Source organism: Dermacentor variabilis, chromosome 7, assembly GCF_050947875.1.
Source record: "Dermacentor variabilis isolate Ectoservices chromosome 7, ASM5094787v1, whole genome shotgun sequence".
Classification (NCBI taxonomy): Eukaryota; Metazoa; Arthropoda; class Arachnida; order Ixodida; family Ixodidae; genus Dermacentor; species Dermacentor variabilis.
The window spans coordinates 146,397,651-146,458,598 of NC_134574.1; the positions used below are offsets into that span (position 1 = coordinate 146,397,651).

At 47.4% G+C, this 60,948-nt stretch overlaps 3 protein-coding genes across 7 annotated transcripts; all 3 read left to right on the forward strand.

The window, feature by feature from the left end:
* The first annotated feature begins 3,025 nt into the window (after positions 1-3,025).
* On the forward strand, positions 3,026-7,541 carry LOC142588115 (nucleoredoxin-like protein 2). 2 transcript variants are annotated; one of them, XM_075699591.1, is made up of 3 exons: positions 3,026-3,137; positions 4,699-5,003; positions 6,062-7,541. In XM_075699591.1, exons 2-3 carry the CDS (start codon positions 4,708-4,710, stop codon positions 6,204-6,206), a joined length of 441 nt encoding a protein of 146 aa, XP_075555706.1. In that variant the 5' UTR covers positions 3,026-3,137; positions 4,699-4,707; the 3' UTR covers positions 6,207-7,541. The 2 variants fall into 2 exon arrangements, with proteins under 2 accessions (XP_075555706.1, XP_075555707.1); XM_075699592.1 differs by lacking the exon at positions 3,026-3,137 and adding an exon at positions 3,444-3,588.
* Positions 7,542-29,828: 22,287 nt separating this feature from the next.
* Positions 29,829-42,367, forward strand: LOC142588116 (peptidoglycan-recognition protein 2-like). 4 transcript variants are annotated; one of them, XM_075699595.1, is made up of 5 exons: positions 29,834-30,188; positions 32,074-32,322; positions 35,584-35,789; positions 37,962-38,191; positions 40,755-42,367. In XM_075699595.1, the coding sequence occupies exons 1-4, from the start codon at positions 30,125-30,127 to the stop codon at positions 38,160-38,162; spliced, it is 720 nt and encodes a 239-aa protein (XP_075555710.1). In that variant the 5' UTR covers positions 29,834-30,124; the 3' UTR covers positions 38,163-38,191; positions 40,755-42,367. The 4 variants fall into 4 exon arrangements, with proteins under 4 accessions (XP_075555711.1, XP_075555710.1, XP_075555709.1 ...); XM_075699594.1 differs by having other exon boundaries at positions 41,368-42,367; XM_075699596.1 differs by having other exon boundaries at positions 29,829-30,188; positions 35,549-35,789; positions 37,962-42,367.
* A 127-nt stretch (positions 42,368-42,494) lies between these two features.
* On the forward strand, positions 42,495-60,436 carry LOC142588117 (peptidoglycan-recognition protein SC2-like). Its single transcript, XM_075699597.1, has 4 exons — positions 42,495-42,642; positions 45,453-45,650; positions 47,968-48,173; positions 59,288-60,436. Exons 1-4 carry the CDS (start codon positions 42,549-42,551, stop codon positions 59,420-59,422), a joined length of 633 nt encoding a protein of 210 aa, XP_075555712.1. The 5' UTR covers positions 42,495-42,548; the 3' UTR covers positions 59,423-60,436.
* Positions 60,437-60,948: the final 512 nt, after the last annotated feature.

A 60,948-nucleotide genomic window follows, 5' to 3' on the forward strand; every position in this document is an offset into this window, starting at 1 on the left:
GGGAATTCTAATATTCTAGATTTCATTGATTACAAGCAATAGTACTTGCTTCATCGTTTCGGCAAGATTCCACAACATCTGCAAAATGACTCCATGTTTGCCACGCGCGCTTTAAGTGTTGACATGCTCGAGAGCAATCGTAAAGAGGCATTCCATTACTTCCTTGGCAAGTAGTAATTGAGGTGCGTACAACTCGGGTGACGGTCAGTCACTGTGAGGTGGTCGGGGAAAGCATCTGCAGCTTGTTCCTCAAATTTCTCAGATGTACACTGAAGATCGAGCAGCATGTTTTCAATAGTATTACAGTATTCGGTTCATTCTGTTATAGCCGAGAATGTGTCGCAGCTTACTGTGACCTATACGTTCAAATGACGTGCAGCGGTCCATCCACTCGTCTCTGGCAAGTTTCTTAGCATGACATTTTGCCTCCTCAGTCTTGTGCAGAACATTGATCAGGCTTTGTTGTGTGCCGCCACAATTTAAGTATGCAGTATGCAGCTTGTCTTGCTCACCCCAAAGTTCCAGCAGGTACTTGTCAGGGCTGGATGTTGCCCCAGTAAGTTCTTGTTCGCACTTCGCTCTTTGCAGTGTGTAAAGGATGCGTGTTGCTAGCGATTCTTCAACACCTTCACATTCTGCAGACTCAAGTGCATCACAGAAATGGACCCAGGCTGAAACACTGATTTTGTGAATGTGGCGCATTTTCACCCTTACATCAAGTATTATATTAGATAATGGTCACTGCCTCTTGGGGCAGAGTCGCACTGACACTCTGGATGAAGGCCCCAGTTGCCCATGCTAGGTAAGTGTACTGCCCTTCTGGTTTTAATGAAGGGTGTGGCAGTTGGGATACTTGGTGTCATTTGTTAACTTGAGGTCTGTGGTGTCTGCTTCGTCCAGGTGGCATCCTCTTGGCCATACGTCTTTGCATCCCCAATGTGGGTGATGTGCATTGAGCCGACCGCGACTGAGTATTCTGTGCTCGGGAAGGCGAATTTGAAGATGTCAAAGCCAAGTGAAATCGCCTCGGCTGTGGTGCCTGGTTTTGGGACAGAGGTAGACCAATGCCGAAACTGCTTCCTTTCATTGCCTTAGCCTGCAGCAGCACACCACAACTTTCTGATGAGACATGTTTATTCAAGGTATTCTTTCCTTGTCCTAATTCAATAATAGCCAATTTTAGGAGCTGCAAATCAAGCTAACTTCAGATGACTGCCGATTTTTTAGCTAGTTCTAGTAGCTTATTGATTGGTTGATATTCTAGTTGGGTAAAACATGCTCCGTGCTTAAAAAATGAACTGTTTAAAGAATTCTTGGAGTAATATTAGGACAGGCAACTCTGAGTGATCACTGATTTTGTCGCAAAATGTGGCAATGAGCTAGGCAGACGCTGTCACGACAGCGCAATATTTAGGTTGTACAAGTATAGAAGAAACAAAATTGGAGTTGTGAAGTTCAAAGCCTTACTTTTACTGCCCCTCTTTATACTGCCGACATTAGAGAGCTTAAGATTAGTGGATGCAAGCAGCATGCGTAAGCAAGAACCCTGTTTGGGCATTTCTGGGACCCATGTAGTTTACATAAACAAGCAGCACACGAGTCGCTTGCATCCTCTTATTCAATACTATGATTTTCATTGTAAAGCAACTAATATCGCCGTCAGTCAATCAACCTGCATCAATATGCTAGAAATTTTTAAGCACTTAGGGTGTGTCGGTTGAGCGTTTAAAGCACTTCACCACACCCTTGCCCACTAGACTTGTGCTTCCGGTATTACTTGCTAATCAACTCTCCAGGTGTTTACATTGTTTTTCTGTGCTGTAAGATTAGTTTGACAGTCCTAACTAAATTGTTAAAGTGAAGTTCTGGGCTGTTGGATTGGCCATGTCATTCTAAAACTGTTAGGTCTGACATTGTCAAACCATTTGGCAACTTTAATAAGCTTCACCTCACAACATATATGTATTGCGGTTGGGTTATTTAGCATGTGGAAATAAAAATACCAGCAAATCGAGAGTTTGAGAGCGCCTGAAATTATAGTAAAGCGGGCGGCACAGTATTTTGAGGGTGACGGGGACAACAAAGCTGGAACTAGGGCTGCCATACAACCTGTCGCCGCAATACACTGTTTGCTTCACCGCATTACACAAATGTCTTGCAGCGAAGTTATTGCAGACGCATATAGACATTCATTCGTCCCAACTTTGCACAGAACCCTGCGTCCCATTGCTAAAACTAAGAACAAGAAAAACGGGCACAGATGCAGCTGAACATCACAGGGCACAGTACCAAGCTCCACCTCGCTGTGTTTATCGCGCCCTTAGTACCAATAATATTAAACATCTACTCTACATTTTAGTTCGTGGAATTCTGGCAGACCATGTGATGTCACTAAAGCTCCGTTATGTTCACAGCACTACGCGATAATTGTAAAGCCCACGATAAAAGTAAATCACATGAAGTCACGGATAGCGAACTAGCGCTGAACACGATTGAAAACATGCGCTGCCCCATTTCAAGGACGCGTGAACAGTTGTGAGCAAATACCACCTTAAGCATTATATTACTTACGTAACGTAAGTCGTGGCGAGGAACACGTACAATACCTCCGCCTACGACGCCCATCAAATAAAGGTGCATGTGCGATGTGATGACGCTGCCGAAAAGGGCGAACACGGCGACGCTGCTGCACAATGCCGGTTCGCAAACTGCATTGCCGAGGCGCTACGCCACTTGAATATTTCGATCGTCAGCACCAGTGAATTCTTCAGAAATACGGGTCTCACACCAGCAGAATTCACCGAGACCAAAAGCCGACATCCCACACCACTACTACTGCACGACTTTTCACCAACAAATAATGAACCCACTGCGGAGTAATCATACGACAGCGGTCGGCGTGCGCCGGAGATTCAACGCGCCACGGCATCACTTGGCGCCACTATCGCGCCTTCTCAAAAGTCCCTAAACGATTCTGTCTCTAGGTACCTAGGATCAGGTCACGTGAGGGGTTTTTGTACGGCATTTAGACGCACGCCTCGTTTAGTCGGTGCGACCAGTGCGACCGTCGTGGTGTGTAGAGGCCGACGAAACTCATACAGCCTCTGTGTTTCGGTTTGTCGGCACGTTCTTGAACCGTAAGTTACCGTCTTTTGTGAAATATTTGCTTGTGCGATAAGCGAGCTGCTTTCCGCGTGCGAGTATAGTAGCTTGTGGCTGATGTGGTAACCGCTGAGCGCTAGCACAGATCATGAGCAATTTGTTGTCGGTGCGTTTGGCAAAGCTGTGGCAAACGATCAGAGCGGAGCAGCAGCTGTAACCCGATTTCGTTATTTAAAACGCATGCTTTTATAACAGCTGCGCTGCTTAGTTGCCGTTAGAATGCCGTCTCATCACTACTCCACAGGATAAACCGCTAAGCATGCCGTTTCAGAATGAACCTCGATTTCGGTAATGAACCCAGGCTGAAGACAGCGCAATCAACAAGTATTCGATCGTGAGGAAGCAAGCGGGAGATAAACTCGGTGCCAGCACGAGACGAAACTCCAAATTATCTCTGAAAGAAGACTCCTCATCGCGCATGCGAGTGTACGTACAATAGCAGCGATCAAAATCCAATCCATGCCACCCCACCCCTTTTTAAGTTTGGCCACGTGAGCCCGGCATGGCGTTTGCAACGTTCAGCCACGAGCTTTCGCACGCCTCGAGGCACAAAGTGAACACGTTCGCGTAGGAGGAAGCTTGCCGCGGATGCATGTTGCACGCGTCGGCGAAAGCGCGCCACTCTACACCATCGGCGAGTGATTCACGATGCCGGAAGTCTGCCGCTGCCTTATGCTATCAGATATTTCGCCTTTTCGCTGCCGACAACGAGAGAGAGCTACGTTGATCCGAGCTGTTGCCAAGTTTAGGAACATTTGAAAAAATGTTGGCGGTTTGGCTGCAAGTGGTCGGCGCGTCTTAACATAGAGACGTGTATTTTTCCACGCCAGATACCTAGCTTGCGCTTCTTTGACTGAATGTGTTAGGTGAAATGATATCCCGATTTTGGATAGTAGCATATAGTTAAGTGGATAGTATATATATATTCAGGAAATGGTTAGATGAGCAAATGGCCACGTCCAAAGATGTGCATTCAGAGGAATAATTTTCCATCGTGGCGTACACGCAGTCTGGAATGACTAAATTTTAGAAGTCCGTTGCATCAAAATAAATGTGGGAATTGTATTGTTTAACATGACACCGACCATCAATGTTGCGACTTTTCTTTCAAATATTTTAATTCGTTGCGAACAGCTCAGAAAGACTGGGGTGGACAGAAAATTGTACTGCCTTTCGTCCAGTTCACAGGAACTGTTGCTCGTGGCTTTAAATTTTGTGGTCTTCCTGTGTGGCCGTAAGCGGTACCCAGAAATCTATTTCAACTACCCTTGAAATGGGCGATTTTGCTTACGATATCCTGAATGGAGGTTTACAGCTTACACATCATGTGACATTCAAAAGGGCACAATAAAGTTGACATGGCTGCCAGTCCAATTGTTATCTGTGCTTCTGTCACCTTTGTGCCGCCTTTCAAAGCATTGATACAAATCGGCTACACAAACGTGAGCCCCTTAACATTGTTACTCATGATGCAAGCCTTCATACCCGACTAATATCGCTGATTGCGAGCCTCTTGCATTGGTATCTCTCCCGCAGGTGAAAGACATGGACATCTTCAAGGGCAAGACGCTAGTACTTAAGGATGGCAGCGAGCACCAGGCAGAGAAGGCTCTCGGCGATGCCAAAGCCGTGGCCCTGTATTTCTCAGCCCATTGGTGCCCGCCGTGCCGCATGTTCACGCCAGTGCTGGCCGAAGCATACAAGGAAATGAAGGACCAGTGCGCGGCAGCTATCGAAGTTGTCTTCATCTCGTCGGACCGCTCCAATGCAGACATGCTGAAATACATGGACGAGAGCCACGGGGCGTGGTACGCCATTAAGTATGGCGACACATTCCAAGAGTGAGTACTCGGCAGGTTTCTTAGGCTGTGGCCAGCAAAATGGGCCCATATTAAGAAGCATAAGCGCCACCTGTGATCGGTAATTGCTGCAGTGATTGTCAATTATAAAGACGACCGGTATAATGATTTGGCACTGCATGCTCACCAACCAAGTTTTGTGCCATCTGCGCTTGGTTGTTGCTATGGCTGGCTAGTTTTTTCCTGCCAATTGTTTGTAATACTCTTGATTGTATTAACCCACACTGCTAAAATTCCTTTATGGACATCGTAGTATCTAAATATCAATCGTTTTGTTGAGTAGCCAGTGCCTAAACATTGGCCAATGGCAAAACAGTAACTGTGTTTGGTTGTTGCTGTGGTGATCATTTGAGTATCATGAAAATAGCTGTGATGAGTAGCCAGTGCCTGAACGCTGGTAAATGAGAAAACAGTTTCGTGTAAAAAGTTTTTTTCTCAATTCACAACGATTGCTGGTGCCCGAATGGCAGCAAATGGAGAAATGCTCCTATGCAATGGAAGGTTTACAAGTACAGCCCAGATTCCCCCATGTACTTAAGCATTACTTAGCATACTTAGGTATCAAAGCTTAAGCTGGGTACTGAGAAGTAGGCACTTGAATTTCTGGTTATTTTTGCAAGTGAAAAGACTTGCCAACTGCGGAATGTTTCAGGATATTTATCTTATGCTTCAATGTGCTCTAAAAAAAGACACTGGGAAATCCGTAACTCCTACCAGGGTCGCTGTTTGGCTTGCATTTTAGTTTCACACTTGCAGTTTGTATTATTATCTAGCCCTAATAATACAGGATGTGGTCAAATCTTGCTCTGTGTCATGACATCACTGTAACATTGACGATGCCGGGTCTGGCATGTCGAGACAACCTTCGCATAATCAAATGAAAGTATTTTTATATGTGCTTCCCAACCTGGATGCTTGCTAAGTTACCTTTATACGTGCAAGAATCATGTAGTAGTGCTTTTACAAATTATAATAATGTGTGTCAGTACTCCTTTTAAAGGTTCTTTTCTTCTATCCTCTTTAACCCGCCAAACATTAAGGGCGCTGAAAACCAAGTATGGCGTCAGCGGTATTCCCACGCTCGTCGTAATCAAGAGGGACGGCACTGTGATAGCTGCCGACGGATGCGCCGACATACAAGCCGAGGGGCCAAGAGCCTTGGTCAAGTGGGCCGGTGCAGCATAGGATCGCCAAGCTTGCCCGCCTCTTCGCACTGTAGGCGTTTGCCTTAGAAGCTAGACCTGCCAGCTCTCTTAACATTTGTGCTTCCAATCTAGCTCTCTGTTAGTTCCTGTTGCAAAAAAAAATATTGTTGTTTTTCTGGGTCGCCAGTTGATTACAGCTTAAAAGTATACACGCTGCTGAGATTTAGTTTTTTTTTATCAGCGTCTGGGTTGTATAGTACACACTGTTAAGGACTCCTTTATCTGTCTGTGCTTTATATTATACATAAGATATATCTTTAATATTACCCTCACATTCTTTTTTACACAGTGTCTATTGCGTTCCCGGTTTAACAAGTAGATGTAGTGCACTTTTGCAAATGCATCGATGTGAATATACATTGCAGCAACTTAGTGCTAGCTGAATGTCATGAATGCATTTTTTGCATGCCTCTCAAGCATTGTGCAGAGCTGCCATGGATATTCAGGGTGTTGTTGTTGCTGGTGATATAAAGGCGGGATTTTCGAAATGGACCGACGGCTGATCAGCATGTGCAATTAATGAAGCCTCTAATGCAGATGAAAAAGATCGACATAACATGCATTTGTGATTGCAGATATGTTTATGTTGAAAAGTTGCAACTGCCGTTCTTCGGATGAACCTGTTATACGTGGCACAGTTGGGAATGGCAGAACTGCATCATCTAAGGGAAATTAATTTTCCTGCTGCGCAGGCATTATCGCTTATTTTTTATAGTCATACTGTCATGGGTTCACGTCATGCATCAAGTCACCCTTTGTGTGATTTTATGTGCAACACGATGCCTCACTGGAACAAATTGCATTGTGTCCGCTGGCCCAGCCAACCGGAGCACACTGAAAGCGATAACCCCAATAGTGGTTGTTCAATGATGAGGTCAGATTTGTGTTGCGCCACTAAAAAAAGGGGTCCTTAAACATCTGCTGTCGGTCTGTTTAAGTACTTACGTGTAGAAGAATGCTGTGGTTAATTTTTTGACAGGCTTTCGTCATGCCTTACTTTTTGTTTCCTTTCGTAAAAGAATATTTTATGTGTTGCGTGCCACTACCCAAGCTAGCCCAAAGATGCTGTTTATATGATATATATATATATATATATATATATATATATATATATACCTTTGTGGTACTATACTATATTCTTTGGGGAATTGTTGATGTATGCCTAACTTTACGACCAGTACCAAACCTGATTTACCCCAAAGAAATTGCTCCCTTAATTTCATCACTTTGATGTGCAACCTTTTTATTTCATTTTTATATTGCATTTTATATAATGTACTTTCACAGGCTAAATAAACTGTCTTTTGCAAACCACTGTATGAGTTACGCGATTTTGAAGACAAGTTTGGCGTCTCTTGAAATTCGGCAATGATTTCCCGCAGTGTATTGGCATTCTGCTAATATGCACAAAGCTTGATTTTGGGTTCTAGCGCGAAGTGAAACACGGACACAGAAAGGAAGCAGACAGGACAAGCGCTAACTCACAACTAAAGTTTTTATTGAAACGAAGAACATATATAAGGGCGATTGCAAAAACCGTAGCATGAGAACATGACAAAGTAAAAAGCATCAGTTAAACATATCAGGGGGTATGGAAGTCAAAGAACAAAAATTATTTCAGATTAGTACACGTATTGCGAAGGTACTCAAATTCGCAATCTAACAGAGACAACGAAGCATGACTGACGCAAGTGTCTCCTAATCTTTTTATGTGGAAAGCCTCGATAATTTCCCGCGTGGTTTGGCATCTATGTCTAGAAAGAATTTTTGTATCTTCAAAGAAAGGATTACAACCACAATAGAAACAATGTGCCGCTAAATGTGATGCGTTAGGGTTGTTTAGTGAATGTTTGTGTTCTTTTAGTCTAATGTTAATGCACCTACCACTCTGTCCAATGTAAGCTTTCCCACACGCGAGTGGAATGTGATAAACTATACCCGTGTTGCAAGGGACTAAGGGGGACACATGTTTAACCCCGCAATCATCTTTTCTTTTTTTGCCTTCCTGTTCAAGTCTCCTATTTATCAAAGGGCACATGCTAGCCAACTTGCGTGGGGCCGAAAAAACGGTATTGACGTCATACCTATTGGCCACATTCTTTAATCCATGGGATAATCTATGTATGTAGGGTACTACAGCAAACTTCGTTTCTTTTTTCTGTTTTTCTTGTTTCTTACCAGGGCTTTTTACCCATTTTACAAGTTTTTCGCAGGTTAATGATAACAAATGCACAGGATAGCTAGCCTTTCCAAGCCTTTCTATCTGTTGTGAAAAACTTTGTTGCATATTGTGTGGACATGACTTAGTAATGGCAGACCTGAGAGTTGAATAAGCTATCCCCTGTTTAACAAGTTTAGAATGGCAAGAAGAAAATTCTAGCAGTGGCTTCTTGGCCCTAGGCGAATAATGCCAACAGACATGCTCATCCTGGAATGTTAAGCAAAGATCTAGAAACTGTAACTTGTTGCCCTGGATAATCTCTAGCGTGAAACCTAGGCCCCCACCACATTCCCTAAAAACTTTTAAAATATCTGTAGCTTTCTTAGTGTAGTTATCGCGAGAACAAAACACCAGATAGTCGTCTACGTATCTAAACGTATGCACCGCCAATTCCTTAAGATTATTTTGCAGTTTTCTATTAACGCGACTTAGATAAATGTCGCTCAAAACTGGCGCAACTTTAGAACCAATACAAACTCCCGATTTTTGTACAAACATAGAACTACCCCATTTTACAACAGTATTCCCTATGTAAAACAACAAAAGTTCTAAAAACGATTCCACGGGCATCCCACAGTCCTGAGTAAACCGGAATTCATCATTGTTGAGAGTCAGCGCTTCTTTAACACTACACATTAGTTCCGATTGCGGAAGCGAATAAAAAAGGTCTTTAACATCAACACTGATCGCCGAGCATTTACCTGGATTATTTTCTGTTAGGAAGGCCACAATTTCTTCCGAATGTCTTATCAGGAAGGGGTCATTAAGACGAACTGAAGACAAAACATTATGCAAAAAAGTTGAGACTGCGTACTGCCACGTTCCTTTTTCAGAAATAATGGCTCTAAAAGGAACTTCCGGCTTATGTGTCTTAGCACTAAAAAATATTTCGAGGTGCAGACCCTTGGAATTGATTTGCTTGAGAAATTTGGTCTGGAGCGCCTCGCGTCAGGAGTTAAACATTCCAAGGGTCTGCACCTCGAAATATTTTTTAGTGCTAAGACACATAAGCCGGAAGTTCCTTTTCGAGCCATTATTTCTGAAAAAGGAACGTGGCAGTACGCAGTCTCAACTTTTTTGCATAATGTTTTGTCTTCAGTTCGTCTTAATGACCCCTTCCTGATAAGACATTCGGAAGAAATTGTGGCCTTCCTAACAGAAAATAATCCAGGTAAATGCTCGGCGATCAGTGTTGATGTTAAAGACCTTTTTTATTCGCTTCCGCAATCGGAACTAATGTGTAGTGTTAAAGAAGCGCTGACTCTCAACAATGATGAATTCCGGTTTACTCAGGACTGTGGGATGCCCGTGGAATCGTTTTTAGAACTTTTGTTGTTTTACATAGGGAATACTGTTGTAAAATGGGGTAGTTCTATGTTTGTACAAAAATCGGGAGTTTGTATTGGTTCTAAAGTTGCGCCAGTTTTGAGCGACATTTATCTAAGTCGCGTTAATAGAAAACTGCAAAATAATCTTAAGGAATTGGCGGTGCATACGTTTAGATACGTAGACGACTATCTGGTGTTTTGTTCTCGCGATAACTACACTAAGAAAGCTACAGATATTTTAAAAGTTTTTAGGGAATGTGGTGGGGGCCTAGGTTTCACGCTAGAGATTATCCAGGGCAACAAGTTACAGTTTCTAGATCTTTGCTTAACATTCCAGGATGAGCATGTCTGTTGGCATTATTCGCCTAGGGCCAAGAAGCCACTGCTAGAATTTTCTTCTTGCCATTCTAAACTTGTTAAACAGGGGATAGCTTATTCAACTCTCAGGTCTGCCATTACTAAGTCATGTCCACACAATATGCAACAAAGTTTTTCACAACAGATAGAAAGGCTTGGAAAGGCTAGCTATCCTGTGCATTTGTTATCATTAACCTGCGAAAAACTTGTAAAATGGGTAAAAAGCCCTGGTAAGAAACAAGAAAAACAGAAAAAAGAAACGAAGTTTGCTGTAGTACCCTACATACATAGATTATCCCATGGATTAAAGAATGTAGCCAATAGGTATGACGTCAATACCGTTTTTTCGGCCCCACGCAAGTTGGCTAGCATGTGCCCTTTGATAAATAGGAGACTTGAACAGGAAGGCAAAAAAAGAAAAGATGATTGCGGGGTTAAACATGTGTCCCCCTTAGTCCCTTGCAACACGGGTATAGTTTATCACATTCCACTCGCGTGTGGGAAAGCTTACATTGGACAGAGTGGTAGGTGCATTAACATTAGACTAAAAGAACACAAACATTCACTAAACAACCCTAACGCATCACATTTAGCGGCACATTGTTTCGATTGTGGTTGTAATCCTTTCTTTGAAAATCCTTTCTTTGAAGATACAAAAATTCTTTCTAGACATAGATGCCAAACCACGCGGGAAATTATCGAGGCTTTCCACATAAAAAGATTAGGAGACACTTGCGTCAGTCATGCTTCGTTGTCTCTGTTAGATTGCGAATTTGAGTACCTTCGCAATACGTGTACTAATCTGAAATAATTTTTGTTCTTTGACTTCCATACCCCCTGATATGTTTAACTGATGCTTTTTACTTTGTCATGTTCTCATGCTACGGTTTTTGCAATCGCCCTTATATATGTTCTTCGTTTCAATAAAAACTTTAGTTGTGAGTTAGCGCTTGTCCTGTCTGCTTCCTTTCTGTGTCCGTGTTTCACTTCGCGCTAGAACCCAAAATCATGTTAACGTACCAACTCGCCCAAATGTCTATCCTTTTGCACAAAGCTTGACAGACTGCATTTTTTGGACTAGTTCTTTTGCATGCCTAGAGCTGAAAAATGTGAAGCAAGCAAAGGTGAATGGCGTAGACAGGTTTAGGACATCCAGATCGTCTTCATCTACTTTGCTTGTGCAGTGTTTTTCCAGTCGGGAACACCAGACTGCATATTCGATTTTGAACTGCTGCAACCCAAGAAGATCTTAAACGCCTTCTGGAATGAACATGTCTTGAAAGTGAAGCTGGACCACTGCCATCTTACCAAGGGTGTGAAAAATAGGAAACGCTTCCTGCGAGCTTATGATGCAGGTTGTCTACTGCACTTTCCTATTCCCCCGATTTTTCCAGGTTTCTGCCTCAATGTTTTTATTAAAAATTTACGGGCACCCCGTGACAATGGGGGTTCGAGCATAAGGGGGGAAAAGATTGTACTTTAGAGCTTGCAAAGTTACTATGCTAGTACATAGTTTTCAATAATTACTACGAGTAAATTGTAAATCAGGTGGGATGCGCCACCATGTTTGGCTGAAATATGTGTTTCGTGGTATCCTAGCCGCCAGGCAAGCCTCCCAGAGCCAGCAAAAGACGCCATTATTTGTGGAAGGAGTAGGTTCATTTGAATACTGTGCCTCCTTCTGGCATGCCGCTAGTCTTGCCACGTGTCCACTTCAGGTACCCATTTTATTTTAGCAGGAAACACCAAGCTTTTATTTTCCAATAAGCTTAGCATTTGAGCAGCATGCAAATTTTTCTTGAAACCCTTTTCGATTACTATAGAACCACAGTCAAAATCTGGCCCTTTTAGTTAGGCACATTGAAAAACTCTAGGCAAGGACAGTTTTTCAGCTTTTGACTATGCCACACACATCTTTGCGCAAAGGTGTCGGTAGTGATTTTTTTTCTCATTGAAATCGATGGCAATTGTCGTTTACGTGTTTCAATGCTCTACAAAGCTGGCAGAATGTGCGCTTCTCCCTTGAGCATGACAGCAACATTTCAGAACCAAAGATGTTTTAAAATAAGACTGCTGAAGTGCACATGTCCCAAAAGTGAAACCTGACCTTTTTTTGCCATAGGTAACAAAAAGTGTTAGAGTATAGTGGAGAACACAAAAAGCACTTTATTCCCACTTCGTGCAGGTTTTAATTTTGCTTCGCAGACTGCTCGACGTGCGCCTTGTGTCACCGGTTTTCGGATGAAACCTTTATACCTTGGCAAATTTTATGGGGATTAGGATCTCAGTATTCAGCTAAAGGTCGTATCTTAGCCAAAAACAACATGATTTTATTTTCTGGTTAGCCTAGTATTTACGAAATCAAAGCAAAAACCCTTGACCTGCGAGCATACTCCAACTGGTAGCCCCAGTTTCTTCCTTTAGGTGAAGTAAGGACAAGTGATGGCTTCAACTCTGCTGGTAAACAGCTCTGGGGGCTGCCATTTCAGAGGTATATTTATATTAAACCTCATTGCCCCAACTGTACTGACCACGAGAATGCAGGAACATCTGCGTGAACTTTCTCATACAGGTCAAAAGAACCTCGGACGTTTTTCAGAGCCCTGTCAATGCCATTCCTGAAAGTTGATGTACGGCATTAAAGGGACACTCAAGGCAAACGTTAAGGCAAGCTAAAGTAATAGATTAGTGTTCGAGAATCTCTAAGGCGTTAATACGATCGCGAATAGAGCCTTAATACTCGAGAAATTGAGTTAAATGCGGGACATGATTAGAGACTCCTCCGGGGCTTTCAAGCACTTGCCCGATGACGAAAGCACTCCTCAGGTAAATTTTGCCAATAGTACTCAATCACTCGTTGCAAAAACATCTTTCTGTTGTATTATAAGACGAGATAAAACGCTACTTGCCCAGTTCTATCATTTTTAGAAAAAAGAACAACAACGTAGGCGGTCGAAAGGTTTCGTTTTCGCTTGACTCTGCACCGCCCACGCTTTCGTGTTTCAGTAGTTTCATTGTCGCGCAGTGCTACACTGGTTTCGGTGGCTCGCGAAACTCGCACAAACTGCAAGTAGCAGGCAACTCAACTTCCGTGTAATGTCGCGGGTTGGCCGAACGGTCTGCTTCATTTGACCAAACAGCAACTGCAGAGGCGTATCCACCGCTCTGTCACTCTGCCTTGGCTCAGTAGCGCTGTCTGTCGGGTGCCATTTTACTCACCGACGGCAGCAAAGGGCTGTGATGGTGTATGCAACGTCACCACTTCCCCAGTTAGGTGGCGGGAGATTTGAATTTCGAAAACGGTATTCGGACTCTTCAGATGGAATTTTCTCGTCAACTAAGTCTTTTCTTGCCACGAAACAAGCGTTTAGAGGTTTCTGGAATGGTGTTCAAACAGTCCACGTCGACTTAGTGTTTGCCTTTAGTGTCCCGTTAAAGCATAACCGTGCAAAAATTGCATAACATTCTAGGCTGGTCTTATTTCGCGAAATCTTTTTCACAAATGTCACAACTCGCCCTAGCTTGCACAGTGTTAATGTATCCCACTGCTACACTTTCATCAAACTTTCCCAAAAGTATTAAGCTTCTTCACACATCAATCACAGTAATAAAAATGACACTAGCACAGTGAACAAATATTTACCCATATTGGTTCATTCGACGTACTCCGTAGGACTGGGAACTCTTTTCTGAATTGATCACCTCTACGCAAGACAGTTTTCCTTCATCAAAAGCTAGTATTGTATAACCAACAATTTTTTCTTATTACTGTGCTCACCTGCACCGCTTCACTCTGTGCTGCCTTCAAGCTTTGAGGGTAGCAACAAATAAATAACCTTCAACAGAATTTGGCAGCAACAGCTGATATAAGGACTTTTCAGCTCTATTTGCAGCCTTACAATACATCACCATCACCATGTCAACAATAAAATATGTTTATGAAAGATAAAGGAAAAGAAGGCATTCCAGCCAGCATTGAGCAGGGGACCTTCACTTTTGAAAATTGTGCCACCAGCACATCTAAAGCTGTGCAAGCGCCAATAGCACCACTACCTGACGAAACGGTCCAGGGTGTATACCAAGTTGACATTTCCAAATTCCCTGAGTTTTCCAGGTTTTCTCTGAGCACCTTTGCAAACTTCTCTGCATGAGCTAGAACTTTGTTTTATGTGACAGGCTGACACCATGTTGCCCTATGCTGTCACTCTCCAGTAAGCATGTTGAAACAAAAAATCACTTAATCCGGTTTGAATAGTGAGGGGTAATATCTATTTTATTTAAATATAGAACAAAAGGAAGGTGTTAGTAAAATGAACAGCGAGAAAAATGGTAAAACCCATTCCAAATTCAGTCGAACATTTTCAAATACGAATGACAAGGAGATGCATACATAAGTAAATATTTTTGAATATGAGCTATTTCTATCAAGTGATAGCAAGCTCATCGGTATGAGGCCTGAACTTTGCCCCAATTAAGATTCTCTCTCAGCAACTGGGAAGTCAACCTCAACTGCCCTGACATACTCTCTGCCCGTACACAATATCTACGTGTTGGGTTTTACTGCTTAAAATAGTTTATTTTGGTTTGGATGAGGGACACCTGGATCGCGGCGTCAACCAACACTTTGTTTTTTGAGCTCAAGTTCCCTCAAAGAGGTGGCGGCACGCTTCCTTTCCTGTTAATTCCTCAGTGCGTCGGTCCTTTCTGTTCTCATCCTCCTTCTGCCACGCGTTCACCGCATGGATCATTTGAAGCATCCTCTTGGTCAGTTGCACAGTCAACGTCCGATTTTTCGGCCTCCCTAGGGGCCGCAAAAACATCCGAAAAATCGGGCAGTCCGAAAAACAAGAATGCAATTCTTTAACTGCCCTTAAGGGCTAAAATTGTCACAGACACGTCTTTAAAAGCTCTTAAGGCCTGCCAGTACACTTATTAAGCATATCGGTGCTCGTACTGTGACAGGAGACGGGGGCGCACGCGTGTATAATTAATACATACTGTATCCCATGACAATTGCCCCTTCGCACGCTTGTTATGCTTCATCGCGTAACACTGCTGTATTGAGGCAAAGCTAGCTTTCGAAGACTGGCATTGCGGTGGTGGTGGTAACAACTTTATTGAGACCCTGCTCAGTGATGACCTGGCAGGCCCGAGTCCTAGAATGGCCCCTCACGAGGAGCGACCCTTACGGCCCAGGCAACGAGGGCTTTTTGTACTTTTTCTTCCGGCGTTCTGAGCAGTTCTTCCCACGTCTGTTGTGAGGGAGCTGGCAGGAGCGACCTGGGAGGGGGCAAGCCCTCGCACCCCCAAAGAATGTGATTTTGGGTAGCCAATGTTTGATTTGTGCAATTTTGACATATTGGGTTCCATTGCCCGTTGGTAACTATGGCTAGCCAATGTGGGTTGGGGAACGATTTAGTTTGGATTCGACGCAGGATCGAGGCTTGCGCTCGCGTGACGCTTGCGTATGGAGGCGGGTAAATTCGCCTTTTTTGCTTGTAATAGTTTGTTATTTCCTGGTATGTCGTCGGTGCCTCATCCATGGGATACGAGTCTGAGGGGCACATCTCCCGGTTGATTACACCTCGGGCTACCCAGTGCGCCTCCTCATTCCCTTGATTCCCCGAATGGGCAGTGTTGCGTTTCGCCTGCGACACGTGGTTTTGCCGGCGCGACTGCGGCGGGGCGGCAGACATTTTGGCCCGATCGTCGTCGCCGCAACGCTCATCGCCAGGTGTTTCCAGGCGCGACTGCGGCGATGCGACCGCAAAGGATCACCCTCTCCTTCCAGTCATTGTGCCTGAACCAGGCGATGCGACAGCAGGGATCATCCTCTCATTACAGTCATTGTGCCCGACCGGCAGCGCTACGACAGGGTGCTACGACATTGTGCTCGACATGGTGCTACGGCAGCGCTACGACAGTGTGCGTCACCATTAGCCCATTGTACATTCACGTGCTCGTCTTTTGAGGGGTTCCTTCTTGCCCTCAACTGCGAGAGTATAAAAACAGCTGCCCCCGGACGCCAAAAGGAGGGCTCCGATTTCTTCTGTTGAGTGAAGTGCTCTCCCGTCTCTCTACTTCGGTCAAACCTGACCGCCAACTCTTTGCGATGTTAAAATAAACAAGTTGTTTCGTTGTTACCAGTCGACTCATGCTTTGCCGGGACCTTCGGATGCTTCCAGTTGTACCCCAGGCCGCCAGGCCAACGCTACCCTTGGGGCTTGCGACCCAGGTACAACCACGGGCGTCAGCGCCGAGTTCCCAACAGATCGTACCAGCGGTCCGACTCCAAACATCTGGTTGGCAGCGGTGAGATCGCCTCCGGATCCAAACAACTGTCTGCCAGCGGTGAGATCGCGACAACGGAGGCCAGCAGCGAAGAGATGCAGTTGACTGTATGCTGAGCAGCTCATCGACGATCCGGGAGCAGTGCAACGAGCCCTGTGTGATGACTGGTTGCCTGCAGCGGAACGACTGCGCTGGACTCTTGGCTGCGAGGTTTGGTGAGTGCGGGACTTTCTTCTTCTGAGCTTTGCCAGGCTTTTTGTTAGTGTCAGAAACAGAGCTGGTAATTGTGGTTGTCGTTGCTGCCGGGTTAGTTTGCGGCAAGAGAATAGTAAGCAGTAGAGAAAGCAGCATTCAGAGCAGCCATGGATTTGAAGTCGTTGCGCAAACCGAAATTGTTGGAGCTTGCAAGAGAGTTGGGTCTGGATGTCTCAGACAAACTAAGAAAACCTGAACTGCTAAAGGCTATTCTTGAGTTAGAGGCTGAGGATGACGAGCTGTCGGAATGCCTTGAGACTATTGAGGAGAGGTCAAAAAGACAGGAGCGCGAACTTAAAGAGCAAAAAGAGAAACAGGAGCGCGAACTTAAAGAGCAAAAAGAGAGACGGGAGCGCGAACTTAAAGAACAGAAAGAAAAAGAAGAGCGTGAACGTAAAGAACAGAAAGAGCGAGAGCAACAAGAGAAAAAAGAAGAGCGCGAACACGCTTTGGAAATGAAGCGTCTCGAGGTAGAGATGGAACGCGCTCGTAATGGAAGTCAGGCACACGGTGCAGGAGAACGAGTATTGTTCAAAATGACTGACCTGATGCGGCCGTTTAAGCTTGGAGAGGACATTGGTTTGTTCCTGGTTAACTTTGAGCGAACGTGCGAGAAGCAGGGGTTCTCTCGGGAAACGTGGCCACAGCGCTTGCTCACTTTGTTACCCGGCGAGGCGGCCGACGTAGTCGCTCGCTTGGATAGAGAGGAAGCAGAGGATTTCGACAAAGTAAAATCGAGTCTGCTAAAAAAGTACCGGCTGTCTGCGGAGGCGTTCCGTCGGAAGTTTCGGGAAAATGAGAAAGGCAGAAGTGAGTCATATACAGAGTTTGCGTATAGGCTTATGTCGAACATGCAGGAGTGGCTCAAAGAAGAGAAAGCGTTTGGTGACCACGATAAAGTTCTGCAGTGTTTCGGGCTAGAACAGTTTTATAGTCGGTTACCGGAGAACGTGCGATACTGGGTCTTGGATAGGCCAGACGTTTGTACGGTGGCTAAAGCCGCTGAGCTAGCCGAGGAGTTTGTGACGCGTCGGGCTCGCGGAGCTAAGGACGGTCAAAAGGGTGAATTTGGCTCGAAGTTTGAGAGGCCGAAGTTCACACCCATGAGAGCAAAGGGGAACACGCGTAGTGCGGATGCGAGTGGAAGCAGTGCGACCGAACCTAAGGAGACGGCAGCAGCCGAAGCCGAACGCAGAAAGCGGTTCGAGATGAGGCAAGCGCGCGTTTGTTATACGTGCCAGAAGCCGGGTCACTTTTCGGCGCAGTGTCCGGAAACAACACCAAAAGTTGTGTTTTTTTTCAATAGGCAGCACTGACGAGAACATGAAGCTTCTCGAGCCTTACATGCGAAACCTCCTCGTGAACGGGAAAGAGTGCCGAGTGCTTCGCGATTCCGCAGCTACGATGGATGTAGTTCACCCGTCTTACGTAGAACCCCATATGTTCACGGGCGAGTGCGCATGGATCAAGCAAGCCGTGGAAGCTCATAGCGTGTGTCTGCCGGTAGCAAAAGTGCTTATTGAAGGACCTTTCGGAGCGCTTGAGACGGAGGCGGCAGTGTCATCTATGCTGCCCCCCCAGTACCCGTACCTATTTTCAAACAGGTCCGATCACCTCCTGCGCGAGAAGGGGCTTTTGTTTGGTGAAGCTAGTGTTCAGGCCTTAACCAGATCGAAGTTTCGGGAGCTCGCTGCAAAGGCGGTAGTTGCGGGGCCGACGTTATCAAACAACGAAAAAGGGTCAGAGGCGCAGCAAGCTGATATTCCGAGCACGCCCGAACTGAATAAACTTGAGTCTGTAACGTTAAAGGCGCCAGATACTGGAGAGGAAACGTCCGACGCGGGAAAGTTAGAAGAGCTATCTACTGATTTGCTCATCGCGCCTACGTCAGACGGACTTGATAGGTTGCTAAAAGTCAGCCGGACGGCTTTGATAGCCGAGCAAAAAAAGGATGGCAGCCTGGAAAACGTGCGCTGCAATGTCAAAGAAGGTATCGCCAGGAAAACTGCGCGTTTTGTGGAAAGAGGTGGAGTCCTGTACCGGAAGTATCTAGACCGCAGAGGAGTGGAGTTCGATCAGCTGATCGTGCCTCAATGCTATCGTCAGGATCTGTTGCGCTTGTCACACGGGGGTTCGTGGTCCGGACACCTAGGAGTTAAGAAAACTAAGGACCGTCTCTTGCAAGAGTACTATTGGCCAGGGTGTTTTCGGGACGCAGACCATTTCGTGAGGACATGTGACACTTGTCAGCGGGTGGGCAAACCAGGGGACAAATCGAGGGCGCCGTTGAAATTGGTACCTATCATTACGGAGCCTTTTAGACGGCTCGTTATTGATACTGTGGGACCTCTGCCGGTAACAGCCACGGGGTACAGACACATTTTGACTGTGATCTGCCCAGCGACAAAGTTCCCTGAAGCAGTGCCGCTTAAAGAACTCAGCTCAGTTGAGATAGTTAATGCACTACTGTCCATATTTGCGCGAGTTGGTTTCCCTGCGGAAATCCAATCAGATCAGGGCACAGTGTTTACTAGCGCTTTGACGACAACTTTTCTCGAAAGGTGTGGGGTAAAGCTGTTACACAGCTCAGTGTACCACCCACAGTCGAATTCCGTTGAGAAGCTCCACTCCGTCATGAAGCGCGTGTTGAGAGCGTTGTGTTTTGAACATCGAACTGACTGGGAGCTGTGTCTGCCTGGGGTGATGTTTGCTTTAAGGACCGCGCCGCATGCGGCTACGGGGTTTTCGCCAGCTGAACTGGTGTACGGTCGCTCGCTTCGATCTCCGCTTCGCATGCTTCGAGAATCGTGGGAAGGTAGGGGCGACGACCCAGTCGTGGTGGAGTACGTGCTTAAGCTCCTCGAACGCTTAAGAAGGGCACAGGAGTTGTCAGGTGAAGCAATGGCAAAGGCCCAGCAGAGGGCCAAGGTTTATTATGATCGGACAGCCAGGGCCCGTCGTTTTGAGGTTGGCGATGAGGTCATGATATTGCGCACATCGCTAAACAACAAACTAGACGTGCAGTGGGAGGGCCCAGCACGAATTGTTCAGAAACTGTCGGACGTTAACTACGTGGTAAGTCTGCCAGGAAAGCGGAAAGCACAGCAAGTTTACCACTGTAATCTGCTCAAACCTTATAGACAAAGGGAAGCAGTGGTGTGCATGATGGTAAACGTTCCTGAAGAGCTTCCGGTCGAGCTTCCGGGACTAGGCTCAGTGACGAACAGGGAAGACACCGGTCAAGTCATTAGTGACCTTATCAGTAAAGCACCGCTGTCGCCCGAGCAGAAAACCGAACTACACCAGCTATTACAAGAGTTTCAAGGTCTGTTCTCTGAGAGGCCTGGTAGGACTTCTGTACTTACTCATGATATAGAACTTACCTCCACAGAGCCAGTACGATCCAAGGCGTATCGGGTGTCACCCCGCCAGAGCGATATTATGGAGGCTGAGGTAAAGAAAATGCTACAGCTCGGTGTTATTGAGGCAGGTGAGAGTGATTATACCTCCCCTTTGATTTTAGTTGAGGTACCGGGCAAGGAACCTCGTCCTTGCGTCGACTACCGCAGGCTTAATTCCATCACTAAGGATCAAATTTATCCGATCCCTAACATCGAGGAGCGCCTTGAGAAAGTAAGTAGCGCTCAGTTTATTTCCACCCTAGATCTTGTCAGGGGTTATTGGCAGGTTCCACTTACAGAAGAGGCTAGTAGGTATGCGGCGTTCATTTCACCAATGGGAACATTCCGTCCTAAAGTGTTGAGTTTTGGTTTGAAGAACGCGCCATACTGTTTTTCAAGCCTCATGGATAAAGTGTTGCGGGGACAGCAAGAATTCGCTTTACCGTATCTAGACGACGTAGCGATATTCTCCGCATCCTGGTCTGAGCATATGACACACTTGCGGGCAGTGCTAACCCGCCTGCGCGAAGCGGGCTTGACAGTCAAGGCTCCTAAGTGCCAGTTAGCACAGGCCGAGGTTGTCTACCTCGGTCACGTGATTGGTCAGGGTCGTCGCCGCCCCTCTGAAATAAAGGTGGCCGCTGTGCGAGACTTTCCGCAACCGCGCACAAAGACCGATATTCGGTCGTTCTTGGGTGTCGCCGGCTACTATCAGAGGTACATCCCTAGGTACTCTGATATCGCGGCTCCCCTGACGGATGCTCTAAGAAAGACAGAGCCTCAAACAGTCGTCTGGGACGAGACAAAGGAAAGAGCTTTTAGCGCCCTAAAGAGTGCCCTAACAAACCAGCCTGTGCTACGATCGCCAGACTATACAAAAGGGTTCGTTGTTCAGTGCGATGCTAGTGAGCGAGGCATGGGCGTTGTACTGTGCCAACGGGAAAATGGAGAAGTAGAACACCCCGTCCTGTATGCTAGTCGTAAGCTGTCCAGTCGTGAGCAGGCGTATAGCGCCACCGAGAAAGAGTGTGCGTGTCTCGTGTGGGCCGTTCAGAAATTGTCATGCTATCTAGCCGGCTCGAGGTTTATCATTGAGACGGATCACTGCCCTCTCCAATGGCTGCAGACCATCTCTCCCAAAAATGGCCGCCTCCTGCGCTGGAGCCTCGCTTTACAACAATATTCCTTTGAGGTGCGTTACAAAAAGGGGAGTCTCAACGGTAACGCCGATGGCTTAAGTCGAAGCCCCTAACGTAGGAATCAGCCTCAAAATTGTTTGTTACTGATGTTTTTCTTCCTGAGGCAGGATTTTTTTTTAACATATTGCTTTTGTTTAGTGTTTCAAAGTGATGATATGCTTTCTAGTGCAATTTTTCAATTTGTGGACGCGTTCTGAGTGATGCTAGACTACTGTAAGGAACTAGGCAGTGGTATAAAAAGGGGAAAGAGCCTGGCAGGGCTTAGTGAGGGTTGTGCCGTGCTTGCTGACTGAGCGGTTGAGTTTCAGCGTAGTTCTAACGCTTGCCGGGAACGAGAACAAAAATGTGAACTCTCCCGAAGTCACTTTGCAGTGTCCCGTGCGAACCTGAACGAGAGAACGAGGCCTTCTCTGTGCGCTGCGGTCAAGAAACGTCGAGGGACGCCCGACTTCGGTTATGAGCATCATCGAGCGACATCCCTCCGGACAGCGGATGCAGTCCCCTGTCCATCGGGATCTCCTTCCCCCGGCGGGGCGGTCTGTTGCGTTTCGCCTGCGACACGTGGTTTTGCCGGCGCGACTGCGGCGGGGCGGCAGACATTTTGGCCCGATCGTCGTCGCCGCAACGCTCATCGCCAGGTGTTTCCAGGCGCGACTGCGGCGATGCGACCGCAAAGGATCACCCTCTCCTTCCAGTCATTGTGCCTGAACCAGGCGATGCGACAGCAGGGGCACCCTCTCCTTCCAGTCATTGTGCCCGAACCAGGCGATGCGAAAGCAGGGATCATCCTCTCATTACAGTCATTGTGCCCGACCGGCAGCGCTACGACAGGGTGCTACGACATTGTGCTCGACATGGTGCTACGGCAGCGCTACGACAGTGTGCGTCACCATTAGCCCATTGTACATTCACGTGCTCGTCTTTTGAGGGGTTCCTTCTTGCCCTCAACTGCGAGAGTATAAAAACAGCTGCCCCCGGACGCCAAAAGGAGGGCTCCGATTTCTTCTGTTGAGTGAAGTGCTCTCCCGTCTCTCTACTTCGGTCAAACCTGACCGCCAACTCTTTGCGATGTTAAAATAAACAAGTTGTTTCGTTGTTACCAGTCGACTCATGCTTTGCCGGGACCTTCGGATGCTTCCAGTTGTACCCCAGGCCGCCAGGCCAACGCTACCCTTGGGGCTTGCGACCCAGGTACAACCACGGGCGTCAGCGCCGAGTTCCCAACAGATCGTACCAGCGGTCCGACTCCAAACATCTGGTTGGCAGCGGTGAGATCGCCTCCGGATCCAAACAGCAGGGACCCATATGAGTTCAACAGTGTTTTCATTATTACAGTCCCGTAGGACTCGCGCTGCACAGACGCCTATGCTGCCTCTCGAAAAGTTGACTATTGCCCTTTTGGAGTCGCTTATGATAGTTTGCACGGAGGGATTCATGATGGCCAAAGCAATGGCAGTCTCTTCCGCTTCCACGGTGGACGCTGTTTTTATGGTCGCGGCGTTGAGGATACTTCCCTCTCCGGTCACGACGCTCACTTCGTAAGTTTGGTGATTTTGCTTTGCTGCATCGACATAAGCGCTGTGCTGGTTGCTTTGGTACCTTTCCTGAAGGGCCTTGGCTCTGGCAGACCACCTCTTGTCGTATCTCCCAGAGAGCATGTTCTTGGGTAATGGTTTTATAACCAAACGGCTTTTGACCGCACCGAGTAATGGTGTTCTTCCTGCTGAATTCCTAACGGGATTCAGGCCGAGTTTACTTAGAATAACTCTGCCAGTTGCGGTGCGGGAGAGTCGTTCACGTTGGGCTGTTTTATGGGCCTCCACGAGTTCGTCTAGGGTATTGTATATACCTAGCTCAAGTAATCGTTCAGTGTTCGCATACCTCGGGAGACCAAGGGCAGCTTTATGAGCTGTGCGAATGACGCTGTTAACCTTTTCCTTGTCAGAAAGGCGTAGGTGGTAGTAAGGGAAGGAATACACGACGCGACTGATCAGGAAAGCCTGCGTCAAATGGCAGATATCAGCTTCCTTCATACCGCGGTGTCGTGTGGCTACTCGTCTGATTAGGCCACATATTTGGCGGGCTGTCGTCCGTAATCGGACAATCGCCTCAGAATTATGGGTGTTATGTTGAATTAACATGCCCAGGACTCTTATAGTCAGTACGGGCGGAACTGGGCCGTCTTCCATACTGACTCGTATAGGGAAGGTGGCGTCCCTTTCGGTGGCGTGTTTCGTTGATTTATCACGGATGACGAGAAGCTCCGATTTTGTCGGCGAGCACGCTAGACCATTCTGTCGCACAAAATTTTGTACGGTATCCGCGGCCGCTTGTAATGCTTCCGTGATTTCTCCATCGGAACCGCTATTTGTCCAGATGGTGATATCATCGGCATAGATGGAGTGTTTGATATGCGGGATCCTTTCCAGTAATGGAGGCAGGTTTCGCATGGTCACATTGAAAAGGAAGGGGGAGAGGACCGCACCCTGAGGGGTGCCCCTTGTACCTAATTGAAATTGTCCGCTTTTAATGTCCCCAAAATGTATTTCTGCAGTGCGATCCTTGAGAAAGCTTGTAATATAGCTATAAGTGCGCTTCCCGACATTCATTTGGGCTAGATTTGTGAGTATTGAAGCATGTGACACATTGTCGAACGCTTTACTCACGTCCAGCCCTAGAATTGTACGGGTGGCTCTTATAGGGCCCGGATATAGAATATCGTGCTGTATTTGCCACATAATGTCTTGAGTGGACAGATTTGATCTGAAGCCTATCAACGTATGGGGCAGCAGCCCATTGCTTTCAGCGTACTCGTTTAGCCTATTAAGAATGACGTGTTCCATAACCTTCCCCAGGCAAGAGGTTAAGGAGATAGGGCGGAGATTCTCTAGCTCCAGCTTCTTGCCTGGTTTGGGTATGAAAATTACGTTTGCATGTTTCCAGCTGGTGGGTATAGTTCCCTCTTTCTAGTGGATGTTGAAAAGATTGGTGATTTCAGTAACCGACTGATCGTCTAGGTTCCGTAGCATTTTATTGGTGATGCGGTCCTCGCCGGCCGCCGCTGTTGTTTTGATGTTGTTTAGGACAGCACGTACTTTAGATTCCATAATTTCGCTGTCTAGTTCCCTGTTTTCCTTTCCGGTATAAGCTACGGGTAGAGGAATATCGGTGCTTGTGTGAAAGTAGCGGTTTTTTAGAGCTTCAAAAAGGGCATCATTATCTCCCGGGAAAGAGTGTATGATCCTCTGAAGGTTCTTTTGTGATGCTGTTTTAGTCTGACTGGGGTCAAGTAGGTGTTTAAGCAGAAACCAGGTGTTTTTGCACCCTTGCTGGCCATTAAGGCGGTCGCATAGCTGGTGCCAGTGTTCCTGACTGTGCTTTCGTGAGTATTTCTCGATATCCCGTTCCAGTTGCGCGATGCGTCTGCGTAGGCCACGGTTGTGTTTCTGCGCGAGCCAGCGCTTCTGGCATTGCGCAACGCGCTGTGCTCTGCGAGCTTCGAAGCCGATCGTGAGCATTACAAAGGGGGAGTTGGTGCCACAGCTGACAGTGGCGAATTATTTCAATGAAAAACACGGCAGCCCAGGGCAAGAAGCTTAATAGCGAACGTAGAAGCAGCTAGGCCTAAGGTTGCCGCGGTGGTGGCTACGGCTGAAAGCTGATCTGCGTGCGAGAGTGCCGGTTCGAGGCGGTGAGATAATCAAAATGGCGGCGGTGGAGGAGCGGGAGGAAAAAAACTTTATTTTGCAAAGAAATTTGCGACCTCCCAGGCCCCCAGGGCGGTGGCTTTGATTAATGCCATTTCAGACCTGCAGTCAGAGCAATATACATTGACTATATGGAGTACGTGGTGGTGCCGCAAAGCCGAGGCATGTCCGAAAGATCGGGCGTCGGGAAAATCGGTCGTTAACTACTCTGGCAATAAATACCTCGTGCCGATGACACGGCGTCAATGGCGATTCGTTACGATTCCTGTTACTGGAGCCAGCATTAACACGACTTTCGTTCCTTTTGAATAAAGTTACAGCTAATTTTCCCCGGTAGAAGCACAAATTCCCTGAGTTTTCCCCGAGTATTTCCAGGCTATTCAAATTCCCTGAGAATTTCCGGTTTTCCCGGTTGTTAGACACCCTGGTATTCGTAGCGCTAAGTCATCATAGCTCGATGGTTGATATTTAACCGCGGCATTGGAAGATGGTGACGGGCCGGTGATGTCCAGCGGGAAAGATGGCAAACGGTTGAGAAATCGAACTTCTTTTGCGGCACCCATCGTTCTTGGTGGAACGTAGCTTCCGGAAGGTGTGAGCCCGGAGGTCGCCAGGCGGTGGGTTACAGCAGAAGCAGCGGTTTGCCGGGCGATTCCCATCGGCTGGGTTGATCGAAGTTGATGGCGTCGCGCCCGAACAGCCGGCGCCTCCATGTGGCCAAGTGACGGAGAGCTTGTGAGCCGCGTCGCTGACTGCCGTGGGTGGAAAGTGAACGCGTCGAGGCTCTGCACCTCGCGAGCCCCAGCCGTGGAACAGTTCTGGTCAGAGTCGCCTCAGGCATAGGAGAACCGAGCGAAAGCAGCTTACCATAGCTGTGCTCCATTCAGGCCAGGACCAACGCCTGATGCCTTCGTACTCGTGCCATGACTTGGGGGCACCGCGAAGTCGATTCACCGCGGAAGCGGACAATTTTTGTGTGTGATCCGGCTAAGCATGGCGAGCGCCGAGAGTATTTGCTGTTTCGACCCAAAGCATAGCGTCATGCTGGAACCCGCGGAACTCCGGTAGTTCCCAGGCAGCTAGCGATGGTGCAGGCGAGAATCCGGCAGTCATCGAGGCGGCGCAGTTCGGTTGCTGTGAGAGCAGTGAGGTGGCTCCAATGACGTCCGTTATATGTGCTCTCGGTCGAGCCTGTTGAGTAACCACGGGCGGCGTGCGCTGAGAATACGGCGGGCCCCGTACTCACGGAAGCGAGACCCATGGCCGACGGAGGGTGTACTATTTCCCTTGGTGGCTCAGAGGTGGACGGTCTCGTGGAACAGAGATCCATGGCGAGGGAAACGTGGGCGCGTCGTTCCCTGGCTTAAGGAAGCAACCAGGGTGGCTAGGTCCTACGAGGACTGTCGTTAAGGCTAGGTTGTCTTAGACTGCGTTTTCTTTTTGTATATTGGACCACATGCCTTGGAGAGGAGCGACAAGGGGCCGTTGTTGCTGTTGTTCCTCTGCACAAGTGGCTAATACCCACCGTGGGCGATCGGCCGAGAATTGAGAGGTTTGTTCAGAATTGGCGACGTCGTTGTTGTTGCGCCCTCAAAAAATGGCACGTACACACAATGGGGCATGGACCAATTGGTTTGGTTTGGTGCCCATGGGTATGGCTCAACCTACTACGGGGGATCGGCCATGAATTTGGCGGCGGTAGGTAAAAAAAGGAAGAAAACTGGAGTATAAATGGAGATTAAATGAAATTGAGAATGAGATATTGAATGGGGGCGGGGGTCGTTGGGGGAAAGAAGTTTGCTCCGTCCTTTTTCCTTTTTCGTACCTACCGTGTGAGCGCCCTTCGCCTTTACGGTAGTTATTTCTTAAAAACGAGAAATTCTGTTCATAATTGCATTGAACAACGCCGGAGAGAGAACTGATCCTCACGGTACTCCTCTCGCTTGTTTGTATCTCGAAGAAAAAATGCTGCGTTTACGGCAATAAATCTCTCTTTGCCCGAGGAATTGTAAGTACACATTACTACATATCCAGGAAAATCATATCGGTTCAACCGACCTATAGAAACAGTGTGTGCCACGGTATCACGTGCTTTATAAAGATATACAACCCCTACAGAACAGCGTATTGCTCATGGCGTCGTGCGAGAAATAACCCAGCAGGAAAGAAATAATGTGTCCAATTTGTTGGACATTGATTATGGAGAAGCATTTTCGTTTTGATACGATATTTAGTTCGTTGATGGTGCCCTTTTCTAAGCGGTTTTTCTTCTGCTATAGATTTGCTTGCCTACTTATTTTCATTCTGCTCGTCATTATTTCGTCAATTTGTTAAGGTGCGGGCGTTCAGTATTGACAAGAAAACAACAGACATATTTAGTGAAGCATCCAAATAACGAAATATAACTTAATGAATTAAAATTTGTAAATATAATGTCGGTGTCGAAACAATTAGAAATTCTTTAAAGTATGAGCAAGCATCTACATAGCAGCGTCCTAGAGACGAGGCTGTCAGAGAAAAAAAGTCAGTAACTGCAAAATTCACTCCGAATTGTCTAAATATTACTGCGCAGAGAATGTTTTTCTCATTGACGCCAAACGGTAACAGAATAACAAAAACCCATCTCATCTTCTTCATAGAATGGGAACCGTAGAGAGGGCGCCTTATCATCCCCGCGCTGATGAATGTTGAAGGAAGGTGTCCGACAACACACTCGAACGAAAGTGATTTCAATTTGTTCTTGAATGAGAAAACTTCTCCATCAAGGGAATGGCAGCCGTCGACAGGAAAAAGCAAGAAAGAAAAAGAAGTCGATGAAAGACACACCCTCGTGTTCTCGAACGATCCTCGATTCGAAGTACTTCCTACACTCAGCAGAGTTGAGAACAGAGACCCCCCCCCCCGTACTGAACGGACGCTACGCTTCTCGAGAACTGCCACGGGGTGTCAATGAAGCGCAGTGACCACTTCTGCCGACGGGTGGCGCTGCCATCCACTTTCTGTCGATATAAGAAGGAAGAAGGAGCATGTGCTTGCTGCGGTAAAGCTAGGGAAACTATGGAGCATGTTTTATTAGGACGTGAAGACGTCTGCCCAGCGGTCGATTTAGGCACCACTGGCCTCCTTGAAGACCTGGGGTTCAGCGAGAGCAGTGGAAAAGTAAACATGTACGCAATAGGGATTAGTAAGAGGCGATTGGAGGATTGGTGGAATAAAAGTAGGGAAACGACAAAAAAACGGAGACGTACAAAAGCACAGTTCACAATAGGCTATCACAAAATTTGATTGTGGGAGTTCAGTTTTTTTTCTTTTTTTATTGTTTAACCTAGGTAGGACATAAGACAGTATAACAGCAAGAGTTTGGTGGCGCAACACACAGCCCCGTTCCAAAGGGGACGCTCATAACATCCATATCCATCCATCCATAGCCACAAGCAGGCCTGGTGATGACGATTTGTCACCTCCCCGTTTCAGAGGGGATGCCAATAAATCATCGCCATCATCATCATCCAGTCGAGGCGGAGTGTTGAAGGGGGAGCCTTCTAAAATACGAAGCACAATCTTACTGAGCGAGTTGGGGGCGGGAACGGTGCGCGCGAACCATAGAATTTATTCCGAGGCTTCTGCAGCGTCTCAAAATAGGTGTCTGCGTCTTTTGAGGAGAGAGAGGCGCACCGTCTCCCCGATAGCGTCTCAAAACGCTAGCTGTCAGGAAGAAAAAGAAAAGAAAAACTAGAACCCTTCGCTTACCATCGGTAGCGAAACCACGGGCACCACCGGTACCGCACGGCGGTTCCGGTTCCGATACCGCTGGTACCATCTGGAGCACCGGTATCGCACGGTGGTAGCACCGGCACCGGTACCACCGGCAGTTTTCAATCAATCAGCAAATCAGTTTTCTTTTTTTTTCTCTCCAAATATCGATTAGAAGTGGACAAGTAGCATTTTCTTCCGTCATGTTTCGTCATTTTCTTCTGTAGATTCCCCATACTCGACAGCGTCAAAACATTTTTGTGGCCCACTCAAACTGCCGTACACTGTAATATAATTTGCACCCATAAAAGTTGATAAGGATGTAAATCGGTCGGTAAGTCACACCCAAAAAAGGGCGTGCGGCTGTGAGTTGTAGACAGATTTCCACCGTTATTCACATTTAAGGGGAGGGTGAACTATTTTACGGTTTGGCGCTTTCTGGCCAGCGCTGGATCCCTATAGCAGCTCGTCTTTGGCCGTTCTTTGTGTGCGGCGTGGTTCGGCGGTATTCCTTCATACAGGTGACGCCCATCCACTGGGTAAATCGACAAACTGACCTGGGGCGTGATCCCGCTTTATACGAACACCAACACCTTTGCGACGCCCGTTCCCGCGCCGAACCTCCTTGTGCCGCACTAACGCGCACCGTTTGCCGTGCACGAGCCTTAAATTGTGAGACATTCCGCGCGAGCGCGTGGTGTCACGGACGTGGGAGAGAAGGAGCAAAACGAAAAAGTGAAACGGCCTTGGGCGGAAAAATCGGTCGCTCGTGAAGAAGTGACACAACAGGAACGACGACGAGTGCTCTGACAACCGGAACATGTCCTCCTGGTCTAGACGAAATTGCAAAAAAGAAAAAAAAAGGAAAAAAGAAAGCAAGAATGTCGGATCGCGTAAGGCAAAACATAGTGGCATAAGAACGACGCAAACAAAACGTGAATGGCGCCTTCGCAAAAAGAGACGAAGGATGGAACGAAGAGACCAGCCTGCTGTTTTCATGTATTTTTGTATCAATACAGAAAAGACAATGTAGGCGAGCAGAGTAGACAAAGGGGGTGATCCTTGGTGCGTGGGAAAAGCGGGCGGCATTCCAACTGCTTGCACAGAGCGCAGCTCACACGTATATACGTACTCACACGTTAGCGGGTGAATGCATTGTAGCGAGCAAAACAACCTGCAGTGCGCGATCCATCACGGTGCAAACCGCTGTCTACTTGTGTCGTACTGCATATACTGCATATGTACAGGCCTGCAAGCGCGTGCACAATTTTCAGACGAGATCGGCGCGAAGGTGTGCGTGGGATGGCGTAGTCTCGGGAAGTCTCGCTGGCGCGTGAAACGTCTGGGGAGAGACTGCTCGAAGAGGAACGCCGGCCCGCCTCGATCATGGTTCGTGGACATGTCGCAGCAGTAGTCATCGCTGTGGTTGTGCTCAGTAGTGCGGCTCCAGGTGAGAGGAAAAGGAGGAGTTGATCGAGTTCTAGTACTCGTGAAATATTTGTACTATAGAACTGAACAGTAACCGTAATGCAACCTCACAGTCACCTTCCATTGTTTGTATATGTGTGCGATTGCATATTGTATGTCAAGGGCTTTTTTAATTTTTATTCTGTGATGAAGCTCGCTTTTGACTGTCGTATCTATGTGCGTGATTTATTTCACACGTGTATCTTCGTCATCTGTTGACCAGCTCATCTCGAACGGCACTGCGGCCTCGTGTATGTGTTTAGAACGATGCATGTGCGTATATGTACACGGACTCAGTTTATGGTGCCCCAACTTGTCCTCGCCTTTTATCTCAACGTGCCTGTGTTGTTTATAAATGCGCTCTATAGAAGTTTTCAACCCTTTAACATTGTTTATTCCCGTCTTGCAAAATCTTTATTTTTATGCTTGCTACTATCCGAAAGCTAACGGGGACAGCCGATATTCTAGTTGACATTAAGAGAAAAAAAAAAGGAGATGGGAAGGCCATGTAATGTGTATAGGGCAGATAACCGGTGGACCTTTAGAGTTACAGTGTGGGTGCCAAGGGAAGGAAAGCGCATTCTAAGACGACAGAAAAGTAGGTGGGGTGATGAAATTAGGAAATGTGCAGGCGCAAGGTTGGAATCAGCTAGCGCAAAACAGGGGTGATTGAAGATGGCTGGGAGAGACCTTCGTCTTGCAGTGGACGATAGGCTGATGATGCAAAATGTAGAGAATGCTTTGCAAGAAGGAGTAGTCGCCACAGTAATAGTGACTGCACCTTTTTTGTTTTATTTTCATTGCAATCAAAAAATGAAAGAAGAGTTGAGTTCTGCGATATCGCGCGATTGTCTTTTTGGAGCGAAACTTCCTGCGCCACCTCAAGGGTTAGGCGTTCGTCGCCGAATCCTCGCCGATTATGTGCTTGAATATTGACTTTCCGAGTAGGCAGCCTAAGCCACTGGGTATGCTCCAGAATAGATAACTTGCTGCTGTCTGACCTAATAGGCAACTTGGGATCACTGAGCGATTGTGCCCCAAGATACGGCTTCGACACTGGGTATACGAGCAACTGGGTACGCGTCCACTATTGGCCACTACCCCAGAATCGACGCGCCACCATAACACAAGTGTTATGAAGCTTTAAATGCATTTGTATACGCGTCGTAACTGTCTGCACCGTGTAATTCTCATCAACGCTCTTCCCTCGACTAACATCATACATCGTCTTCGTCATCGAGACGCAGATAGCTAGCAGCTGCAGGCTACCAATCTACGCTATATATAACCGGTCACGACCTAATAACTAAAAGGTATACTAAAACACTATTTGCATAGATGCACCAGCCAATTGGGTTCGCCTCTCTACCTGACGTCAAGCGGCTTCGCGCGTTTGAAACAACCATTTTCTCCGTACAGATCGGTCTTTGTGTCACTGGTTTCAGGATGAAAGCTGAACGCCTAGGCAAATTTTTTGGAGGGATCCTGATATCATTGCTCAGCCAAATATAACATTTTAGCTTGAAGCAACTAGCTGTTATTTATCTATTAGGCTAGTGTTTGCATTAGCAGAGCAACCTCATTAATTTTTTTTGCGCTCAGATGTCGTGTGTTCTTTTCTCGCTCAAGTCCTGTCCCTTCGTCGCTCTGAGCAACAGACCAACTATAGCCCGCTGCGGAATTTTCCCGGAAGTCATTAAACTGTGAGCGGACTCCAGCTCTATTTCAGAGCTGAAGGCCAGGTGCACTGAGTTTTTTGTGGGTGAAGCTTGTTTTTGGCTGTCACCAACTATACTGTCATCCGCTACTGCTGCTGTCTCCATACGAGTGATTGGCACGTTTCTCGTAACACTGGCATACATTCGCAGGGTTCGCCGGCTCGTGGTGGCATCCGTGGGTGCCGATGCACCGAATCCGCGTGATGTTGGCCTGCTCGGGCGTCCAGTTCGTGTCCCGGTTCCAATGGGGTGCCCGGCAGCCCAAGGCCCAGAATCGGCTCAAGGTCCAGCCGGTGCCCCGGTTCATCGTGCACCACACCGAGGGTCCGGAATGCTTCAACTACTGGAGCTGCTCGGAGCGGACGCGTCACTGGCAAAACTTTCACATGGACACGAGAGGTACGCACGGCTGAGGTGCCTGGGTTAAGAGAAGGCTTTCAGCTTGTAAACGATCTTGAATGATATATATTGAGATAGAGCGGTGCGTCACTGAATGAACAGAACCCGTTCCGTGGCCAGGTTTGTTCGGCGATGCATTCCTTCTGCGTGGCGTGTTCTCCCATTATTTCTTATGAGCAGCCTATTCATTCGTTCGCGAACATTGGTTACCAATTTTAGAAACCCGTACCTTTGCACCACTAAACGGACATCGCAGTTCTCTAAACTATCTTTGTTAGAGTATCCGAAGCTGACAAAACTGACAGTCATCATCATCTTATATTTATGTGCACTGCAGGACGAATGCCACTCCCTGTTATCTCCAGTTATCCCGGTCTCGCGCTACCCGATTCCAACCTTTCGCCTGCACATCTCCTAATTTCATCACTCCATCTAGTCTTCTGCCGTCCTCGACTGCGCTTCCCTTCCCTTGGCACCCATTCTGCAACTCTAACAGTCCACCGGTTATGTACGCATACGCATTGCATGGACTGCATCTGATCCATTTTTTTTCTTAATGTCAACTAGAATATCGGCTATCACCGTTTGCTTTACCATCCACACCGCTTTGTTCCTGTCTGTTAACGTTACGCCTAGCATTTTTCGTTCCATTAATCATTGCGCGGTCCTTCGCTCGTGTTTAAGATTCCTTGTTAACCTCCACGTTTCTGCCCCATATATTAGCACCGGTAGAATGCATTTATTGTACCCCTTTCTTTTTAATGATAATGGTAAGCTTCCAGTCAGGATCTGACAATGTCTTCTGAATGCGCTCCAACTAATTTTTATTCTTCTGTAAATATTGTTCTCATGATCAGGGTCCCCTGTGAGTAATTGACCTAGATAAACATACTCCTGTACAGATTCTAGAGGCTGACTGAGGATCCTTAATTCTGGTTCATTTGGCAAGCTATTGAACATTATCTTTGTCTTGTGCACATTTACCCCACTCAACACCACTCTTAAACTTCCTCGGTTAAGCTCCTCAATCATTTTTTGTAATTTGTTTCCAGTGCTGCCGAACAGGACCACGTCATCTGCAAACTGAAGGTTGCTGAGATGTTCGCCGTTGATCCTCACTCCTAAGTCTTCCCACTCTATAGCTTCAATACTTCCCCTAAGCATGCAGTGAACAGACTTGAGAGATAGTAGACTTATGTTAATTAAACTGTGTTTGCTTCAATTTTTCGGTTAATTCGATCCCGACTGAAGGTCCCGACCTCCCTGGCATTTCTATGGGCCCAAACTTTGGTTATTTTAATCCTAAATTGGCCTCCACTGGATAATTCGAACTTGACCAGTCAGCATGCATGCAGCTGGAGCCCTTATAGTGACCCGGTTAGTGAGCCCTTTAGCCACAGCGCCTGTACCACTGGACCTTAGGGGACAGTGAATGCGTTAGAACACGCGTCATATCTCGTCGAAAACGGCTACTTCCGGCCCACCTTAGGAAGAATTTCCCGCAATAACCGTACCTCACAATGTCTGATTACGGTATTTACCTGATTCTAACGCTCGCATCTCCTTTCTAAAAAAATAAAATTCGGCCAAAAATTGCCTGTGCGGTGCGATCGGACACGAAACCAAAACCAACTTCGCAACGGTCATGTGCTTTGCCGCATAACAGGAAAGCCTTGGGGCGGAGCTGACCTAAAAAATAACATGTGGCGAAGCTGCTTTCAGGAAATCAAGTGCCATTGTGCAACAATGTTTCTTGCTAAAACATCCAGTGCGCGTTAGATTTCCGACAACGATACCTTGGTTTTGGCGAGTTGGTTCACCTTGACAGTTTTCACAAAAACGCGCTAAAGAGCTTCCGTCTTGTCATATGTGCTTCCTTCGTCTTCTCCTTTAGCGCGTTTTTATGAAAACTCTTTAGATTTCTCCATTCTTTAGGACATTTAACGTCATTTATATATTAGTTTTCTACTTTGGACACACAGAAAGTGGGCACGCGTTTGATTCGAAGCATGTTGGAAAAAGGGCAAATACCGTCAAATGAATCAGCGGTCTGTCCTGGCATTTTTTCTGAATCTTGTTTAATTGGACCCACCGGATAATTCAATTAACTTCGTCTATTTGTCAGTGTTGAAGTAACGTAAACCGTATTTACGGGAGTTTACAGCTGACGTGAGTTATAATACGGGCTTCTATTTCTGTAAAACAATAATTCTGGGCAATCTTTAAAGAAAATTTTGAGCCTTAAATCAAAATTCCGCTTCCTACAGACACTAGAATTCAACTTTCTCTGCATCAATATTTGCGAAGGTTCTGCAGAAGTCACATCATCACACATTAGCGGTATATATAAGAAACGTGTGTATTGAATCAATTTTGTCCGGTTCAGATGTCTCAGTGAATGCAACTGATCGAGTGGTACTATCGTATTTTCTTATTGCCGTCATTTATTTTTTAGTTAACATTAAGCGACATTCATAAGCTACATTACTTCCCACTCCCATACTGGAGCTGAGTGCTACGTCAGGTGTGAGTCACGAGATCCGATTCCTTTTGTTTTCTTTCTTGCCTTTTTGGTGCTCGGCAAATTACCGAAGTTTATTCCAGACAATATATAATTCTGCCGTATATATATATATATATATATATATATATATATATATATATATATATATATATATATATATATATGTGTGTGTGTGTGTGTGTGTGTGTGTGTAGTCAAATACCGCCATGTTGTCGGTTTCAGCCCATCAGAGAGACTGTAGCCGCCACGTGAGCCAATCAAAGAAGGCAAGATGGCGTGCCTGGCAGAATGGCGTAATTTGGCGGCGTACAAAATAGTGCCGCCTGTGACAATTTTGCGTTCTAAGCGTCACACGGGCACCCCCGAGCTGTTCGCGTTGCTGCAGGCATGACGTAGTAGGCGACTTGGTCCCCGAGAATCATGACTTCCTCTCTATTTTCGAAAAGACTGGCTGCTGGAGAATGAAGGCGTGCGGCGAGCTTTAGCTCCAATTATCTGACTTGGATTTTTTTTCTTTGCATAGGTGTTCCCAATACATTGCAGCCGCTAACACCATCGCGTAATTGATGCACCGCGCTCGATCGCTTAGTTCTTCGTCTGAAATGCCTAAATGTGGTGACATACACACTAAAGATATTTACGCCCTTAAGGGTGTTTTCTTGTCGCACTGTAACACCCTTAAGGGAGTAAATATTTTTACAGTGTAGGGACCTCAACGACGCACGCACGCATCGCAGGTTGGGACGACCTCGGCTACAGCTTCCTCATCGGCGGCGACGGGCGGGTGTACGTGTCCCGGGGCTGGGACCGCAGCGGAGCCCACACCAAGGGCCACAACGACGATGCGCTGGCAGCGGCGTTCATCGGCGACTTCTCGCGCCACCTGCCGACTCCTTGGGCGGTCGGGGCGCTCGTGCGACTGCTAAACTGCGGCGTTGCCTTGGTACCGTATGCACGTGGCTTGATTAAAGCGAATGCGTTGCAGAAGGGTTGAAATCTGAGCCAGTTGGTACATACTTGAACGAAAAAGCCAGTCAAAAACACAAAGGACAAGAGGAGAGGTTCACACCACAACGACTGGACTATCAACTGAGGTTTATTAGAATCGGTGTAGTCCCAGCAAGGCCAGCAGAGCTTGCGCAACTGCATCATCGCTAATCACAGCATGAAAAGACAAGAAACGCTTCTATCGTGACCGACCTAGAAATTCAAATTCTTTTTCAAGTAAGCGTACCGAGGTTGTACTAACCCAGTCATCCCCTAATAAACTGATGTAGTACGCTTCCAAGATTTCTCGCTCTTCTTTGCCCTTGCCCCTACCAAGAATCGTCACATTGCTGAACAAAGGGTAACAAATGCGTTGTTGAGAAGCTTTCTGTTTGTTTATTTTTTTCAGCGAAAATCTCTGACTTTTTCGGCCGTTGGCGTGGTTGGTCGGTCTGTGGTCGGACTCGGCAAGGAAGGCGTTCGCTCTCTCTTTCTCTCTCGCTCACTCTCTCGCTCGCTCGTTCGTTCGGGCTGTTCGCTTACACTGACAATAATTGGCAATGGTTTCTGCAGCTTTCTTGTTTTTGGGTTCTTTGGCCCATTTTATTTATTTATTTATTCATTCAATACTGTAAGCCTATTCAGGTCTATACAGGAAAGGGCATACGAGGTACAAGAACTCCATATTAACGAAGAACAGAGAGAAAAGCATGATACATTGTAAGCATAGACGACAACAACAATAAAGCAATAAGTGGACTATACATCTGAATATTTCAGCGGGCACATCAGAATTTTAAACATCTTGAATATAAAATAAGAATGCAGTAGTAAAAGGTTATGCACTGTGCGAAAGCGGTAATATGAAGAGAGACAAGACAAAAGATGAAAAAGGAAAATTCGTTTGAACAGAGGAGCGAGCAAATGCATGCAGGATGCATTGTTTTCACTTTTCTTTGCGCACTAAACACAAGCGGCTCAGTGCAGTTAACTCGAAATAAGATTCCAGAAGTGGCAAAAATGCGTCGACTGATTCGGCAGTGACATCATTCGGCAGGTCATTGCACATTTCGATCGCTAAAGGAAAGTATGAACACTTTGGGAAGAAGGGGCGTATACATTTGTCGCGAATATTTCTACTCGAGTGATGGTTCGGAGTTTTCAAGTATTCCTCTTTATTTATATTTACTAAATTGTGGGAAAGAATAAAAAAGAAACTTTAGGCAGGTTAGCTTACAACCGGCTAGCCAGAGTGGCGACCCGGGCTTGCATACGGAGCGCAGTAACGCTCTCTTGCCTGGCATACTTTGCATAAACAAATCTAAGTACGCTGTTCCGGATGTTTTCTAAAATGTCGGTCAAGTGCATTTGGTGATGGTTCCAAACTATTGCTGCATATTCTAAGATGGGTCTAATTAGTGCTGTGTACGGGAGGGGGACCTGGGAGGGGGACGTATTAATTAGTTTGCGCCTTAAGATACCTAGCTCTTTAAATGCTCGCCTAGAGATATGAGCGATACGGACATCCCAATTTAAAGACTCCGTTAACACGACCTCCAAGTAGCGGTCGGCGGTGGGGCATGTCTCACGCAACCGAGTTGGTGGGGACGAACAACCCTGCTGCTCTTCAAAGTTGGAAGAGAGTGAGCTATCACAACGTAACGAGATGACGAAAGTAAGAAGGAATGCCTAACACCTAAAGCAGTGGTTACACAGAACACAGCATACGAGAGGCAAAAAGCTACATAAAGGAAAACGTGGTTTGAGAGTGCTCTCTATTCAGAGCTTGACGAAGTCAAACGTCAGCTAATGAGCTGCTAAATATAAGAGCACAAGGACCCGTTGGAAAGGCTACGTGCTCTTCATGACATGCGGATATCGTTATCACCTAAATCTTGAATGCACTGGCATCGAAATAGTTGAAGTCCATTGCTGTACACGTATTAATACGTGTACAGCAATGCACTTCAACTATTTCGATGCCAGTGCATTCAAGATTTATGGCGCGTTTCGAAGAGTACGGAATGCCCAATAATCTCGCTATTAGGCCTCCAACATTAGGCATGTACATTTGAACTTAGACCAGCTGAAACTAGTTAAAACGCAGTAATCGCCAAATTCTTTACAGGGCAAGATCCGTCCTGACTACACGCTGCACGGTCATCGAGACGCCAACTGCAGGACGTGTCCCGGGGACGCCCTGTACGCCTACATTTCTCGGTGGAGGCACTTCGGCGGGAAGCTCAAGAAGTACATCTGCGAAAATCCAGCTACGCAGCCGTCCGCCACTGAACGTGTGTCGACGCAGAGGCGTACATATAGTATATAGATAGCACGCCGTTACCATACCACCGCCTCGTGAGTCCCTTGAATATGTTTCCCTGAATGGCACTATAGCGAGTCCTAGCATGAGAACGCTGCTCTCCCACCATCGCCTTGTGTTATATATTTTTTTTATTGCGTGATGAGATATATGACACACAAAAGGCTTCAAACAAGTTGATATGAACGAGTGCACGCTCTGAGTGAGTGTGGTGGAGCCAGTAGCGACAGCTGCGGGCGGGCAGGAGCAAATCTATCTGCAATGTGTCGAGAATGTGTCGCAGTTGTTTTCATCAAACAACACACCAGTCGACGAGACCTACCGTGAGAATTCTTTCTAAAGAATTTCGAAGGTTTGCTACAAGTTCCAGAACATTTACACCAGCCACTGTGCGAACAAGCGAATCCGGAGAAGATGTGACACTAACTAGACCACAGCGCGCGCTACATGCGAAAGAAGTGCTTCAACGCAATTCTGTCGCATTGAAAGTTAAATCGTCGCTGAATATATATTTTTAAGCGTTTAGCTTTCTCTTGAGAACTAACTGCGATTTCATTGCGACTGTCTAACCATTTTCGTAGGCCGATTCCGAAAATTGTGCAGTTTAAAACACGGCGGTAAGGATTAAAGGAAAGTATAGCTTAGCACCGTGCTGTGGTGTTACGGCGTGGCGGTACCGCACGGTGAGGCGAGCGTCGTAGCATTTTACCAGCATGACAGCGATAGCGTTTTGAGATGCCGTCGCTTGAGACACTGCGCCTCGGATGGCCGACGCTGCGCGGGTTTCCGAACTGGTCCTCGAGAAAGGAGGTGTCTCAGGCACCCGTTGGGCTTCCACCTAAGGGTACGAGGACCACCACCCGACTAACGTATGGTGCAACATGTCGATAAGATAACTTCCACGGCTAATCAGATGCCAGGCTACTGAAGGCGTAACTTCTCCCTTACATCCCGTCGTCCGTGAAAAAGCAACTGTAAATAACGTACGACCGACCTAACTTAGAATGCGCATCTTCGATATGGGGTGCCGGTCGCATCACGCTAACCAATCGTTTGGAAAGAATTCAGAATCGGGTCAGCACGTTTTATCCAAAAATAATTGCGACCACTTTGCCAGTGTTACTGGCACCCGACAGTCGCTCTAGACCTTTCCCAGTCTGGCCGCGCGATGGAAAATATCCCCGATTGCTGCTTATTCATAAAATATAACATCGTAATCACTATCTTAGGTCACTCTGGATTATACCTGCTTTGTTACGTCTCGCATAGAATAGATCATCGCGACAAGGTCAGCGTATGCCACATCACGACACGGTCATTTACAGTCACTCATTTCTGCCAAAGACAAGTCGATACTGGAACCACGTGCCTGCCGAATTAGTAAACATGATTAGCGTGGACCACTCTCTCGAAGCAGTGATTGCCAGAACTACAGGACGCGCACCTCTTGCCTCAAGCAAGATTTCGTTTTAATAACTTGCTTTACTACATGCCTTCTTGCTTGATTCTATAACAAACAATGTGTCCTTCTTTATTCATTTTTGCATTACTGCATTTGTGCCTTTGTTATCATTGTAGCTGCTATGGGTTGTTTCCAATTTTCTAGCAACGTTGCTAAATGAGTCATTTTCTACTCATATGCATCGTGTACTACTGTATTTTGTACTTATATCGCCACATCATAGCCCGTCCCCTCTATAATTCTTCATAAAGACCTGAGAGCATCAGATCTTTATAAATAAATAAATAAATAAATAAATAAATAAATAAATAAATAAATAAATAAATAAATAAATAAATTATGCCATAAATAACCACCTCCAAAAGCATGTAATGCATTCCTGGATAGCAACCAAGATCGGACCTTCATAAATCTTTATGAAATTTTCTTTTGGGGCAGTGAATCATCCACTGCTGAGCGCCTCTCAACAGGCCATATTTTCTGCGCATTAACATTAGCTCGAAAAAAAAAAACAGTTTTGACGGCATTCAACTCGAAAATTCCCAGATTTTTTTTATAGGCTACGACGTGTATTTCAGCCAACTGACACCGCTCCTTGTTTGCTTCTGGAGCCCGGCTATGACTTTAAGCTAGTTTCATTTGTACCTTCCCTCGGCACAAAGTACGCATATAACCACCATTTTTTTTGTTTTTCGTGTTAATCAGTACTTATTTCGAGTTATATTCACCGTTCACAGCCCATATATGTGCAAAAAGGACCAGCAGAGAGCGTGTTCTTCCAGCCTCTCCACCTGGTGCACAGGCTATACTTATTTATCTATCTATCGAGATTATTGTGAACATCAGAGTTCTTTTTAAAAAAGGGGGGTTTTACGGGCCAAAACCACAATCTGATTATGAGGCACGCCGTAGTGGCGGACTCCGGTATAACTTGGACCGCTTTGGGTTTTTTAATGTGCACCTAAATCTAAGAGCACGGGAGCAGAGTTTTAGAAGATGCAGAATCAAAAATGGGAACCAGCCAACCGCTATTTTCACTCCCCTACGTAGCTGGTGTTTGCACATATGGCCGACTTGTATAAAGGTCGCATTTTGTAACGATTCACTTTTTTCTTTTATCGTATCCGTCGTGCCAGGTGGCTACTCCCTGCGATGATGAAGGTGTCCCAGTCAAGGACGAAGGACAAGATAGTGGGAATTTAAATGAACGATTAAGAAATACCGCCAAAGGTGCATGAATCTGCTGTTAGGAATTGCTGCAGGAAAGTCCGTCTTTAAGTACGCCTATATATTGCCATGCATGCTGTTCTTTTTCACATTGGCACAAAAACGCTGAATCCATGAGTTGCTGTCAAAACCAAGGTCTAAAGATGAATCCCTATAGTTGGCATTCCTGTAAAACATGAAGGCCTCTTTTTTTTTTTTTTAAACGTGCAAACACTGTTTGCTGCACTCCGCGAGTTTCGCTCGTCCGTAACGCATACCCTGCTGGAAGTAATAAATCAGTTGAATACATCCCGCACTGTTCTATTAACAGTACTGCGCGCTTCGTAATTTCTTGTCAGCCTGCTCTGTATATATGATTTCAGACGCGATTTATCGTTTGATTGCGCGCTTCTTCGGCAATCAGTATGTAAAAGGATCCGATTTGAGGATTTAGAGGTGTGTGTATGCAGAGAGAAAAGCTTTTTATTCGTTGTTTTTTTCGGCGAGTGTTATTAATAGCAAGCATTCTTTACTTCATTACAGGCACTTGGTGGGTAGATGAGGCTAGGTAGACAGATACCTGTCACGCTTCTTTTCGCATCTCTGTAGTAAAAAGAAAATGCACGACCGACACTGGAATCGGACCTCTTTGACTTCTTGCACAACATCCAAATGCTCTAATCAATAAAGAAAATTAGGCCACGATCGAAGGCGCACCGTTCTCATGCCAATATACGACTACATCTTTCAGCTCTTTGGCGGGAGCGTCACGTTTCAGTTTATCATAGTGCTCTTTACTAGCGCGAAAGCCCGCGCTTTGAGACGCTGCTATAGACCACGCTTACAATGACAGCGTTTTTTTTTTTTTTTTGAAAGGCCCGGAAGGTTGCAACCTCCGGCTTAGCGGTGACGGCAACCCGCTTGTGCGTACGCGTTTCGCCTGGCGTATAATTGCATGACGTGGACTCCGCGATCGTTTCCACCGCCGCGGGCACGACTTTCCGCCAGGAGCAGCAGCAGCAATCAATCAACCGGAACGACCCCCAGAGAAGCCCCTCCCCCCCTTCTCCCCCTGCTTTTGCTTCGGGGACGCTCGCCCTCCCTGACGTAATCCTCCTCTCCTACACGTCACACCTTACAGCACGTGCGTCTGCCCGGAAATTCCCGCCCGTCATCCGCATCGTCCGGAATAGCAGCACTCGAACAGTTTGCTCGCTCGGAAAGCAGATACAGTGCGGCCAACCACTGCGACGCATTGTTCTGTTGAGTGTCACATTGCGGAGTGTGTGTGTACATTCGCCCAGCTTGGCCAGCGTTTCCGTGTGTCTGATGAATTTATCTTTAGTGGAGACTCTCTGTTCGACGAACAGCTGCATCGTACAGGCCACTTGAGAGATGGGAGACGCGGATACGTGGTGCACGTACGTGCACGGCTTGGGTGCAGCCGGACGATCGGGAGGGCGCGCGAAAGTTCAGCCGAGTCGAGATCGTGTTTCGGCGCGGCATGCAAGAGCCGCCGATAAACGCTCGCAGTTCCGCCACACACACACACACACACACACAAAAAAAGAGTTGGGGGAAAAACAGTCACGTGACCTGGTGTGGGCTCAGAACCGGGAGGATTGCCATGTTGCATGCCGAGCTCATAGCAGGCATAGACAAAAGCCGAGCCACGCGGGACTGGTGGAGGCTCGCTAGACCCATCTTCCCGATCGCCGATCAAGATGCTGTGGTTCTTCAAGCGTGGTTACGTGGTGACTGCCAACAGCTTGCTCACGCTTGCGGCGTTTGGAGCTCTTCTACAGGCTGCGACAATCGGTGAGTAATGCGTATATGCGATTGTGCGTTGCACTTAAGCGAGAAGCACCATACCTTTCTTTTGTTTTTAATGCCTGTTTCCTGAACATTCTTGAAACTTCCGCGGTCAGCTAACATCGGTTTTAGCTGGCATAAGCTGCATTAGCAAATTGCGGTTTTACAATAGTAACTCAGTTGTTGTTGCCCTGAAAAAAGGTGCTTAGTAAGGCAGAAAAAGACACACACAAAAAAAAACGAAATAGCACGTTGTGAAGCCGTCCTTAAATGTCTTGGCACTGCTATAAGCAGGAGGGGGCAGGTTCGATGCCCGGCCGTGGCACGGCCACATGTCTTGGCACTGCTATAAGCAGGAGGTGGCAGGTTCGATGGCTGGCCGTGGCACGACCACATGTCTTGGCACTACTATAAGCAGGAGGTGGCAGGTTCGATGGCCGGCCGTGGCACGACCACATGTCTTGGCACTGCTATAAGCAGGAGGTGGCAGGTTCGATGGCCGGCCGTGGCACGACAGCATTTCGGTGGGCGCGAAATGCAGAAACGCTGGTGTATCGCGCACTGGGTGCACTTGATAGAACTTAACGTTGGTCGCAATTAATCCGGAGTCCATCTACCCATCTTCAGTGCACGAGGTCTTGCAGCACGTTCTATATGAGAGAACTGCCGTCACCTGTCAAAGAGATAATCTCTGAAAGCCGCATCCCCGTCGAAGCGTGATTCCAGCTTTGGGTTATACGGTACATTTTCGGCCTTGTGACAGGAAATACCACCCGCTTGTTTCGTGGCACGAAAGCGTTGCTGTGTTTCTTTTTCTTTTTTCTTCATTGTCCACACAGCTATCATTAACGAAACTTTGTGAATATAGCTATAGTGCGCGCACAGTGCTAAGCGATTGAAATGGGTTGCTATGGGAGCGCGGGGATGCCGGCACTTTTCGCGCCACAGTGATGGGCGCGACGCACGCTGAGCTGACGCATTCTTGTATCACGTGAAAGCGAGAGCCTTTGTGTTGCATTGTGGCCGTCATTCGGCCCCCTCAGGAATCGCCCAGCGCTCGCCGTAGACTCGAAAAAGCACCGGCCGCCCGGCAGTCCGAGTATAGCATTTCAATCGATGAGTACTGTATACGTGAGCGCCTGCTGGTCGTTCGCGTTGTATGTGGGCGCACATGGTCAGTGCGTGTGCACTCTATAGAGACTTTAACGTGTCTGCTATTCCGGCAAACTGGGGTCGTTTTGCCGGATTACCGGATAATTGGGGGCGTAAACATGAGCGGCCGGAGCGGTGAAGCCGCCTGGTGTTGTAGAGCTCAACCAGACAAACACAGAGCTAAAATTGCAGTAACCTACTTTATTCTGCTTCGCTGCTGGTGCAAATTTTCGGCAGCGGCGTAATTATGTTCACAATTACACCACTGTGGAAAACTTACGCCCCAGCTAAAAAGAATATATAATTGGCTGTGTGTTTAGGTGGTTGAGCTTTGCACCACCAGTTGGCGCCACCAATCTGGCCACTCACGTTTACGCCCCTGACCATTCGGTAATCCGCCCAAACCACCCCAGTTTGCAGGAATAGCGGAGACGCTAAAAGGTTCTATCTTCTCCCTGTACCTGGAGTTGCGTATGTGCCAGGCAGCCAGCCAGGTTAACATCTCCATTAACATCATTAACGTCGACATCTCTCTTCCTTTGTATATATGGTATAGTTAGTATCTCGAACAGCGGTGACGTCAAAATACATGGTAATGTAACAACTTTCGAAGCTTCGCTTTTAAAGCGATATTGACAAATTACGCTAGTGAACTCATTCATGTAAAAAATGCCTTGAAATGTATTGCTGTATACAGCGAGACATCTCAAGGCCGCACAACAACGTCACTATAGTGACGTTGTTGTGCGTGGATGTATATACTGGGCATGCTTATTTTACTACGTTGTTTTGAACATTTCATACGTGTTTGTCGGTATGATAAATGCTTCAAAGCTTAATCTATGCAAGCAAGTTCTTTGTTCTTGTTCTTTTTTGTTTTTTGCTTAAACAATTTTTACTTTTGTAATTTCCCTTTCTGGCTAACAACGACAACTTCAGTTTTGACATATTAGACTGGATTCTGGGATTTTACGTGTCGAAACCACAATCTGATTACGAGGGACTCCGTAGTGAGGAGACTCCGGATTAATTTCGACCATCTGGGGTTCTTTAACGTGCATGCAATACACGGTACACAAGCTTTTTTTCCCTTCCTTTATTTTTTCATTTACCTTTTTTTTCTTATTTCGCTCACATCGAAATGCGGCCGCCGCGAGGCCGGGATTTGATGCCCCGACCTCGTGTGCTTAGCAGCGCAACGCGAAAGATGTAAGCAACAACGGTGGGTCAGTTTTGGCGTGTGTACTGAGAGAGTAATATAAATAAAAAAATGTAAATAAAAATTAAATATAAATTTGCTACGTTAGCATCTAGGGAAAACACGGGGAAGGCGGGAGATGGAAATTCAAGACGATGAGCAAAACGAGCACAAGGTGAAGGCATGAGCCAACGTTTCGACAAGTGGACTTCTCCTTTTCAAGGCGACATATGCTTTCCTCGCCACAGTATAAGTTTATGCTGTCGAGTTGATAAGCAAAGATCAATTTATGCTGTCGAGTTGATCAGCAACGATCAATTTATGCTGTCGAGTTGATTAGCAAGATAAATTTATGCTGTCGAGTTGATCAGCAAGATAAATTTATGCTGTCGAGTTGATAGGAAGATAACGCTATCAGTAGCATAGGAAGTTAAGCTGCCATTCCGCACACCATCTGAGTGCGCAGGTGCCCAGCGATGTCCGGGCGTGGAGATCGTGAGCCGCAGTGGTTGGGGCGCCAGGGCTCCGCGAAATCGGGCAGCCATGAAGAACCCCCGCGTCCAGTACGTGTTCGTACACCACACCACGGGATCCCAGTGCAATGACAAGGCCGCATGTAGCAGACTCATCCGCGGCCACCAGAACTACCACATGGACAAGAACGGTGGGTGGTGTCCTGCCTCTTTCGCGTATTGCCAGTGATTGGCATTATGTAGTGACATGTTGCAGGGTTGAAGTGCCTGAATGAAGCACGAACAAAGATATTGTGCAGACACAACGCAGTGTTGGTCACCTAAACGAAGCGAAGCTTTATTCAGAAGCGTAGACTCTTGGGCCAGTTCGTGCATGATGTAGTGTCTGTCCTGTCCACTCTGTGAGCGTCTGTCCTGTCAACTCCGTTTCTTCCCACCCGTATTTCCGCTCAACGACACTACACGAAGCTTTATTATTTGTGTTCAAGCGCGTGGGTCGGTCTCGTTCTCAAGGTAACGCACGGTCACATCGAAGGTCGCACGCGGCATCTATTGGAGGTTCAAATGAATGAACCTCGACAGACACAACGCAGAAACAAATGTACAAGTAATGTCATTTCTGCAATTTATGAAATGGAATACTTGAACCAGTACTGCACACACAAGTTTCCCAGAGGCAAGGAGGGGGGGGGGGTCGACTCTAGTGGGTGCACGTTTGAATGGGCAGGCACAACGACGACGGCAATACCAAACTGACGAAAAAAAAAAGAAGGAGAGGAAGGCGCGAAATACAAGGGACGAGAAGGAAACAAGATACCAGCGCACGGCAATATACAAAGTCGCACAACCACTGGACACGCTCGCATGATTTCCTCCTCGTCTTCCATCGAAGAAGCGAGTGAGGATGCCCGCAGCTAGGATGCTCAAGGTGGGCCGGTGCGTGGATCAACTATAGTACGAAACGTATACCTGTACGCACTTACGGGCACATTCCAACCTGCGAGCAATGACGTGGTCCATCGCACATCCACTCCCAGGCGCGGTATATAGGAGTCTGTTTTGCAATGGGGTCATGTCGAGCGGAGACATAAAGTTCAGTCTGTAGGTGTCCTTCATGAAATTGCGGTCCCACGTATTTTTTTTTTCTTTTTTCTGGGGGGGGGGGGGTTGTAAAGACTGAGGTTAAAGTTCCCTATGATAATCAGAAGTATATCCTTGTCTGTTTCGTTGTTGTAGCCCTGAATTACACTCTCAGAGCAAACAAACTGGACTAAACGTAACTCCTTCCTTCGCGTGTTCTCCAGAGCACCGAACCTCCTCGCTTGACACCCCGATTCCAGCACGACCGTCATTAGAAGGGAAGTTAGTTCTACGCAGTTCTGTAACGCAACTGTTTCTTGCTTTTCCGCTCTGTTGTTCTTGTTTTTCGTGTTTTGATGGGGCTTTTGCCGAGAATTCCCTCTGAACCCTAAGAGGCGAGAAAGCACGCAAGGAAGCGACACGGAAAAACCGGCCGGAAAGTAATTAATGCAGCTGTTCTTGTGCGGTGGGGAGCGTTCAGCGTAGCGCTTCAGTAAAGTGGAGCGCTTTAGTGTGCCGCAGCGTTGTACCGCACTCTGGCGTGGGGACGAAAAACGCGGACAAAAGGCGAGCAATTACATATATGTTTTACGAAATAAGTGGCCCGTTGGACGCCATAATTATCGCATATACCATGCCACCCCCCCCCCCCCCCCAAAATAAAGAAAACAACCAGGTAAACGTACGCTGAGGGCGCAGTAAAGCTTTTTGGCAGTCTACACTTTAAATTGGTGTACACGATTTGAAATTTAGTTATTAGAAGGTAGGGAGTGAACAGAGACAACATTTTCGCTTGATACTGTTGCCCGCCATTGCTGGTGCTCACTGGTCAAAAAGGCAAAGCGGAGACTTGAACACCATTGTTGACGCATATTTGAATCAGTCATGAAGGCAACAATCAAAAGCGCTACCAAACATTCTATTTTATTCCACCTATATATAGCATCAATTAGACACAACTAGGCCTCGGTATTCTTTTTTCATACACGAAATTTAATTGCACCTCACGCACGGTTTACTCCTTTGTCTAGGCCACTCCTCATGTTAGCGGTGTCATTAAAGGGCTTCTTGTTCTGCAAGAATTTTTTTCCCACATTCATGCAAAACATGTGCAAGAAGTTAAGTCGTCGCTGGCCTTCACTTGATTGGTCTTTTTCGTAACTCGGTGCACTCGAATTACCATGAACAGTTCTAAACGTCTCTAAATATTCTTATCGGACGCGCGGCTTCTGAACTGCAAACTTCTTGAAAACCCTATACGAAATACATCTGGCGGCAGTGCACATCGCTTACGTACTCAGTAGGAGATATCAAATAGCTCCTTCCATCGCGTGTGATAGGCCCGGTGTCAGAGAATCAGGCAAGGGAATTTGTTTCAGTCATATTGAGTGGCGATGCAAGCGGCACTAAACGTCGCATCGTTCGCAGGCTGGGCAGACATCGGCTACAGTTTCCTCGTGGGCGGTGATGGACGCGTCTATGAGGGCCGCGGCTGGGGCCAAGTGGGAGCTCACACCCGAGGCTACAACAGCAACGGCATCGCCATCTCGTTCGTCGGTGACTTCACGAAGTCGACGCCCAACAACGGCATGCTCAACGCGGCGAAGAACCTCATCGCCTGCGGCGTCAAAGAGGCAAGCGGCGTTGGCCTGTCGGCGTTTCTGTCTGTCTGTCTGTCTGTCTGTCTGTCTGTCTGTCTGTCTGTCTGTCTGTCTGTCTGTCTGTCTGTCTGTCTATCTATCTATCTATCTATCTATCTATCTATCTATCTATCTATCTATCTATCTATCTATCTATCTATCTATCTATCTATCTAATGTATAACTTTCAAGGATTAGCACCTCCACATGGTCATGACCTCTGTAACCGTTCATTAGGATTCTGAAGAACCATCACTTTAGAAACTTTGACTTGGGGTCACTCTAGTCGCAAGCGAGGCCACAACTTTTAGATATATATGGGTGTTCGAATAGTGAAATTTTTGAATCAAATCAAATATGAATATCCAAGAAAGAACAAACACCAAATATTAAATAGAATATTGAAGATTTTCTCCGTTCTAAAGCTACACCAGCAGAAAAAAAAAGACGACCTATAAGTATTGACACATCCATAATACCATTCGCAATTACACGACCGTACACTGTAAACGGAAATAAATCCGAGGTGGGAGTATAATGCTTGTCCTCTAGCGACCCCCCGGTTCGGAGTTTATTATGCTCCGTATGATCGGAGTAGAATTTTTACTCCGTGCGAGCGGAATTTTTGCGTGGAATTATGGGAGTTTATTTTTCTGTCTTTTCTTTATTTTTTGCTTTGCAATGGACGGAGTTTTTTCGAGGTGCAATGGGAGTATAAAAAGAGGCATCGCGTGAGTTTGCGCGAACATCTTTACATGCAGAGGCTGCTGCTCAAATTTCGAAATACGCACACCAGACCGCGTCAAATTCGACGAAACAAGTCAATGGAAGCACATATATCATGACATACATAAACACTTCAGAAATACCCAATGCAGAAATTTGAAAGACATCCTACGTATACGCGATACTCAAGAATCAACGGTGCCAGTATATATAGCCACGATACTGTGTGCCTCGAAACCGCCTAGGGAGCAGCTGTGCTGTTTTCAGAATTACGACTCACATGCTCGTTCATACGAGATCTGCCTCGCTGAAATTAACAGAATACTTTAATCAACACAAAACTGTTAATTCAGAATAGTGAGAAAAAAGTTAATGGCGTAATTTTTCAATATTATCACGCCATTCTGTGAGTGCTGAAGCGACTTCTCACACTGCCGGCGTTCGCGGCCAAGAAGTAGTGCGTTAGTTACAGTAAGCAAGTAAATGTAAGTGCGTGTGCTTCATAGCAAAATTAAATTTTTGCGATATAGTGGTAGCGTAGCAAGAAATTATTACGCGTGAGCATGACCCGCAGCAGCCGACGTAACACCAAAAAATGCGCAGTGATACATTTTATACACCGCACTACTTGCTCTGCGTCCAAGCAATCTCTCTCGGTTGTGAAAAGGAGCTACATCGCTGATCTGTCGGGTGAATCCTTAAACTCGGAGCCAACAGGACATGCGTCTAAATCAGTGTCTCGGATAGAGCGTAATGTTAATGCAATATCGGAAGCAACGACGTGTCCAGAACCTAAATGAGCGATAGCAATTCGATTCACATCGCTCAATAAGAAGCTTTACTTACAGTACGCATACTTATGTCCTACCGTTTTTCTTCGGGCGAGAATATCCGTTCACAGATGCATAAAAACAGTTGCTTGCACTTCGGTCTTTTTCACTGGCAACACAGCACCGCAACGAACTTGGGGTACGCCATTCATGCGCGACTAGCATGGATGTCGTCGCTCGAACAGTGGCTGCTGTTGCCACTGCTACGCGGTCCTTTCAAACATTACACCGGACGTTGTCAGCATGTATTCACAAGGACATACAAGTCGCATTTCACGTACTGAAGAACACAAGCCAGGGTCACGCACCACGAAAACACAGTCAGAACCTGTGCCGACATCACGAGCCAGTGAGCAGCTTCGAGGTATACCTAAGCCTTATTCCGCACTTGAAAACCTTGCATTCATCGTTGTCAGCAAAGTGATCAGAGCTAACGTACTTGAAGCTGCAGCTACAGTGAGCTTCAGTCATGCCTATAACACTTTCTGGAAGGAAATACTGGAAACAAATTAACGAAACGCTGTCACGGAACGACACTTCACAGATGTAAACAAACCGTCAGTCATGAGCACTGCCGGCTCCGCCGAACGCGCCCGGTCGCTGGCAAGGCGCACAGCCTCATGGGAAGCGCCACGTGACCAACCAGTTTCGGCGGAGGGGAGTTTTTTAAAACTCCCTGTCGGAGTTTCACGGGAGAACAAGATTTTGAAGCGGAGTAACATCGCGTCATGTCGCCTTAATACTCCCTGTTTGGATCGCACCGCTGGTACGATCTGTTGGGAACTCGGCGCTGACGCCCGTGGTTGTACCTGGGTCGCAAGCCCCAAGGGTAGCGTTGGCCTGGCGGCCTGGGGTACAACTGGAAGCATCCGAAGGTCCCGGCAAAGCATGAGTCGACTGGTAACAACGAAACAACTTGTTTATTTTAACATCGCAAAGAGTTGGCGGTCAGGTTTGACCGAAGTAGAGAGACGGGAGAGCACTTCACTCAACAGAAGAAATCGGAGCCCTCCTTTTGGCGTCCGGGGGCAGCTGTTTTTATACTCTCGCAGTTGAGGGCAAGAAGGAACCCCTCAAAAGACGAGCACGTGAATGTACAATGGGCTACTGGTGACGCACACTGTCGTAGCGCTGCCGTAGCACCATGTCGAGCACGATCTCGTAGCACCCTGTCGTAGCGCTGCCGGTCGGGCACAATGACTGTAATGAGAGGATGATCCCTGCTTTCGCATCGCCTGGTTCGGGCACAATGACTGGAATGAGAGGGTGATCCTTTGCGGTCGCATCGCCGCAGTCGCGCCTGGAAACACCTGCCGAAGAGCGTTGCGGCGACGATGATCGGGCCAAAATGTCTGCCGCCCCGCCGCAGTCGCGCCGGCAAAACCACGTGTCGCAGGCGAAACGCAACAGACCGCCCCGCCGGGGGAAGGAGATCCCGATGGACAGGGGACTGCATCCGCTGTCCGGAGGGATGTCGCTCGATGATGCTCATAACCGAAGTCGGGCGTCCCTCGACGTTTCTTGAGCGCAGCGCACAGAGAAGGCCTCGTTCTCTCGTTCAGGTTCGCACGGGACACTGCAAAGTGACTTCGGGAGAGTTCACATTTTTGTTCTCGTTCCCGGCAAGCGTTAGAACTATGCTGAAACTCAACCGCTCAGTCAGCAAGCACGGCACAACCCTCACTAAGCCCTGCCAGGCTCTTTCCCCTTTTTATACCACTGCCTAGTTCCTTACAGTAGTCTAGCATCACTCAGAACGCGTCCACAAATTGAAAAATTGCACTAGAAAGCATATCATCACTTTGAAACACTAAACAAAAGCAATAGGTTAAAAAAAAATCCTGCCTCAGGAAGAAAAACATCAGTAACAAACAATTTTGAGGCTGATTCCTACGTTAGGGGCTTCGACTTAAGCCATCGGCGTTACCGTTGAGACTCCCCTTTTTGTAACGCACCTCAAAGGAATATTGTTGTAAAGCGAGGCTCCAGCGCAGGAGGCGGCCATTTTTGGGAGAGATGGTCTGCAGCCATTGGAGAGGGCAGTGATCCGTCTCAATGATAAACCTCGAGCCGGTTAGATAGCATGACAATTTCTGAACGGCCCACACGAGACACGCACACTCTTTCTCGGTGGCGCTATACGCCTGCTCACGACTGGTCAGCTTACGACTAGCATACAGGACGGGGTGTTCTACTTCTCCATTTTCCCGTTGGCACAGTACAACGCCCATGCCTCGCTCACTAGCATCGCACTGAACAATGAACCCTGTTGTATAGTCTGGCGATCGTAGCACAGGCTGGCTTGTTAGGGCACTCTTTAGGGCGCTAAAAGCTCTTTCCTTTGTCTCGTCCCAGACGACTGTTTGAGGCTCTGTTTTTCTTAGAGCATCCGTCAGGGGAGCCGCGATATCAGAGTACCTAGGGATGTACCTCTGATAGTAGCCGGCGACACCTAAGAACGACCGAATATCGGTCTTTGTGCGCGGTTGCGGAAAGTCTCGCACAGCGGCCACCTTTATTTCAGAGGGGCGGCGACGACCCTGACCAATCACGTGACCGAGGTAGACAACCTCGGCCTGTGCTAACTGGCACTTAGGAGCCTTTACTGTCAAGCCCGCTTCGCGCAGGCGGGTTAGCACTGCCCGCAAGTGTGCCACATGCTCAGACCAGGATGCGGAGAATATCGCTACGTCGTCTAGATACGGTAAAGCGAATTCTTGCTGTCCCCGCAACACTTTATCCATGAGGCTTGAAAAACAGTATGGCGCGTTCTTCAAACCAAAACTCAACACTTTAGGACGGAATGTTCCCATTGGTGAAATGAACGCCGCATACCTACTAGCCTCTTCTGTAAGTGGAACCTGCCAATAACCCCTGACAAGATCTAGGGTGGAAATAAACTGAGCGCTACTAACTTTCTCAAGGCGCTCCTCGATGTTAGGGATCGGATAAATTTGATCCTTAGTGATGGAATTAAGCCTGCGGTAGTCGACGCAAGGACGAAGTTCCTTGCCCGGTACCTCAACTAAAATCAAAGGGGAGGTATAATCACTCTCACCTGCCTCAATAACACCGAGCTGTAGCATTTTCTTTACCTCAGCCTCCATAATATCGCTCTGGCGGGGTGACACCCGATACGCCTTGGATCGTACTGGCTCTGTGGAGGTAAGTTCTATATCATGAGTAAGTACAGAAGTCCTACCAGGCCTCTCAGAGAACAGACCTTGAAACTCTTGTAATAGCTGGTGTAGTTCGGTTTTCTGCTCGGGCGACAGCGGTGCTTTACTGATAAGGTCACTAATGACTTGACCGGTGTCTTCCCTGTTCGTCACTGAGCCTAGTCCCGGAAGCTCGACCGGAAGCTCTTCAGGAACGTTTACCATCATGCACACCACTGCTTCCCTTTGTCTATAAGGTTTGAGCAGATTACAGTGGTAAACTTGCTGTGCTTTCCGCTTTCCTGGCAGACTTACCACGTAGTTAACGTCCGACAGTTTCTGAACAATTCGTGCTGGGCCCTCCCACTGCACGTCTAGTTTGTTGTTTAGCGATGTGCGCAATATCATGACCTCATCGCCCACCTCAAAACGACGGGCCCTGGCTGTCCGATCATAATAAACCTTGGCCCTCTGCTGGGCCTTTGTCATTGCTTCACCTGACAACTCCTGTGCCCTTCTTAAGCGTTCGAGGAGCTTAAGCACGTACTCCACCACGACTGGGTCGTCGCCCCTACCTTCCCATGATTCTCGAAGCATGCGAAGCGGAGACCGAAGCGAGCGACCGTACACCAGTTCAGCTGGCGAAAACCCCGTAGCTGCATGCGGCGCGGTCCGTAAAGCAAACATCACCCCAGGCAGACACAGCTCCCAGTCAGTTCGATGTTCAAAACACAATGCTCTCAACACGCGCTTCATGACGGAGTGGAGCTTCTCAACGGAATTCGACTGTGGGTGGTACACTGAGCTGTGTAACAGCTTTACCCCACACCTTTCGAGAAAAGTTGTCGTCAAAGCGCTAGTAAACACTGTGCCCTGATCTGATTGGATTTCCGCAGGGAAACCAACTCGCGCAAATATGGACAGTAGTGCATTAACTATCTCAACTGAGCTGAGTTCTTTAAGCGGCACTGCTTCAGGGAACTTTGTCGCTGGGCAGATCACAGTCAAAATGTGTCTGTACCCCGTGGCTGTTACCGGCAGAGGTCCCACTGTATCAATAACGAGCCGTCTAAAAGGCTCCGTTATGATAGGTACCAATTTCAACGGCGCCCTTGATTTGTCCCCTGGTTTGCCCACCCGCTGACAAGTGTCACATGTCCTCACGAAATGGTCTGCGTCCCGAAAACACCCTGGCCAATAGTACTCTTGCAAGAGACGGTCCTTAGTTTTCCTAACTCCTAGGTGTCCGGACCACGAACCCCCGTGTGACAAGCGCAACAGATCCTGACGATAGCATTGAGGCACGACCAGCTGGTCGAACTCCACTCCTCGGCGGTCTAGATACTTCCGGTACAGGACTCCACCTCTTTCCACAAAACGCGCAGTTTTCCTGGCGATACCTTCTTTGACATTGCAGCGTATGTTTTCTAGGCTACCATCCTTCTTTTGCTCGGCTATCAAAGCCGACCGGCTGACTTTTAGCAACCTATCAAGTCCGTCTGACGTAGGCGCGATGAGCAAATCAGTAGATAGCTCTTCTAACTTTCCCGTGTCGGGCGTTTCCTCTCCAGTATCTGGCGCCTTTAACGTTACAGACTCAAGTTTATTCAGTTCGGGCGTGCTCGGAATATCAGCTTGCTGCGCCTCTGACCCTTTTTCGTTGTTTGATAACGTCGGCCCCGCAACTACCGCCTTTGCAGCGAGCTCCCGAACCTTCGATCTGGTTAAGGCCTGAACACTAGCTTCACCAAACAAAAGCCCCTTCTCGCGCAGGAGGTGATCGGACCTGTTTGAAAATAGGTACGGGTACTGGGGTGGCAGCATAGATGACACTGCCGCCTCCGTCTCAAGCGCTCCGAAAGGTCCTTCAATAAGCACTTTTGCTACCGGCAGACACACGCTATGAGCTTCCACGGCTTGCTTGATCCATGCGCACTCGCCCGTGAACATATGGGGTTCTACGTAAGACGGGTGAACTACATCCATCGTAGCTGCGGAATCGCGAAGCACTCGGCACTCTTTCCCGTTCACGAGGAGGTCTCGCATGTAAGGCTCGAGAAGCTTCATGTTCTCGTCAGTGCTGCCTATTGAAAAAAACACAACTTTTGGTGTTGTTTCCGGACACTGCGCCGAAAAGTGACCCGGCTTCTGGCACGTATAACAAACGCGCGCTTGCCTCATCTCGAACCGCTTTCTGCGTTCGGCTTCGGCTGCTGCCGTCTCCTTAGGTTCGGTCGCACTGCTTCCACTCGCATCCGCACTACGCGTGTTCCCCTTTGCTCTCATGGGTGTGAACTTCGGCCTCTCAAACTTCGAGCCAAATTCACCCTTTTGACCGTCCTTAGCTCCGCGAGCCCGACGCGTCACAAACTCCTCGGCTAGCTCAGCGGCTTTAGCCACCGTACAAACGTCTGGCCTATCCAAGACCCAGTATCGCACGTTCTCCGGTAACCGACTATAAAACTGTTCTAGCCCGAAACACTGCAGAACTTTATCGTGGTCACCAAACGCTTTCTCTTCTTTGAGCCACTCCTGCATGTTCGACATAAGCCTATACGCAAACTCTGTATATGACTCACTTCTGCCTTTCTCATTTTCCCGAAACTTCCGACGGAACGCCTCCGCAGACAGCCGGTACTTTTTTAGCAGACTCGATTTTACTTTGTCGAAATCCTCTGCTTCCTCTCTATCCAAGCGAGCGACTACGTCGGCCGCCTCGCCGGGTAACAAAGTGAGCAAGCGCTGTGGCCACGTTTCCCGAGAGAACCCCTGCTTCTCGCACGTTCGCTCAAAGTTAACCAGGAACAAACCAATGTCCTCTCCAAGTTTAAACGGCCGCATCAGGTCAGTCATTTTGAACAATACGCGTTCTCCTGCACCGTGTGCCTGACTTCCATTACGAGCGCGTTCCATCTCTACCTCAAGACGCTTCATTTCCAAAGCGTGTTGACGGTCACGCTCTTGTTGCTCTCGCTCTTTCTGTTCTTTACGTTCACGCTCTTCTTTTTCTTTCTGTTCTTTACGTTCACGCTCTTCTCTTTTTGCAGTCTCCCTCTCTTCAATGGTCTCAAAGCATTCCGACAGCTCGTCATCCTCAGCCTCTAACTCAAGAATAGCCTTTAGCAGTTCTGGTTTTCTTAGTTTGTCTGAGACATCCAGACCCAACTCTCTTGCAAGCTCCAACAATTTCGGTTTGCGCAACGACTTCAAATCCATGGCTGCTCTGAATGCTGCTTTCTCTACTGCTTACTATTGTCTTGCCGCAAGCTAACCCGGCAGCAACGACAACCACAAATACCAGCTCTGTTTCTAACACTAACAAAAGCCTGGCAAAGCTCAGAAGAAGAAAGTCCCGCACTCACCAAACCTCGCAGCCAAGAGTCCAGCGCAGTCGTTCCGCTGCAGGCAACCAGTCGTCACACAGGGCTCGTTGCACTGCTCCCGGATCGTCGTTGAGCTGCTCAGCATACAGTCAACTGCATCTCTTTGCTGCTGGCCTCCGTTGTCGCGATCTCACCGCTGGCAGACAGTTGTTTGAAGTCGGAGGCGATCTCACCGCTGCCAACCAGATGTTTTGGATCGCACCGCTGGTACGATCTGTTGGGAACTCGGCGCTGACGCCCGTGGTTGTACCTGGGTCGCAAGCCCCAAGGGTAGCGTTGGCCTGGCGGCCTGGGGTACAACTGGAAGCATCCGAAGGTCCCGGCAAAGCATGAGTCGACTGGTAACAACGAAACAACTTGTTTATTTTAACATCGCAAAGAGTTGGCGGTCAGGTTTGACCGAAGTAGAGAGACGGGAGAGCACTTCACTCAACAGAAGAAATCGGAGCCCTCCTTTTGGCGTCCGGGGGCAGCTGTTTTTATACTCTCGCAGTTGAGGGCAAGAAGGAACCTCTCAAAAGACGAGCACGTGAATGTACAATGGGCTAATGGTGACGCACACTGTCGTAGCGCTGCCGTAGCACCATGTCGAGCACGATCTCGTAGCACCCTGTCGTAGCGCTGCCGTAGCACCATGTCGAGCACGATCTCGTAGCACCCTGTCGTAGCGCTGCCGGTCGGGCACAATGACTGTAATGAGAGGATGATCCCTGCTTTCGCATCGCCTGTTTCGGGCACAATGACTGGAATGAGATCCCTGCTTTGGCATCGCCTGTTTCGGGCACAATGACTGGAATGAGATCCCTGCTTTGGCATCGCCTGTTTCGGGCACAATGACTGGAATGCGAGGATGATCCCTAGGCGGTCGCATCGCCGCAGTCGCGCCTGGAAACACCTGGCGATGAGTGTTGCGGCGACGACGATCGGGCCAAAATGTCTGCCGCCCCGCCGCAGTCGCGCCGGCAAAACCACGTGTCGCAGGCGAAACGCAACATCCCGCAGCCAGCCAGCGGAGTGAAACGAGGGAGTGGCACTGTTTTGCTCCCCTACATCGGAGTAAATATTTCAGGAGGGGAGGTTTTAGGGCACATCATCTGTTAAAAACTCGCAGGTGGGTTTATTTTCGTTTAGAGTGACAATTGAGAGGCGCGTAAATGATAAACAACTACTTTCACTTATCTGGCTCACAATATTAATGGTAGTAACTAAACAAGGGAACAGCATGTTACGAAGTGCACGTCTGGCGTTGCGTTCGCTGAAGGAGAGAACTTTGATACCACAGCACAGCAGGTCGTTTAAAAGGTACGGAAACATGGCAGTACTGCCCAAATCACAAATCGGAGTAAATTCGCACATACAGGCAGGCTGCCTACAAGTGAGCCATGGTTATTGAGTCTCTCGAAATTATTTAACAAAAGTTATCTGCCCCGTGCGGTAACTCAGATTCTGGTGTCCCTACCGCAGAATTTTTCAGAACAATCCTCACATGCATCGTTCTGTCTGGCTCGAGACCCCAATAAACGCTTTTATCCCTTATATTTTAGAAATACACACAAGACGTATAGTCGACAGCTTCGAATAGTGCATTATGAAATAGGAGGAACAATTTGATTCGTATTCAAACAAATTTAAAATATTCGCACACCCCTACTTTAAGATTTTCTAAATGTTGAACAAATGAAAGTGCTGGTTGTGAGAACATGCGAGCTCGCTATTGGTGGTTGGGAAATTACTGCGAACAAACAGTCTTGCTGGAAAGCACCGTTGTAAGACTCTATTCACCTTGCGTCTCTTGAAAATGCGTTGTTCCTCTTTCCGCAATACAACAGTTTGAAAAATAGTGTTTGAAAGTGCTTCTCCCCTGTCGACTGTAGAAACTTGGGTTATGTGTTGGAAAACACACGTAAAGGCGTTTCGAAATGAGCCACTAGCCGGTTAATGGAGACGACGCATCTGAAACGACAGAGCGGAATTTGAAACGGTAGATGGGTAGAAGCCCATGTGTCGTATCAAGCCTTGCTTTGTTACAACTAATTCTGAGGGCAACAACAACTTGGTGCCATATGTAGTGGTCATGTCACGTAGGACGTTGCTTCAGCTTGTTTGTGGCATACGCGAGGTTAATTATTTTCAAGAAGCGAACGCCAGTGTCTGTACACGCTTTTGTTGTACGGGAAGCACAGCCACTGTTCCCGCAACTGCCACGAAGCTTAATGGGCGATGTCTAAAACATGGTGGCCATGACGCACTTCTCGCTCCACGGTCACTTTCGGCGTATAATGCTTGCGAAAGCATAGCCTTCGAGATGCGTTTAGGTTACTCAAAGAAAACTCGCTGGGGCGTAAATTTGGACACTACCTATTGTTTCCCGCCGAGTTTCGACCGAGACGTTGTACTAGACACAACGGCCGAGAGCTGGGCTAGTTGGTAAACGATTTAGGCGTCAAAACCGGAGAAAAACACAGACGTACCCAATCAAGAATACGGCGGGATGAGATTGTAACTAACAACGTTGCACTTATCCCATCTAACGTCAACCAAAGCTGTTGACTTCTGTGGCTGTAGCAGAACTAGAGCTGCGAGGTCCGTAAGGCGTCGCAGCTCTAGCCGACAGCCCCGAAGCTGAGCAAGCATTTTTGACTTTCGTACGAGGCATTGGCCTCAAGGATATGCTGTGCGTCAACATTCGCGTGGTGCTTGAGTGTATATATTGTGCGTGTGCGTTATTGTCGTACGTTAGCACATTAATATGGCATTAATAGAGAATTTAACGTCAGAGGGACGAAAGGCCTTGGGGCCCCCTATCACTTGGGGCCACGGTACTGCGCATGCGCAGTATCGTGGCCCCAAGCGATAGAGGGCCTCAAGGCCTTGCGTCCCTCTAATCTAAATCTCTCTAGTCTAGTGTAGTGGCTAGGCGAGCCACCGGGCCAGATAACCTCTACAGCAGCTATTTTGGTTAAAGCGCCTGTCTCATTGTCGCTTGCGTGCATCTTTCCTATGATTCGCAGGGCAAGATCAACCCGAAATATTCTCTGCACGGTCACCGCGATGCAAACTGCACTGCTTGTCCTGGCAACCGACTCTACGACATCATCAAGAAGTGGGCCCGCTATGGTGGTCGACTCAAGAATTTCGTGTGCTAGCAGCATGCTCATCCAACGATATAAAATAAATCTAGACATGGCAGTACTACGGAAGTCCCCGTTATCATGTTGGTCTTCAGAAGCGCGTTGCGAATACAAAGGTATAGCATCGTCATCATCATCATCATTTTCATCATCCAGTTTTTGCATTGAAGGCTGGGCGATCAAACGCATGGCATTGGAGATGCTTAGAAGATCAGTAACTGGGAGCTGCGGAGCCTGCACCATTTCTACAGCGAAATTGTCTATGGCTAGGATCCCGGGATTTCTTTGTGACGTAGCTCATACCCCCAAATGCAATGGCTCAAGCTCCAATAAAGCAGAGGCTACAAGCACTCAGAAAAGTGAAGCGAAAGGTGCACACATTCTTTGGAAGCACGTTTACAAGATACAGAACAGCATACGTTTCAGTAAAGAACAAGCTCAAAACAGGCATTCGAACCACATAATTGATGATAATATCATAAGAAGCAAACAGGGACACCAAGGACAACGTAGAGGAAATTACTTGTACATACTAATTGAATTAAAGAAATGATAAATTAATGGCAGTGAAAGTGCATGAAACAACAAGTTGCCGAAGGTGGGGAGCGATTCCACGTCATTTCCCACGTAGACTGCAGTGTTGGAGTAGTATATCAGATACCTCTATCATGCGGCAAAGTTTACATAGGTCAAACAGGAAGGTGTGTGAATGTGCGCTTGCGTGAGCATGAATTGTCTATTAGGAATAAAGCGAATGGGCACCTGCCTGTCCACTGCCTGGCATGCACGTGCAAGCCGATCATGAAGGAAGCAAAGATTTTGGGCCGCTGCCGAGATAGCCGAGCCAGAGAGCTACTCGAGGCGTACCATATTAGAAAGAAGGGACAAGAATGTGTCAGTGACACCTCAGTTTATTTACATAACAGTGAGATGAGGTTTATTGACGAGCGTAGGTAGGTCGCGTTTCGCCTATACAAGGATTTACTTTTCTTTTACCTTGCCTTTTTTTTTGCGCACGCGCAGTGATGTATGTCAGGTGTGTACTTATATGTGTACGTTGTGGAATAAACTTTAGTTGCAAGTCTGCGCCCGTCCTTGTCCCTCGCTGTCTTTGTGGTTCGTTTGTTCGCGCAGTTAAACAATGCTCGCTAATATCTACCAACTCGTCCAACAACAAGTTCTTCTAAACTATGTATGTTCTACAGCGGGCTATGGTTTTTGTGTTCCCACTCCTGTAAACCGTGTTCCGGAGATCATCGCCAACATCGTCACTGCGAAGTGCCGCGCGCGCCTGTATGCCTTCTACATAAGGAAGAATGTGGTTCCTGAAGAAGTACTCCGGTTGTATGGGCATGTTAAACCTTCCTTGAAACATGGAAAACAAGTATGTCGAAATATACGCGACGAGCTGAAGGAGCAGACGCGGAGGTTTGTAGACTTGCTACGACTTCTCTTCTTTGCGAATTATCCTGCATGGCTGGCTGCCATCAAAATGCGTGACGCCAAACGGCTAGAAGCTCAGACGACGGAACGTTGGTGGC

Coding starts and splice junctions, on each gene's coding strand:
- LOC142588115 (XM_075699591.1), top strand. CDS start 4,708: ATGGACATCTTCAAGGGCAAGACGCTAGTACTTAAGGATGGCAGCGAG. Junction 5,004..6,061: donor TATGGCGACACATTCCAAGA/GTGAGTACTCGG, acceptor CCAAACATTAAG/GGCGCTGAAAACCAAGTATG.
- LOC142588116 (XM_075699593.1), top strand. CDS start 30,125: ATGGTTCGTGGACATGTCGCAGCAGTAGTCATCGCTGTGGTTGTGCTC. Junction 30,189..32,073: donor GCTCAGTAGTGCGGCTCCAG/GTGAGAGGAAAA, acceptor ATACATTCGCAG/GGTTCGCCGGCTCGTGGTGG. Junction 35,790..37,961: donor TAAACTGCGGCGTTGCCTTG/GTACCGTATGCA, acceptor AATTCTTTACAG/GGCAAGATCCGTCCTGACTA.
- LOC142588117 (XM_075699597.1), top strand. CDS start 42,549: ATGCTGTGGTTCTTCAAGCGTGGTTACGTGGTGACTGCCAACAGCTTG. Junction 42,643..45,452: donor TCTACAGGCTGCGACAATCG/GTGAGTAATGCG, acceptor CTGAGTGCGCAG/GTGCCCAGCGATGTCCGGGC. Junction 48,174..59,287: donor TCGCCTGCGGCGTCAAAGAG/GCAAGCGGCGTT, acceptor TATGATTCGCAG/GGCAAGATCAACCCGAAATA.